Source organism: Bos grunniens, chromosome X, assembly GCF_055505025.1.
Source record: "Bos grunniens cultivar Pamir isolate PY7600 chromosome X, Bosgru_T2T1.0, whole genome shotgun sequence".
In the NCBI taxonomy this organism is placed as follows: Eukaryota; Metazoa; Chordata; class Mammalia; order Artiodactyla; family Bovidae; genus Bos; species Bos grunniens.
In genome coordinates this window covers 29,318,134-29,379,081 of record NC_141194.1, presented here as the reverse complement: position 1 = coordinate 29,379,081, position 60,948 = coordinate 29,318,134, and the positions used below count along the sequence as shown (strand labels likewise).

General features: G+C 39.2%; 1 protein-coding gene, 1 long non-coding RNA gene and 1 other non-coding gene across 4 annotated transcripts; 2 read left to right on the top strand and 1 right to left on the bottom strand.

The window, feature by feature from the left end:
- Positions 1-932: 932 nt before the first annotated feature.
- On the bottom strand, positions 933-37,736 carry LOC147340082 (uncharacterized). 2 transcript variants are annotated; one of them, XR_015159215.1, is made up of 3 exons: positions 37,661-37,736; positions 6,238-6,398; positions 933-1,096 (listed from the first exon to the last, which is right to left on the bottom strand). It is a non-coding gene; the product is annotated as an uncharacterized LOC147340082 (long non-coding RNA). The 2 variants fall into 2 exon arrangements; XR_015159214.1 differs by lacking the exon at positions 37,661-37,736 and adding an exon at positions 27,021-27,107 and having other exon boundaries at positions 941-1,096.
- Positions 37,629-51,382, top strand: TASL (TLR adaptor interacting with endolysosomal SLC15A4). Its single transcript, XM_086388423.1, has 2 exons — positions 37,629-37,767; positions 49,191-51,382. Exon 2 carries the CDS (start codon positions 49,192-49,194, stop codon positions 50,092-50,094), a length of 903 nt encoding a protein of 300 aa, XP_086244549.1. The 5' UTR covers positions 37,629-37,767; position 49,191; the 3' UTR covers positions 50,095-51,382.
- An 8,328-nt stretch (positions 51,383-59,710) lies between these two features.
- LOC147340080 (U8 small nucleolar RNA) lies at positions 59,711-59,844 on the top strand. The gene has a single exon (XR_015159990.1). It is a non-coding gene; the product is annotated as a U8 small nucleolar RNA (small nucleolar RNA).
- Positions 59,845-60,948: the final 1,104 nt, after the last annotated feature.

The following is a 60,948-nucleotide window of genomic DNA, read 5'->3' as shown; positions in this document are numbered from 1 at the left end:
CATATGATATTACTTACATGTAATATAATATGTAAAATCTAAAACACGATACAAATGAACTTGTTTGCAGAACAGAAAGAGACTCATAGACAGTAAACAAACTTATGGTTACCAAAGGGGAAAATGGGAAGGGATAAATTAAAAATTTAGACAAACAGATAAGAAAGTTGTGGTACATACACACAATGGAATATTACTCAGCTATTAAAAAGAATGCATTTGAATCAGTTCTAATGAGGTGGATGAAACTGGAGCCTATTATACAGAGTGAAGTAAGTCAGAAAGAAAAACACCAATATAGTTTATTAATGCATATATACGGAATTTAGAAAGATAGTAATGACAACCCTATATGTGAGAGAGCAAAAGAGACACAGATATAAAGAACAGACTTTTGGACTCTGTGGGAGAAGGCAAGGGTGGGATGATTTGAGAGAATAGCATTGAAATATGTATATTACCATATGTGAAATAGATCGCCAGTCCAGGTTTGATGCATGAAACAGGGCACTCAAAGCCAGTGCACTGGGACAACCCAGAGGGATGGGGTGGGGAGGGAGGTAGGAGAGGGGTTTGGGACTGGGGGGACACATGTATACCCATGGCTGATTCATGTCAATGTATGGCAAAAACCACCACAATACTGTAATTAGCCTCCAATTAAAATAAATAAATTAATTTAAAAACAAACAAAAAAGTCTAGGATTAGCAGATACAAACTACTGTATATAAGATAAACAACAAGGTACTACTGTTTAGCACAGGGAACTATATTCAATATCTTGCAACAAACCATAATAGAAAAGAACATGAAAAAGAATATAAACACACACACAGACATATATATCTGAATCACTTTGCTGTACACCAGAAACTAACACAACATTGTAAATCAGCTATACTTCAATTTTAAAAAACATTGTGAGAATTACCTGGTGGTCCAGTGGTTATGACTCTGCTTCCACTGCAGGGAGCAGGGGTTTGATCGCTGGTCAGGGAACTAGATCCCACATGCTGCAGCTAAGAGTTCACATGCCATGAAAGGATCTCACGTGCTGCAATGAAGACTGAAGATCTCACATGCTGCAACCAAGACCTGGTATAGTTCAATAAATAAATAAAAATTAAGAAAGAAAAAAGATCATTGATCAGAGATCACCATAACAAATAGTAACACAGTCTGAAATATTGTTACAATGATCAAAATGTGACACTGAGACACGAAGTGAGCAAATGCTATTGGAAAATGCACTGGTAGACATGCTCTATGCAAGGTTGTCATAAACCTTCAATTTGTCTTTAAAAAATAAAAGCAACGTCTGCAAAGTACAATGAAACAAAGTAAATTAAAACAATGTATGCCTGTAATGACCATGTGTAGCAGGATAGACCTCTTTACGTTCAACCTGTTTGAGGTCTTTGGGTTTCCTGAATCCAGATGTTCATTGTCCTCCCCAGATCTGGGAAGTTTTCAGTCATTATTTCTTTTAATAAGCTTTCTGCCCCTTTCTCTTTCTCTTCTCTTTCTGGGATTTCCACAATGCCTGTGTTGACATGAGAGCTGAGATCTCCTATTCCATCTTGCTGATGTCACTTCTTATTAGTAATTCTTTATATGGCAAACTTTCTTTGTGGACATTTTCTTTCCTGATTTGACTCAGACTAATATGCTTTCCAAAGCATTTCTCTCTCTTTATTCTTTTTAAAAATATTTATTTTTATTCATTTATTTATCTGGCTGTGCCAGGTCTTAGCTGCAGCACGTGGGATCTAGTTCCCTGACAGGGATCAAACCCAGACCTCCTGCACTGGGAGTACTGAGTCTTAACTAATGGACCACCATGGAAGTCCTTCTCTTTTTATTCTTTTCCTGTGGTGTAAAGGGTAGGGCAGGAGATGAGGCCTTTCCCTAAGTATTTGCCAGATTCCCCAGTAGAAATAATTACATCATAGCACCCATTAGTCTCTTCTGCAGCTTTGCAGATTTTGTAGCTTTAAGAACTTCTATTTTCAGTATGCCTTTCTTTGCTTTCTAGTTACCACTGCTCTAAGGCAGATATGCTCAGACTCTGGTAGTCTCTATTGAGGGAAAGAGGTCCTAGAGAAGGGGAACATGAAGAATGGTGAGCTCTGGCTGATCTTCTAGAAAATTTAAAATCAAACACATCCTGCTGTCACAAAAACTAATTTTCTTCCCAAAGTCTGTCTATAAGAGACAAAAGACAAAGGCCTATAAGAGAAATCCAGTTTTCTCTCTAATACACATTTGACTTTTATTTATTGGGAAGTAACATTTTGTTTTATTAGCTTAAAAGAACATTTGCCTTCTCTCAGCTCTAATTTACGTTACAAACTATGCCATATTATTTGAGATTAACTGGTCACAGTGATTGCAATCTCTTTCCTCCCTGTAATGGGTGTGTGTGTTTATGTGTCTTCTAAATTTTAAATTTAAAAAACCTTCAACTTAAGGAATAAAACAGGTTACTAACAAAATATATTTAGAAATCATTTATAAAATGAGGAATGATTAGCATTTGTTTCTAAAATTGCTTCCTCTTTTTTCAGTTGGTTGAAGTTATTTTTACATTCTTTTAAGCCACAAGGCAGCTGTTCTTTGACCATGTCTCTCATTCTGTTAATCGCTTCTGAGTCTTTTGCATTGATGCCAAAGTATCAACTGTAATTGAACATCTTTTGGAGTACAACAAGCTAATTTACTGCAGAAGATTTTTATATTATTTTTAATAGCATCATGAAGCTATTACTGACATATAATGAAGTTCACATATTTAAAGTATATAGTTTGATGTGTTTTGACATACATACACACTCATGAATTCATTACCACATGATGCATTTTTGTTACTATTGATTAATTTATATATTTTAGAGTTTTATGCAAATGGAATCATGCAGTATGTACTCATTTCTGTTTGGCTTTTTTAAAAATTTATTTATTTTAATTAGAGGCTGATTACTTTACAATATTGTATTGGTTTTGCCATACATCAACATGAATCTGCCACGGGTGTACACGTGTTCCCCATCCTGAACTCCCCTCCCTCCTCCCTCCCCGTACCATCCCTCTGGGTCATCCCAGTGCACCAGCCCCAAGCTTCCTGTATCCTGCATTGAACCTGGACTGACAATTTGTTTCTTATATGATATTATACATGTTTCAATGCCATTCTCCCAAATCATCCCACCCTCACCCTCTCCCACAGAGTCGAAAAGACAGTTCTCTACATCTGTGTCTCTTTTGCTGTCTCCCATACAGGGTTATCATTACCATCTTTCTAAATTCCATATATATACGTTAGTATACTGTATTGGTGTTTTTCTTTCTGGCTTACTTCACTCTGTATAATAGGCTCCAGTTTCATCCACCTCATTAGAACTGATTCAAATGTATTCTTTTTAATGGCTGAGTAATACTCCACTGTGTATATGTACCACAGCTTTCTTATCCATTCACCTGCTAATGGACATCTAGGTTGTTTCCATGTCCTGGCTATTATAAACAGTGTTCCTTAAAAAACTGGAAATAGAACTTCCATAGGACCCAGCAATCCCACTGCTGGGCATACACACTGAGGAAACCAGAATTGAAAGAGACACGTGTACTCCAATGTTTGGCTTTTTTTAACACAGAAAATTACTTAGAGATTCATCAATGTTGTGTGTATCACTACTGCATTCCTTTTTATTGTTTACTGATACATCACAATCTTTTAATTCATTTACTTTTTTACGGACATTCAGGATATTGGGCTTTACTGGTGGCTCAGACAGTTAGGAATCCACCTGCAATTCAGGAGACCCCAGTTTTATCCCTGAGTCATCAAGATTCCCTTGAGAAGGGAATGGCTACCCACTCCAGTATTCTTGCCTGGAAAATCCCATGAACAGAGGAGCCTCACAGGCTCCATAGGGTTGCAAAGAGTTGGACATGACTGAGCAACTAAGCATGCACACAAGGATATTTCTAGTTTTTGGTTATTACAAGTATAACTGTAAAGTATGACATCTGTATACAAGTATTTGTGTGGATATATGCATTTATTCCTCTTTCATTAGGCAAATAACTAGGAGTGGAATAGTTGGATCATATGGCTGGTATATGTTTAACTCTTTGATAAAATGTAAAAATGTCCTCTGAAATGACTGTACCATTTTACATCTCCACTAAAAAGGTATGAAAGCTCGAGTTTCTCCACATCCTCACCAAAACTTGGTATGGTCAGCCATTTTAATTTTGGACATTCTAACAAGTATTTAGTATAAGTGCATTATGATTTTAATTTGCATTTCCTTGAACTAATGATGTTGACCATCTGTTTATGTGCTTATCTGACAACAATTTATCTTCTTTGATGTAGTATTTATTCAATTTTTTGACTACTTTTTGAATATTTAAAAAATTTTAATTGGAAGATAATTAATTTAGCATGTTGTATTGGTTATGTAACACAACATCATCAATCAGCCATAAGCATACATACACCTTTTTTGAATTTTAAAAAAGCTTTATTGGAATATAGTTGCTTTATAATGTTGTGTTAGCTTCTGCTGTACAGAAAAGTAAATCAGCTATGTGTACACATATATCCCCTATTTTTTTGGACTTTCTTTCCATTTCTTCCCATTTTGGACTTTCTACTCGGAGCACTGAGTAGAGTTCCCTGTGCTATACAGTAGTTATCTATTTTATATGGAGTATCAGTAGTGTATATATGTCAATCCCAACTTTCCAATTCATTCCATCCTCCCTTACCTCCTTGGTATCCATAAGTTTGTTCTCTACGTCTATACTTCTATCAATCTATACTCATGAAATTACTTAATTAATAATTAAAATTCTATATACAAATGAGATCATATGGTACTTACCTTTTTCTGTCTTATTTATTTCATCTAGCACAATGCCCTTAAGATGCATCCATGCAATCACAAGTGGCAAGGCTTCATTCTTTTTTTATGGCTCAATAATGTTCCATTGTATACATATACCACACCTTCTTTATTCATTTGTCCAATGATGCACATTTAGATAGTTTCCATATTTTGCCTACTGTAAAAAATGCTGCAGTGATCATAGGGGTGTATGTATCTTTTTAAATTAGTACCCAGAAGTACTTTAGACAAATACTCAGAAGTGGAATTGCTGGATCATATGGTAGTTATATTTTTAATTTTCAAAGAAAATTAGTGGCTGCATCAGTTTATATTCCCACCAAGTGGGCTTTGCTTTTCTTCACATCTTTGCCAATACTACTTATTTTTCTTGTCTTTTTGGTAACAGCCACTCTAACAGGCATAAGGTGATATCTCACTGTGGTTTTGATTTGCATTTTGCATAATCCTTCTTTACTGTGGAAATCACTTACTTATTCATTGAGCATATGAAAGTATAGAAAGATCTATGTTACAAAGTAGAATCTGGCTGACATCTTTAAGTTTTGTAGTGCACCAAAATTTAGACAGAATAAATCTATTTGGATGTGGCATTTACCCCTACATTAAGTGTATGGGTTCAGAACTCATCGTGTGAATGGCACTGCTTAAGTTGTGCAGTGTACTCAATAATATATGCAGTAAGTCTAATTTCATAAGGCCATGAATAACCTCCACATTGACTATGTGAACAATCCAGAATGATCTGTGACATAAACTAGGACGTAGTTGTCAGTTCTTGAATAGTACAGTATATCCAACTATAAGATAAGTCTAAACTCACAATGATCATCACTTACTTCCACCTTAGCATATGAGAAATCCAGAAATAGGTATGGGATTTACCCGACAGTAAATGGCAATTCTTCAGTTGCACAGTGTACCCAAATGTACAATTTGCTTTCATGTGGCCATCACTGACCTCCATACTGAGCATATGAGGAGATTAGAAAAATTCATGGCAAAGACTAGCATACAACTGGCATCACTTGTTTTTGCGGTGCACTCAATGTACACAGGACAATCTAACTACATATGGCAACACTTCCACATATTAACATACGAAACATATGTTTGAGCATATGAAAAATCCAGAAAGACTCATGGCATAGACTGTAATATGAAGAGAATCCTTTAAGTTGTGGAGTACACCCACATTTATTTTCATGAGATCATTACTAATGCCACACTGACCACATGAGGAGTCCAGAAAGGTACATGGTATATACTGAAATGTAAATTACACCAGTTGAGTTGTGTAGTGCATCTATGAGTACTTACCTCCATTTTGAGCATATCAGGAGTCCAGGAAGAAACCTGGCATGGACTGTGATGTGAATGGCATCCTCTGGTGAGCAGTGTTCACAATCGAATATAGAGTAAGTCTTCTTTTATGAGGCCATCTCTTACCTCCACACTGAACACATGCAGTCCAGAAAGATCTATGGAATAGAGTAGAATATGAATGGCCCCGCTTCAGTTGTGCATTGCACCTAATCATACACGCAATGTCTACTTTCATGTGGTTGTCACTTACCTTCACACTGAGTAGTAGAAATTAAGAAAGATCCATGGCACAGACTATGATATGACTGGTGCCTCTTGATTAGCATAGTCCTATCAAACATACATAGGCTAAGTCTACTTTTATGTGATATCACTAATTCATATTTACATATTGGTAGCCTTAATAATTTATGGTGGAGGCCATAATAATAATAGCATCCTTTCAGTTAAGTGTAGTACTGTGTAACTGGTAGATCTCTTCCCAGTATCTATCCCATTCTTTTTTCTCCCATGATTTCCAAAATTCTGATTCCCTGAATTTTAGCCTGGTAAATAAATACCAAAATATTTCTCAGCCTCCAATGTAACTAACTGTGGTTATATAATTAAATTCTATACCATGTGTACAATAGATGTGAAACTTCCCCGAAGTGTCTTTAAAGTAAAGTAGATGCTCTTCTCCTTTTCCCCCTCTTTCTGCAAACTTTAATGAAACTGTGATAGTTGAGGCTAAAGCAGTCATCATGGGACATGAGGCAGAAGCTATGTATTGAGGATAGAGGTGCAACAAACTCTAATGGGATTGGACCCATAATGACTGTAGAGTCAAATCTACCAGCTTGGAACTGCTACATCTGACTGCTCACTTGAAAGCTATCTTGCTTAAATGACTGTTAATTTAGAATATGAGTCACACCCAGCCATTCAAAATCCAGTGATGGTTAATCTTATGCATCAATTGGGCTAGGCTATGGTGCCCAGTTACTTGGCCAAATACCAGTTCAGACGCTGCTATAAAAGTACTTTTCAGATGTAATTATCATTTAAATAAGCAGACTTTGAGTGAAGCAGATTACTCTCCATAATGTGGCTGGGCCTCATCCAATCAGTTGAGAGCCTTAAGAGAAAAGAGTGAGGTATACCTGAGAAGAAGGAATTCTGCCTCACTTTCGGACTCAATATATCAAGTTTTTCCTGGATTTTTCAGCTTGTCAGGTTGCTCTGAAGATTTAGGACTTTCCAGCCCCCGCAATCATATGAGGAAATTCCTTAAAATATGAGGAAATCCTTTCTATGTCTCTATCTGTCTCTATTTATTCTGTTTCTCTGGAGAGCCCTGACTAATACACCAACAAACTAGTTTCCCATATGTTTCAGTTTAGCATATATATTTTATAGGATGATGACAAATTTAAAAATTACCAAATGTAGAAACCAGGTATAAGCCAAAAGTGTGGCTTTTGGGAAAGCCACTTTATACCTCCAAAATTAGGTACAAATATGTAATAATTAGGTAATAACACTCACTCCACTTTTATCACAGAGGACAAACATTTGAGAACAAAATAGTTGTGTTTGTCTGGCAACCAAAGCATTTACAAAAGCACTCTTAAATATTGGAAATAAACATATAAAAATTGTAAGCAAGTATGAGACAATTATTTCTGACATCTAAAACAAATTATTTATCAACTGCAAAATGAAACAACTTATTAAGCAGTTAAAAGAACAGACTTTTCAGCTTGTAAAGAGAGATTACTCCACTTTCAAGAGCTTCAAATAAAATTTCAGATGTATGCTTGTAAAATGCCATTCATGACTAGGATATTTCATCTGGTTATTGGGTTGAGTATAATGCGAAATTGGTATCTCAGTGCTCATGCACCAAGCTACCCACCATCGGGATTTTAAAGGGGTTTTGGAGGACCTGTCAAAGTTGTATACCAAGAGGCATGCCTTTCATATCTCTACCTGCGTAGCTGGATATTATTAATAGCATCAGGAATTCACTAGCTTTGGAGTATTTCTTGTCCTGGGGCTTCCCTGGTGGCTTAGATGGTAAGGAATCTGCCTGCAATGTAGGACTCAGGTTCAATCCCTGGTCAGGGAACTAGATCCCACATGCCACAACAAAGATTGCACATGTCACAATAAAGATCAAAGATCTTGCATGCTGCAACTGAGACCAGGCACAGCCAAATAAATAGATACTAAAAACAAAACAAAAAGAGCTTCTCTTTCTTGATGTATTCCATGTACATAATGACTAATATTTTGGGTTTTGCCTCATTGTCTTGGTGGTGAACTCAAACTCCTTCTGTTATGAGGATTTGATTATAATAAATCTCTGTCTCAATCTTCCCTAATACACACCAACTATTCTTCTGTTAACCTCACCAGTTTCTTCACAGAAAGATCTTCCTAGTTCCCAACATTCTTCCTCCCTAGGCCACTATGCCATCCCTGAAACTGATCATGCCCTCATCACACTAAAGCTCTTATTCTCTGGCATATCTCCTTCTTTAGCACCCCTCCTGGGTCTATATATTTTTCTTACCTATATGTATAGTCAAAGCTATGGTTTTTCCAGTAGTCATGTATGGATGTGAGAGCTGGACCATAAAGAAGGCTGAGCACTGAAGAATTGATGCTTTTGAACTGTGGTGTTGGAGAAGACTTTTCAGAGTCCCTTGGACTGCAAGGAAATCCAACCAGTCAGTCCTAAAGGAAATCAGTTCTGAATGTTCATTGGAAGGACTGATGCTGAAGCTGAAGCTCCAATATTTTGGCCACCTAATGCGAAGAACTGACTCATTGGAAAAGACCCTGATGCTGGAAAAGATTGAAGGCAGGAGGAGAAGGAGACGACAGAGGATGAGATGGTTGGATAGCATCACCAACTCGATGGACATGAGTTTGAGCAAGCTCCAGGAGATGATGAAGGACAGAAGCCTGGTGTGCTGCAGTCCATGGGGTCACAAAGAGTAGGACACAACTGAGTGACTGAGCAACAACAATACATGTTCGTAATATCTTCTAGGCAGAATTACTTTTACAGGGGAAATCTGTGTGTGAACTTGCTTAATTTTAGGTATAATTGTCACTTGTGTTCTTCAGGCCATTCTTGCCATGAGAAAAAGGTCAAGGGCCATTCCTTAAAAAGTGGTATTTGTTAAAGAGATAACAAATACCACTTTTTAAGGAATGGCCCTTGACCTTTTTCTCATGGTACATATACACAATGGAGTATTACTCAGCCATTAAAAAGAATACATTTGAATCAGTTCTAATGAGGTGGATGAAACTGGAGCCTATTATACAGAGTGAAGTAAGCCAGAGGGAAAAACACCAATACAGTATACTAACGCATATATATGGAATTTAGAAAGATGATAACAATAACCCTGTGTACGAGACAGCAAAAGTGACGCTGATGTATGGAACAGTCTTATGGACTCTGTGGGAGAAGGAGAGGGTGGGAAGATTTGGGAGAATGGCATTGAAACATGTAAAATATCATGTATGAAATGAGATGCCAGTCCAGGTTCAATGCACGATACTGGATGCTTGGGGCTAGTGCACTGGGACGACCCAGAGGGATGGTATGGGGAGGGAGGAGGGTTCAGGATGGGGAGCACATGTATACCTGTGATGGATTCATTTTGATATTTGGCAAAACTAATACAATTATGTAAAGTTTAAAAATAAAATAAAATTTAAAAAAAAGTGGTATTTGGAACAAGGCTGTAAGAATTTTTAAAATTAAGTTCTGGGGGGAGGAAGAGGTTATATAGAGATACTGTACAAAAGTGTAAACAATTCCCTAGGCACCTAATTCTTTTCTCTGGAGGTAACTAAAATTCTCAGTTTCACGTGAATTCTTCCAGAGATGCTCTAGCATCTAACACACACACACACACATACACACACACACACACACACACAAGCATACTGTATAGACATTATATAAGCCCTCTTTTTCACTTAACAAAAATCTTGAAGACAGTTTTGTATCAGTACACATATAGCAGCTTCATTCTTTTAAATAGATGCAGTATGCTCTATTATATTGATGAACCATATTTATATATCCAATTCCTTACTGGGGAATACTTGGCCAATTTCCCATCTCTTGCTATAATAAAAAATGCTGCAATGGATATCCTCATATGTACATCATTTCACACACATGTGAAGATATCACTCTGATAAATAAGTAAGAATAAAATTGCCCAGTCAGAGGGTTTGTGCAATTACATTTTTTATAGATATCTGTGACCATTCTTGTAAAGGGAAAATGGAATCACTTTTTAGTTCCAGTTTATATTTCTCTGATTAAAGTGAAGCTGAACATCTTCTCTCAGCAAATTTTACAAGGACTTCATGTCGACTGCTTCATCTGATACCCAGCTGCAGCCTGAACAAATCCTCCACTGCTCTAGAATACCCTCTTCTGGTCCATGTCCACTTAGGGAAGTGTGTAGAGGCTGGGGGCTATTAAGCTGAAGGGTCCCTGAGTAGCGAGACCCTATACAGTACAGTATCACCACTGTTTCTGTCCTCTGCTTCTGATTTCCTCTCTTCTCATCGATTGATGTTTATCTCAGTTTTTTCCACCCAAGAGTTATAGCATTTTTGGCCTCTTGTGGATGGAGGCCACAAGAAGTTCCTTCTGCTCATCCTGGCTGGCCAGGATTTTGGGGTTCTCTGTGTTGGTCGGTCAGGGAAGCAGAACGACTAGACTTTTTATATACACACAAATAGGCTTTGAAGATGAGATATAATTTGCATATTAAACATTATCTGTTTATGATACATTATATATAGTTTAGATCTATTGTAAAGATTTGGCCTTGCCCAGTTGTGGGGGCTAATTTAAAAAATCTACATGAGGCTGTTGATGCTGGGGACTGAAGGCTTCAGGGAGGCAGTTGGGAAGGGAAAGGAAACCAACATGAAATAGGAGGAACAAGAATAAGCTGGAAGATGTGAGGCTGAGCTGGAATCTAGAAGGTGGACTAGAATAACTGTCAGTCTCTCACACCTTTAAGCCTCCAATTGGGATGATAAGGTAAAAAAAAAAATGCATGGAATATGAATGATCAAATGCCTGAAGAGATAAAGAAGGAATGCTGTAGGAGAAAGCAAGTAGGAGGTAGATGGCAATCCCATAGCTGGAGGCATGGAGAAACTATAAGTCTTGCCCTAGTTCTGGGAGGGACAAGTTATTTAAGAAGACTGAGATGGGGATCTGTTGGGATTTCCCTGGTGGCCCAGTGGCTAAGACTCCACGTTCCCAATACAGGGGCCTAGGTTTAACCCCTGGTCAGGGAACTACATCCCACATGCCACAGTGAAGATCAAAGATTCCATGTGCTGCAACTAAGACCTGGCACAGCCAAAATAAATATTTTAAAAAAGAAGGACATCTGCTGAAATCCTTGATTTCTTGGTCAAGGTGCTTTCATCAAGGTACATTTGAGGGGAGGAGGCATGGTTCCTAAAATTGGAACTTGTCCCAGTCAGGGCAGTGGGCTGATGGTATTTGTATATTAGCAACTTGGGAAGGAATGCTCTAGGTGACTCTGAACTGAGACTATGTTGAGGAGGAGGCTCTCAGGTCTTGGGTTTCTTGGAGGTTTGAGGATGTTTGGACATATACAAAGCTGTGCCTTGTTGGTGCATATTTCTAATAACAAATGAGGCACTCAGTATACAGTACTGAGTGGATAAATAATAGAAATAGCTCTAGCTTCAAATTGGGCAGCTATTAGGAAGATGTACATGGAAAGGTGTATGGGATATTTCTGTAAATAGTTTTCCCTGGCTTTCCCCATTGCTTGAATTTCTATAATTTTGTCTTTTATATATGCAAATATTCCAAACATTTTTAAAAGACTTTTAAAAATTTTTTATTAATTTTATTTTTTAAATATAAATTTATTTATTTTAATTGGAGGCTAATTACTTTACAATATTGTATTGGTTTTGCCATACATCAACATGAATCTGCCAGGGCCGTACACGTGCTCCCCATCCTGAACCCCCCTCCCACCTCCCTCCCTGTACCATCCCTCTGGGTCATCCCAGTGCACCAGCCCCGAGCACCCTGTCTCATGCATTGAACCTGGACTGGCAACTCGTTTCACATATGATATTATACATGTTTCAATGCCATTCTCCCAAATCATCCCACCCTCACCCTCTCCCACAGAGTCCAAAAGACAGTTCTCTACATCTGTGTCTCTTTTGCTGTCTCCCATACAGGGTTATTGTTACCATCTTTCTAAATTCCATATATATGAGTTAGTATACTGTATTGGCATTTTTCTTTCTGGCTTAACTTCACTTTGTATAATAGGCTCCAGTTTCATCCACCTCATTAGAACTGATTCAAATGTGTTCTTTTTAATGAGTGAGTAATACTCCATTGTGTATATGTACCACTGCTTTCTTATCCATTCGTCTGCCAATGGACATCTAGGTTGCTTCTATGTCCTGGCTATTATAAACAGTGCTGCAATGAACATTGGGGTACACGTGTCTCTTTCAATTCTGGTTTCCTCGGTGTGTATGCCCAGCAGTGGGATTGCTGGGTCATATGGCAGTTCTATTTCCAGTTTTTTAAGGAATCTCCACACTGTTCTCCATAGTGGCTGTACTAGTTTGCATTCCCACCAACAGTGTAAGAGGGCTCACTTTTCTCCACACCCTCTCCAGCATTTATTGCTTGTAGACTTTTGGATAGCAGCCACTCTGACTGCTGTGACATGGTACCTCATTGTGATTTTGATTTGCATTTCTCTGATAATAAGTGATGTTGAGCATCTTTTCATGTGTTTGTTAGCCATCTGTATGTCTTCTTTGGAGAAATGTCTATTTAGTTCTTTGGCCCATTTTTTGATTGGGTCGTTCATTTTTCTGGAATTGAGCTGCAGGAGTTGCTTGTATATTTTTGAGATTAATTCTTTGTCAGTTGCTTCATTTGTTATTATTTTCTCCCATTCTGAAGGCTGTCTTTTCACCTTGCTTATAGTTTCCTTTGTTGTGCAGAAACTTTTAATTTTAATTAGGTCCCAATTGTTTATTTTTGCTTTTGTTTCCAATATTTTGGGAGGCGGGCTGTAGAGGATCCTGCTGAGATTTATGTCAGAGAGTATTTTGCCTATGTTTTCCTCTAGGAGTTTTATAGTTTCTGGTGTTATGTTTAGATCTTTAATCCATTTTGAGTTTATTTTTGTGTATGGTGTTAGAGAGTGTTCTAGTTTCATTCTTTTACAAGTGGTTGACCAGTTTTCCCAGCACCACTTGTTAAACAGATTGTCTTTTCTCCATTGTATATTCTTGCCTACTTTGTCAAAGATAAGGTGTCCATAGGTGCGTGGATTTATCTCTGGGCTTTCTATTTTGTTCCGTTGATCTATATTTCTGTAAAAGACTTTTTTTAGAGTGAATGGAGGTTTACAGCAAAGTAAAGACATTTTCCGTTCACTCCTTGCCCTCACAGTGCTCATTTTATTTTCTACTTTATTAGTCTTCATAGACAAGTAAAGCATATCCATTATAAAACAGAAACCTCAAATAAGTGAAAAGGGAGAGGAAGGAAAACATTTTTCATATGATATCTTTGAAAGATAACCACTGTCAATATTTGGTGGCTATCCTTATGTAGATAAACATTTTTTAAAATAGTCTTGCTTATAATTGAATAGAAAATAACTTTTATCATACGCCCTACTTTTATTTTTAAAGATAAACTCTCTTTTGTACAAAAGGTAATTCATTTCCATAACATCAATTGCAAAAGTCACGAAAGGGAGGAAGTTCCCTGGTGGTCCAGTGGCTGACTCTGTGCTCCCAATGCAGGGGGCCTGGGTTCAATCCCTCACCAGGGAACTAGATCCTACATCCACAACTTAAAGATTCCACATGCTGCAACAAAGATCGAAGATGCCATGTGATACAACTAAGACCCCACACAGCTAAGCAAATAAAATATTTTAAAAAGGACACCAAAGGGTATATATTAAAAGCTTCTTCCATACTTCCCAGATATAACATATGTATTTAGAACTGTGTGTGTGTGTGTATTTCCCCCACATAAATGGTAGCACACCTTAAACATCATTCAGCATCTTGTTTCCTTACAACAGATCTTAGTGATCCATTACATTTCAGTTCACTGAAATTGCCAGTACTTTCACTAAGTGGCAAGAACTACTGAAGGTTTCCCAAGTGGCTCAGTGGTAAAGAATACACCTGTCAATGTAGGAGATGTGGGTTCAATCCCTGGGTTGGGAAGATCCCCTGGAGAAGGAAAAGGCAACCCACACCAGTATTCTTGCTTGGGAAATCCCATGGACAAAGGAGCCTGGTGGGCTACAGTCCATGGGGTCACAAAAGAGTTGGACATGACTTAGCAGCTAAACAATAACTACTGAAGTCCAAGATATCTTTTTTGGGAGTAAGACCATTAAGACAAGCAGTTAAAGAGAAGCTGATACCTTTTGAATGAGACTCAGAATTGTTAATATGAGGAGGACAGAGAATGGAGATTAGAGAGAGACCAAGAATTTGAAGAGGATGGTGGGGAACTGGCCAGAGGCTGGGGAATGGTGGGTGTGAAGTTGCTAAGTTCTAGCTGGTAAGAGAGACTGCTGGGAGAAGTGGAGTGGTTGAGGTCAGTGACAAGAGATAGGAAGGGAAAGAGAAATTCATGGAGGAGAATGAGGAAGAACTATTGAAATCTTAAAGAATCTCTGGTTTGGTTCTACTTTGCAGGTGTAAAGGAGAAATTTCTGCCTAGCTGCAACCCCCAACTTACACTTCAGAGCACCTCCTCATGGCCAAAGTAGCCCAGTTGCTGTCCTAGTTGGTGTTGCCTCCTGCACTCCCCCTTGGCATAGCAGGGCTGCCCTGATGTGAGGGACTCTCAGGGCCACTCCACACCTGTTCTGTGTGGCTGTGCTTGAGGTGACTTCTTTATCAAAGTTGGGACAGATGCCAGGAGCAAATCAACCTCCCCTTCTCTGAGACTCTTTTCCTGTTCTCTCTCAGGGGATTCAGAACTTTTTCTCAGTACCTTTCCTATAGAGTGCTGGAGCTTCCACTTCTCACAGATGCTCTGTTCTTGGCTTAGTAGTGGGAAGTTTCGGGAACTACTCTCTGCTTTCTGGGGGTCTTCCCTGGTGGCTCAGCAGTAAAGAATCTGCCTGCCTCTTGGAGAAGGAAATGGCAACCCACTCCAGTATTCTTGCCTGGGAAATCCTACGGACAGAGGAGCCTGGTGGGCTATAGTCCATAGTGTTGCCAAGAGTTGGACATGACTGAGTGACAAAACAACAACAACAAGAAGGAAGTTCTACAGTGGAAATCATGCCAGACTGAACATCCGAAGAACCAGCTTCCAGTTCCTGGCTTGGTTGTCACTGCCATGTGGATTTAGGAAGCCATGTCACCCCTCTGGGGCCTTAGATATCTAAAATAAATAAATAAAAAATAAAAGGGATCTGCCTGCCAATGCAGGAGACATGGGTTCGATCCCTGGGTCAGGAAGATCCACTGGAGAAGGAAATGGAAACCCACTCCAGCATTCTTGCCTGGGAAATCCCATGGACAGAGGAGGCTGGTGGGCTACAGTCCATGGGGTCATTAAAGAGATGGACATGACTGAGTACAAGTGTGCACACACATGCACATACATACACACACACTGCTTTCTGAGGGAACAGGTCCTCTGCCAACCTTTTGATGGGGCAAGGCTTGACTTGTGTTATAATTCTTGGGCTAGGGACTTCAACTTACCCCCAGTAATGCACTGAAGTTGGATCAATGTATTTGTCTCCTGTGTAAAAATAGGGTTTTATCTTGTCCGATAATAAAATAGTTCTTAGGACACGCTGTATGTTGAAAATATATTGAGTAGCTAGAAATAATGAGGAGATAGAAATGTGGTTAGGTTCCCAGGCTAGCACAGAAAAGTTTATTTAAGCAGAATGAAGGCAGTCTATGTTATGAGCAGTACAGATCAGAACCACTAGGTGTAGCAATACTTCAGGGGAAATGTCCTCAGAGGTTCCTGACAGGTCTAAATGGAAGAGCAGTTCCAAGCTGTAGGTGGAGTCCATGTGGGCAGAGAGTGGAATTCTAGGGTTGGAAAATACAGCCTATAATGGGAAGTGGGAAACCTTAGGAAGGAGAAACCCGTATTGGGTTTGGAACTGAGTGGCTGCGGTGGGCGTGAAGGAGTTGATAAGCCTCTCCTGTGGAGAGGAGGAGCTCATTGCTTCTGCGTGTGATAGGCAGACTGAAACCATTAGGGGAAAGAGAGCAAGTGGAGAAGAAGGAGTAGGAGGAGAGGCAGCTGAAATGTTTGGAGTCTTTATTTACAGAACAGGCCTTCTCTTCTTGCTGGTAAATGCTGTTGCCTCCTGAACGAGGGTTTTCCTGCCCCTAAAGTCCCTTCTCTTCTTGCAGAGACCCTCTGCCCTGCTCTGACCTGGGAAAGGCAAGAAGGTGAAGTCAGGACTTGTGAAGGGAGACTGAGAAAAGACAGAAGTGTGTCACCGAAGCAGAGTCACAATTCACAGCAGGGTCTTCGATACCTGAGGGGGGAGGGGGTAAGGGAGGAGCCCTGTGGGCCAGGGGGAGGCAGTTTCTGGAGCACACATGGGAGCGCCAAGTTGGGGGAGTGTTATTTGCATTTTTATGCATTTTCATGGCTAAAAATGAATAACCTTTCTTTCAAGATGAAGATTCTCCCAGTGACTAGAGAAACAGAGTTCCACTTAGGAAAAAGAGTCTTGGGGGTTAACATATAAACCCATTCTTTTGGATTAAGTAAAAATACCATGGCCATTATTTTTAGATAAAGAAAATATACCCCAAGATGACTAATTCTTGTGGTGGTAAATGCTAAAGGAAATGGTTCTGTTGTTACACTCATGACTGTTCCAGTGCCCTGGTCTTGGCCGGGAACAGGTGTGCTCTTCAATGGGTGTCTGTCATATGCTCGGTATGACATCGACCACATCATTTTCCCATCTGCAGACTCGGCCACCACATCCTGATCTTGAAAATCTGAAACATAAACTGAACTAGGCTCCTTTTTAGGACTCTATTCTTAGTGACTTATATGAATTCACTTCTTGCCTAAAATTTCCACACACTTCAGAAGGTTTTTCCACACATGTTTTTGCTTCTCCTTGAGAAAACGAAACAAATAAACCAAGACCTTTTGATCACATGATATTTTATATGCACACAGGCAAAAGTATTTGTTTCATGTATTTAAATAGCTCTTTTATTCAGAAAACAATTACCAGTATGCCAGTCATACACACACACATACACACATATATATATGCGTGTGTGTGTGATTTTAGGTTTTTCTCATTAGTGCTTTTAATTAGGGGATGTTTTAGCTAAATGGTTTATTATTATTTTTTTTTTTACCCTATCCCCAGCAAAATGGTTTTGAAGTCAGTCTTCTTGGGTTAAAATTCTAGCTAAAATTATTAGCTCTGTGTCCTTAAAACCCAAATACCCTCTCTGTCTCTGTTTCCTCCTGTCTAAATATGGCTAACATGGACCCGGTTGGCAGGATTAAATGAGTTAACACATTTAACGATCTGAAAACAGATTTTAGAATACAGTAAGTGCTCATTAAGTCTTAGTAGCTGTTATTTAAGCCCAAATAGTTCAATAGAATGAAAATGACTTGGTACAGTGGCAATAGAACAAGCTTAAAACCAGGAAGATCTGGGTTTTCATCTTTAAATCCTGCTCCTTAAGTGATCTAGAAAATTATTTAACATTTTTTTGAGCTTCAATTTTCTTATTTGTAAAACAGGAATAATGATATCTACTTTGTGAATGTTACTGTGAGTCTTAAATAAGTAAATAATTCATGTCATAGATATTCTAGTCTCAGCAATATATACCTAAATAAGTAGATTTATTAGTATTAAATCTTGACCCTTGAGTACACTTTAAAAAATATTCTCTGTAATGAAATGTGAAGTAGGCAGAAAGCACTTTGGCTGAAATAGAACTGATATCTCCAGGGAAAACACTTGGGTGACCGAGCTGTGGGCTGAACTTGTCTCAGGAAACACCATTTTCTCCCCTGAAAGAACAATGGATAAACTATGGCTATGCAGATTTGGAATTTTAGCAGATATTTTCTTGAAAAAGAATGCAATGTGCCACTCAAGGAAACAATTGACAGTATATGCAGCCAATAACAAAATTCAAGTTTACAAACAAAAATTCAAAACTTTGAAAACTGGATCCACTAATTATGAAATATGTCAGTATTTCCAAGGGCCACATAATTCAGTGGACCAGTGTTCTTTTTCAAATGACTGGTACATAATGTTAGAAAATCATACATGAGCAAAATATACATTCAAAGTGTAAGTTACCTTACACCTGTCAGAATGGCTATTATCAAGAAGATAAGAAATAACGTGGAGATTTCCCCAAGGAAGACATACAAACGGTCAAAAAGCTCAACATCACTATCAGAGAAATGAAAATCAAAACTACAATGAGGTATCATCTTATACCATCAGAATGGCCATCATCAAAAAGTCTACAAACAATAAATGCTTGAGAAGGTGTAGCAAAAAGGGAACTCTTTTACACTGTTGGTGGGAATGTAAATTGGTACAACCACTATGGAGAACAATATGGAGATTCTTTAAAAAAATAAAAATAGAACTACCATATGCGAATATAAGTTGGTGCAGTCACTATGGAAAACAGTACAGAAGTTCCTCAGAAAACTGAAAATAGAATTACCACATGATCCAGCAATGCTACTTCTGGGCATAGAAAGAGAAAGAGAAGTCGCTCAGTTGTGTCTGACACTTTGCAACTCCATGGACTGTAGCTGACCAGCCTCCTCCATCCATAGGATTTTCCAGACAAGAATACTGGAGTGGGTTGCCATTTCCTTCTCCAGGGGATATTCCCAATCCAGGGATCGAACCCGGGTCTCCCATACTGCAGGCAGACTCTTTACCATCTGAGCCACCAGGGAAGCCCGACTTTTGGGCATATATCCAGACAAAAACTTGAATTCAGAAAGATTCATTCACCCCTATTTTCATAGAAGCACTATTCAAAATAGCCAAGACATGGAAGCAACCTAAATGTCCATCAACAGATGAATGGATAAAGAAGAGGTGGTGCATATATACAATAGAATACTATTCAGTTATAAAAAAGAATAAAATAACGCCATTTGCAGCAACATGGAAGCAACTAGACATTATCATACTAGGTGAAGTCAGTCAGAAAGAGAAAGACAAACACCATATGATATCCTCTATATGTGGAATCTAAAATAAGCCACAAATGAATCTATCTATGAAACAGAAACAGAATCATGGACATAGAGAGTAGACTGGTAGGTTGCCAAGGGGAGGGTGGAGTAGTACTTTGGGATTAGCAGATGCAAACTGTATATATAGACTGGATAAACAACAAGGTCCTACTGTGTAGCACAGGGAACTATATACAATATCCTGTGATAAACCATAATGGAAAAGAATGTGAAAAGATGTATAAATGAGTCACTTTGTTGTATAGCAGTAATTAACACAATACTGTAAATCAGTTATACTTCAATAAAAAAAAAAAAAAAAAAACTACCATAAGATTCAGCAGTCCCACTCCTGGGCATATATCCAGAGAAAACCATAATATGAAAAGATACATGCATTCCAATGTTCATTAGAGCACTATTTGCAATAGTCAAGATATGGAAACAACTGAAATGTCCATTGACAGAGGAATGGATAAAGAAGCTATGGTACATATATACAGTGGAATACTACTCAGCTATAAAAAGGATGATATAATGCCATTTGCAGCAACATGGATGGATCTAGATATTATCATACTAAGGTAAACTAAGTCAGGCAGAGGAAGACAAGTATCATATGGTATCACTCATATGTGGAGTCTAATTTTAAAAAGTAATACAAATGAATTTATTCACAAAACAGAAAAAGACTTATGGATATTGAAAACAAACTTATGTTACCAAAGTGGAAATGTTGGGGGGAAGGATAAATCAGGAGATTGGGATGAACCCACACACTACTATATATGAGACAGATAAACAACATGGCACAGGGAACTCAAGTCAATATTCTGTGGTGATCTATATGAGAAAAGAATCTAGAACAGAATGGATATGTGATTCACTTATATGTATAACTGAATAATTTTGCTGTACATTTGAAACTAATACAACATTGTAAGTCAGCTCAGTTCAGTCACTCAGTCATGTCCGACTCTTTGCGACCCCATGAATCGCAGCACGCCAGGCCTCCCTGTCCATCACCAACTCCCGGAGTTCACTCAGACTCAAGTCCATCAAGTTGGTGATGCCATCCAGCCATCTCATCCTCTGTTGTCCCCTTCTCCTCCTGCCCCCAATCCCTCCCAGCATCAGAGTCTTTTCCAATGAGTCAACTCTTTGCATGAGGTGACCAAAGTATTGGAGTTTCAGCCTCAGCATCACTGTAATCCAATTTAAAAAGAGAAATAAAGTGGAGAAAATGGGACACTCATGCCCTGTTGGTGGGAATATAAATTGCTACAGCTACTGTGGAAACAGTATGGGGGTTCCTCATAAAATTAAAAATAGATCTACTGTATGACTCAGCAATTCCACCACTGGGCACCTATCTGAAGAAAATAAAAACACTAAAACATGTATGCACTAAGTGTCCATTAATGAATGAGTGAATAAAGAATACACACATGCATGCACACAATAGAGCACTACTCAGCCATAAAAAAGAATAAAATCTTGCCATTTGTGACAACATGAATGGAACTTCAGGGTATTATGCTAAGTATGATAAGTCAGAGAAAGACAAATATCACATGAGTTCACTTATATGTGGAGTCCAAAAAAAAAAAAAAATCCAGACTTAAAGAGAGCAGCCTGGTGGTTGGCAGAAGGGAGGGAGGTTTGAGAGGGTGGCAAATGGACGAAGAAGATCAAGAAATACAAATTTCCATCTTAGCTATGGCAATCTGACAGGAAGTAAAAGGTACCCAAATTGGAAAGGAAGAGGTAAAACTGTCACTATTTGCAGATGACATGATACTCTACCCAGGGAACCCAAAAGACTACACAGAAAATTGTTAGAATTAATAAATGAATTCAGCAAGGTAGCAGAGTACAGAAATGTGTTGCATTTTTTTACACTAACTAACAATGAAATATCAGGAAGAGAAAGTTAAAACATGTTTTAATTGTGTCAAAAATAAAATACCTAGGAACAAATAATACCAAAGAGGTGAAAGACCTATATGTTGAAAACTATAAAACACTGATAAAGGAAGTTGAAGATGATTCAAAAATGGAAATCTATACCATGCTCTTGAATTGGAAGAATTAATATTGTTAAAATGGTACATTATCCAAAGGAATCTACAGATTTAAGGTGATCCCTATCTAAATATCCATGACATTTTTCACAGAACTAGAACAAAAATACTACAATTTATATGGAACCACAAAAGACCCAGAATTTTCAGAACAATCCTGAGGAAAAAGAACAAAGCTGGAGGCATATCCCTTCCAAACTTCAAACAACACTACAAAGCTACAGTAATCAAAAGAGTGTGGTGTTAGAATAATAACAATATATATATATATATATCAGTGGAACAGAATAGAGTCCAGAAATAAACCCACACAGCTAGGCCAATTAATCCCGGACAAAGGAGGCAAGAATATAGTATGGAGAAAAGACAGTCTCTTCAGCAAGTGGTGTTGGAAAAGCTGGACAGCTATGTGAAAATCAATGAAATGAGAATATTCCCATACACCATATACAAAAATAAATTGAAAATGTCTTAAAGACTTAATTAAATATAAGACATGACACCATAAAACTCCTAGAAGAAAACACTGGTGAAGTATTCTCTCACATAAATATTTTCTTATTTATCTCAGTCTACCAAAGCAAAAGAAATAAAAGCAAAAATAAACAAGTGGGACCTAATCAAACATAAAAGATTCTGCACAGCAAAGGAAACCATCAACAAAATGAAAAGACAACTTACAGAATAGGAGAAAATCTTTGCAAAGTATGTGACTGACAAGAGGTTACTATCCAAAATATAAAAACAGCTTGTACAACTCAATATAAAAAAGCCCTAGTTAAAAATGGGCAGAAAATTTAAATGGACATTTCTCCAAAGAAGACGTCCAGCAGGCACATGAAAAGATGCTCAATGTCCTTAATTACTAGAGAAATGCAAACCAAAACTATAATGAGATATTACCTCACACTGGTCAGAATGGCTATCATCAAAAAATATACAAATAAAATTTCTAGAGAGGGTGTGGAGAAAAGAGACTCCTCTTGCACTGCTGGTGGGAATCTAAGTTGGTACAGATGCTATGGAGAACAGTATGGAGGTTCTTTAAAACACTAAAAATAGAGCTACCCTATGATCCAGCAACTTACCTTCTGAGCATATATCTGGAAAAAATAAAAACTCTAATTCGAAAAGATACATGCACCTCAACATTCACAGCAGCACTATGTTACACAGCTATAAAAAAAGAAACGAAATGTTGCCATTTGCAGTAACATGTATGGACCTAGAGAATATCATACTAGGTGAAGTAAGTCAGACAAAGGCAAATATTATAAGATACATGGAATCTAAAAAATAATACAAATGAATCTATATACAAAACAGAAACAGACTCACAGACGTAGAAAATAAACTTATGGTTAACAAAGGGAAGCGGGGGGATAAATCAGGAGTATAGGATTAACAAATACAGAATACTCTACAAAAAACAGATAAGCAACAATGATTTACTGTATAGTATAGGGAACTGTATTCAGTATCTTGTAATAATCTGTAATGGAACATAATCTGAAAATATATATATAACTGAATCACTTTGCTGTATACCTGAAACTAAGACAACATTGTAAATACTTCAATTAAAAAAAAAGAAATGCAAACTTCCAGTTATAAAATAGATAAGTCATGATATAAAGTACAACATGGGGAGTATAGTCATAATACTGTGTTAACTATGGTGACAGATGGTAACCAGACTTATTGCAGTGGTTCTTTTGCAATATATATAAATGTCAAATCATTATGTTATACACTTGAAACCAATATAATATGGTATGTTGATTATACTTCAATAAAAATGAAAAAAAATCCAAAATATAAGATAGACCAATGGATTTTAATATAACAGAATATGAAAAGTTCACTAATATGGTTCTAGATTCCACAGTACAACATTTAAGAAATTATCATTTGTGGAATTTTGCTGTCATGTCAAAGAAGGATATCCATAATTATCTGATAAGTTTATTAAAATACTCTTTCCTCTTTCAACTGCCTATTTCTGAAAGGCTGGATTTTCTTCATATAAATCAAGTTGAAATCTTGGTTACTGCAATAACCAAAAAACTTATTCCAATTGATTAAATTGCAGAATCTAGTTGTCTTCTATAAGGCAACATTAAAGAGATTCATAAAGGTAGAAAATAACTTTAGTCTTCTCATTAGTATTTTTGGAAAACAAAATTTTCTTCGAAACTATGTCATTCATGGGTCTATTACTGTCATTCCTAAATGAGTTAATAAGTATTAAATTTATTTTTAGTAATAATTTCTATTGTGTAAAATATCAGTGTGTGCATGCTAAATCGCTTCAGTCATGTCCGACTCTGCAACCTCATGGACTAGAGCCTGCCAGGCTCCTCTGTCCAGGTGATTCTCCAGGCAAGAGTACTGGAGTGGGTTACCATTGCCTCCTCCAGGAAATATTAGCATAACCCATCTAATAACAAAAACACCCCGGCATCCTCCACACTTTTTAAGTGTATAAAGGGATCCTGTCACGAAAAAATTGAGAACTACTGCTATAGACCATGATTTCTGCACACCAGAATAGCTGAACACTAGAATCACCTGAGGAACTCTTAAAAATATCAATGCCTGACTCCACCCCAGTAACTTAAATCAGAATTTGAGTTGGGAGCCTGGACATTGATGTGTGTGTGTGTGTGTGTGTGTGTGTATATATTTAAACTTTTTTGTTGACACTAATGTACATCCAGGGTTGACAATTATTGTCCTAGAGTACTGTTTTCTAAATTTGTCCAATCCTATGTATTATCTGAGATGGTTGTTAAATGTCCTAGGTCCTTCCCTAGGTCTATAAACCAAATCTCTGGGGAAACGGGCACGGGCTGAACCATCTGTCTGTGTAATAAACATTTCTGATGATTCTTTTTTTTTTTTTTTCAAATTTATTTATTTGGCTACACTAGGTATTAGTTGCAACATGCAAACTCTTAATTGCAGCATATGGAATCTAGTTCCCTGACCAGGGAAGGAACCTGGGTCCCCTGAATTGGGGGCATGGAAGCTTAGCCACTGGACCACCAGGGAAGTCACTCCAACAATTCTTAGAATAAGATGACTTTGGGAAACATTGCACCATTTCCTTCTCAACCTCCTCATGGAGGCTAGCTAGAGTGCAAGTTGCTAACAAAGGCATTACTCAATAAACTCAACCCACAAAGTTTGCAGTATACACTTTAAAACTTCCCCTGGGAAATTACCCATTCATATGAGATTCTGAATGCAGAAATGACTTTAAATTTTAAAGGAATAAAAACAATATAGTTAATGATTTGACAAGGTATTATTCTTATAGGGAGGGACTTTTTTCCAGGATACTCAAGTTCCACAGTTTGGTGGCAAGTACTTTGTACACTGGGGTTAGGAGAGTAAATTTTGCATTAAGCAACTGACTCCTCAGCACACTTGTTCAGAAGGACCTAAGTCAGAGGACTGGCAAGAACCAGTCTTTCTTGATTTGATTGTCTTGGACCTAGGATAAAAGCTTTGTAAATACTACAGTTTCATTTCCTCCTGAATTGTAATAAGGCAAAAAGATCCAAGGAGGGGGTCAACTGGGTGACCCTGGAGTGCTGATCAGAAAATGGTTTATGGGAATCATAGTGGAGAAGTGAAACTTGCCCAAGAATACACCCTCAAATTCCTACTTTTTATCTTTGGGTAAAACAGGAAGAAACGTACTGCCAACATTCAATAGTAATTTCCTGTCTGCAGCACCACAGTGATTCCTTTTCCTGGTCAAAGAAATGGAGAAATCACTCTACTACCAGTGTGTGGAGGCACAGATGGAGCCTTGTTTTTTATGTACTAAATGCGTAATGCCTGGCTCATAATAAATGCTTGATAAAAATAGGGTCCTTTGTCTAGAGCTTAACATTAAAAAGGTACAAAAGTATTAATAATTCTATACAGAACATTTCTTTTATGTAACTTGTTTTCAACAAGGTTCATGCTGAAAACTTGTAAAATCCTTTAAGAAAATCTTAGCTAGTCCAGAAAAGATTACCATCAGGGTGAAAACATGTCCTCTGGGGAGTGGAGGTGAGGGGGTAAGGGGAGGAAACTTTTCCCTTTATAGCTCTTTATTGTTATATTTTTTAAACCATGAGCAGATGGTTCACAGACACTTTTTTAAATGAGGTTAAGTATTTTTTGAAAAATAATTTTATTTATTTATTTATTTTTGGCTGTGCTGTGTCTTCATTGCTGCGTGGGCTTTTCTCTAGTTGAGGAGAGCAGGGGCTACTCTCCCATTGCGGTGCACAGGCTTCTCATTGTGGGGGTTTCTCTTGTCACAGAGCACAGGCTCTAGGGTGCATGGGCTCAGCAGTTGTGGTGCATGGGCTTAGTTGCTCCATGGCATGTGGGATCTTCCTGGATCAGGGATCGAACCCATGTCTCCTGCACTGGTAGGCAGATTCTTTACCACTGAGCCACTAGGGAAGCCCAAGAAGTTTAAACATTGAATTAGATAATCATATAAGTGGAGACTTCGCAGTGGCCATGGAGGCCCTTCTCTCCTCTTTAATCCCAACACTCAGAATAGGTCCAACTTCCTCTTCACTGTTATCTACAGGTGGAAGTATTAGAAAGTCCACAATTCTCTTCTTCCAGCAAGAGGTAGAATTATTTGAATATGAGTTGGCCATATGATTTACTTTGATTAATGGGAGGTACTTTGATCAATGGGATGTTAGCAAATCATTAGATTCATTAGAAAAGCTCCTGATGCTGGGAAAGATTGAAGGCAGGAGGAGAAGGGGATGACAGAGGATGAGATGGTTAGATGGCATCACTGAGTCAATGGACTTGAGTTTGGGCAATCTCTGGGAGATGGTGACGGACAGGAAAGCCAGGCGTGCTAAGGTCCATGGGGTTGCAAAAAGTCGGACACAACTGAGCAACTGAACAACAACAAATGTTAGCAAATGTTACACAAGCAAAATCTTGAGAAACACTGGATCACTGGGGCCTGCCACTTTCATGTTTTTGTCCCTTGTCTACTGCCCCTACCAACCCTTGGATATGTTAGCAAAGCCACTTGGGGCCAGTCAGCCCCCATCTGATTCTCCAAATGACCACAGACACATGAGCAATCCCAGATGAGAGCAGTTCAGCCTGGCCTGGACCAGTAGAAACCTCCTACAGAACTGTGAACTAAGTAAATGTTTGTTGTTTTAAACCACAAAGTTTCAGTATAGTTTTTTATGCAGCAATTGTAACTGATACAGTCTCTAAATTAAGAATTCTCTGCTCTAGTCAAATAGGTCCATTCGATCTCCACAACAAACCATTTCATCCACCTTTGTTCATACCCTATGAATGGTGCTCCTTACCTTCATTCTGTATACAAGATCTCTCTCTTTTCTTTGACAGTGTCCTTAACCCCACCTCTCCATGACCAAGAGCTTCCTTTTCTAAACTCTTGAAATATGCTTTATATCTGTTAAACATGCCAGTGCTAGTATTTAAATTCTATTGAAAATATTTCTGTAGTTTAACAGAGATTAATGAGAGTTAAAGTAATTTTACAGAAATATGCTGTTTCATTTGTTCCTTTACAATTTTAATACTATTTAACTCAATAGTCTTAACTTCTCCAATACTAGTACAATATTTAACAGCTCTTTGAAGCTGCAAGTCCAATACTTTGGCCACCTGATGTGAAGAGCTGACTCATTTGAAAAGACCCTGATGCTGGGAAAGATTGAGGGCAGGAGGAGAAGGGGACGACAGAGGATGAGATGGTTGGATGGCATCACCGACTCGATGAACATGAGTTTGGGTGAACTCTGGGAGTTGGTGATGGACAGAGGGGCCTGGCGTGCTGCGGTTCATGGGGTTGCACAGAGTCAGACACGACTGAGTGAATGAACTGAACTGAACCGAATTTATCTTTGTAGGTATACGTCCAAATTCTGCCGTTGTAATGTTGACTTCTAAAGGCTAGAAACTGTTTCTCATTTCTCTCTTGAAGTGTTCTGTATAAGACCTAGTACATAACACATAAAGAATCGTGCTCTGCCTTTGGAGGCAGAAAAACCTGGATCCAACAGTTAACTTCTTTGAAAGCAAAACTTTCTTTATTGTAAAAAATATAATTCTACTTAATCTGTAGGGTTATTTTGAGATTTAAATGACCTAAATTAAACATTGAAACACAAAGCAGTCAGTATAAAACACATAGTAGGCATGCTACACGTAAAAACTTTTCCTATTAAAAAAGCCTCCTGTCCTAAGTCAAAGATCTTTCTTGGTAAATGTCATATTACACTTGAAAGTATGTGGGTTATTTTTGAGTATCTTTTGATATTGATTTCTAACATAGTCCCACAGTGATAAGAAAACAGACTCTGCATGATTTCAATACCTTTAGACCATGACATTTTTGTACCTTGTTTTATGTCCCTAGGGTACATTCCAGTGTTTCCCAGTTTATAGTCTATGGGAACTTGAACAGAATTTGTATCCTACTGTTGTATAAATTTTAATTATGTTGAATTGGTTCATGGTGCTTTTCAGGTCTACTATATCCTTCTACTTTTCTATATATTCATTCTATTAATTTTTGAGAGTTTGATACTGAAACTCCAACTAAAAATCTTAATTTATCTACTTAAAAAAATCATTGCAATATATAGTGGAACTGTATGTAGCTCTGTTCTGTATTTTCCAAGACTCCTGGAAATGTGTTATGATACTTTTATAATTTTAAAAAAAGAACAGCAGAGAAGAAATGATCATCCTAGAAGTAATGTTTGATAAACTTTTTTAATGCCTGATAGAAAAAAAAAAAACCCTCATGTTAAGATATAGAATACAGGTACCTTAAAACCTGGCTCCTCAAAGTGTGGTCCTATGTGCACAAGCAGCATTGTCATCCTCTGGTCGATTGCTAGAAATATAGATTGTCAATCCCTACCCTGAACCTACTGAAAGTGGATTTTAACAAGATTCCCAGGTGATTTCTGTACATGCCAAAGCTTGAGAAGCACTGCCATAAAAGATGTTAAAGTAAAGCCAAGATTCATAGATTGACTTGACATGATATCTGGGCAATTAAGTAAATCCACTGGATTAGAGTCCTATCTAACCTCATTATTTGATGGGAATTTCTGATAAAGAGCCCTCAAAAGAAAGTTTGTATCATCATATGCATCATAGTAATTCCTTAAAGAAAGTTGATAGAAGGGATTGCTTTCTTTTCTAAATTTTAAAGACAATGAATTGATTTCTACTAAACATGAATGGAGTTTCAACTCCAATACTTTGGCCACCTCATGCAAAGAATTGACTCATTGGAAAAGACTCTGATGCTGGGAGGGATTGGGGGCAGGAGGAGAAGGGGACGACAGAGGATGAGATGGCTGGATGGCATCACTGACTCGATGGACGTGAGTCTGAGTGAACTCCGGGAGTTGGTGATGGACAGGGAGGCCTGGCGTGCTGCGATTCATGGGGTCGCAAAGAGTCAGACACGACTGAGCAACTGAACTGAACTGAACTGAAACATGAATGGGGAGTGACTTGTAGGTTTAATGTTTATCTTGAGTTGTTTTTCATTAGCCTTCAACACCTCATCCTTAGGAATTAAAGAGCAAGGGAAAGAGTTACAAGGAATACTATTTGTTGTTGTGACTGGTACCTATAAATAGAAGTTGCTTAAACAAAGCTAACTCTTGAATCTATAATCCAATACACACATTTCTTGAATTTTACTCTACGGGGACAGGAACCAAAGGAAGGCTTGATGTGGCCAGGAGGAGACAGAGATGGAAAATTTCCACCCCAGAAGACTTTCCACTAAGGGAGGAAATCTGGAGACAAAAGGGTTCAACGGCACTATTTTCACTTCCCTGTTGCTTTGTGAAATAATGTTATTTGGACTGAAGTTTTAGTTTCTCCTCCATAGGCTTCATATGTCCCTGGCTGCCTTTGTAAACATGAGTCAGTATAATGGCATGATAAAAATAGAATCAAGGGGGAAAATAAAACTAAGAAGAATTCCAAAGAGAATGTCAGTTTTTTAAATTTAGAACCTTTCTGAGGTACTAGAAACTTCTACATGGCTTCAGAGTGGATAGTCACTCTTCCTTCAGAAATCTACCCAAATTACATAGTTTGGTGGAATTAGAGTTCATAAAGATGATGCAGACTTAATTTTTCTAGGCTCTGTGACCTTTGAGCCAGGATCTAAGAGCTGACCAGACAGCTCTCACGAAGGACTTCTATGAACTTCTAATAACTTCTTGGTGACAGAAACTAAAATTTTGACTAGAAATCTGGGTGTAGAGCAATATTGCTTGCAGGACTTCCCTGGTTGTCCAATAGTTACAACTCCACACTTTCAATGTAGGGGGCATGGGTTCAATCCCTGGTTGGAAAACTAAGATCCCATATGCTGTGCAACACAGCCAAAAAAAAAAAAAAAAAACCTAAAAATAAAATACATTGTTTGGGACCTTTGCTTTCCTGGGGAACCTGCCTGCAATGCAGGAGACACAAGTTTGATCCCTGGGTCAGAAAGATCCCCTGGAGAAGGAAATGGCAATCCACTCCCACTCTAGTATTCTTGCCTAGAAAGTTCCATGGACAGAGGAGCCTATTGGGCTACAGTCCACGGGGTTGCTAAGAGTCAGACATGACTGAGCGACTAATACTTTCACTTTGCCTTCCAGAGCCACTGTTCTAAATCAGTCAGGCTGGGGGAGAAAGATACATTTGGGGAGCTCAAAATCCCTTGGATTTGAAGTTTTATTATGCTCATTCTTTGTATTATAGTTCAGATTATCTAAAAATGCAGAGATAAGGCTGCTAAGGAAAATGAAATCCATACCTTATTGGAAAAAACCCCCCAATTTTAACCTGTTGGTTTAATATATCCTTTTCATCTAATTCAGTCCTAGGTATGAATAAGAAGGAATACTAAGATTCAACTTTGCCTTTTCCTTTCTTCTTTTAAAAATCTGAAAGGCAGACAAAAAAGATAATGACATAGAGCTGGGTTTAGCATAAAACTAATGCACGAAGGGAATTCCCTGGTGGTCCAATGGCTAAGACTCCACACTCCCAATGCAGGGGGCCCAGGTTTGATCCCTGGTCAGGGAACTAGATCCCATAGGCTGCAACTAAAAAAAAAAAAATCAGGAGTGCTTCAACTAAAAATCCTGCATGCCACAACAAAAACTGAAGATCTTACGTGCCACTGTTAAGAACCGTTGTAGTCAAATAAAACAAACAAACAAAACTAATTCAAGGAAATTGAGATTCTCCACAAATCTGGTTGAGTCTTTGGCCTCCTCATCTGAACAGAAATAAATTGTTACAGAACTAAAGCAGAGTTCAGGCAAATACTCATTGGTGTGATCTTCAAAGAAGAGGTAAACAAACAACATCAGTCAAATGGAAATTCTCAGTTGCTCAACTCAGGAACAGAAGATTTTTTCTCTTCAAGGCCAACTTATGGTAGAGGAAGTGAAGCTTTATTTTGACTTGAGGAGGAAGTATCTCTGTGTCCCGAGACTTGGACATCAGACTAGGGGAAGAGGGAAGAGGTTGACAGAGAAAAATATAAAAACTAGGAAAGAGAGGCAGAAGTGTGTGTGTTGTTGTTGTTGTTTTTTAGTCAGTAAGTCATGTCCAACTTACTGCAACCCCATGGGCTGTAGCCCACCAGGCTCCTCTGTCCAAGGAACTTTCCAGGCAGGAATACTGGAGCTGGTTGTCATTTCCTTCTCCAGGGGATCTTCCTGACCCAGGGACTGAACCTGAATCTCCTGAGGCTCTTGAATTGGCAGGTGGATCTGAGCCACCAGGGAAGCCCTCAGAAGTATGTAAAGATGGGCAAAAAGAAGCAAGAACTTGTAGCAAAACTCTGTCAAAAGTGTTTCCAAGGAAAATTTACTATAGAGTTAATGATACAGATTTCAGCTTTGGTGTTAAGAGATTTTTGCTAAATCTTTAAGGCAGAGAATGTCAAGTGATAGCAAAGACTGACAGAAAACAGAAGCCAAAATAGTTCATGGTAAGAGCCAGTGAGGACACTCGGCCTTAAAACATATGGCATTAAGTTCAATTTGCCCCTTTAATTTATATCATATTTCAATTTTGAATCATTTTTCAACTGGAAAAATTACGAAATGCTTCAGAAACTTTACAAATGCAGTAATCATATTATTTGACGCCAAAATGAAAATCTCTCTGAGGTGGAAAATGGGAGTTATTCAAGAGCAAACAGCATCCATTACAATCAATTATATTCTACATAACAAAATCTCTAGTGCGCAACAAGCCATTACAGCTTCATAGGAATTCAGAATGTTGTACTTAATAAAGCAATTATAATCTGTCATTTCGTCCTCAAGATGAGCAGCACTGTCCTGGAGCTTACCTTATGGATTTCTTTGGTATAAATTAGACCCAATGAAGTATAGTGAGAAATTTTTAAATGTCATATTAATTTTACCCTACGGAATATGCAACATGTTCCTAAACTCTCATATGTTCATGTCAATTTTTATAGAATATCAATTAAAATTAATCTGCAGCAGCAATGTACTAAAACTTTATATATAATATTGTAATTGCATCTGCGGGAAAGGTGATTATAAAAATGCCCACGATAAAGTGTGAGAAATGAATGTGGAAAAATAGAATCACATTTTTAGAGATGTTACAAGTTATACATAATTATGAAAAAGTTGACTTTTATACCATTATGTACTATCAGAAGGGTGCCAGGGCTTTTGTTTTGCTCAGTTTTTCTGGAAGCACAGATCAAATTCAGTTTTAAATTGCTCTGGCCTATTGAATCAACTTAACAGGCACTGCTGACTAATTGTAGAGATCAGGAATAAGACTGAATTAGAAAGGACTTTGAGGGCTTCCTGGTGGCTCAGTGCTAAAGCACCTGTCTGCTAATGTAGGAGACACAGGTTCTAACCCTGGTCCATTCCGGGAGATCCCGCACACCACGGGGGAACTAAGTCCCTGTGCTACCACTATTGAGCCTGTGCTCCAGAGTCCAGGAGCTGCAGTTGCTGAAGCCCGCACACCTAGAGTCTGTTTTCCACAAGAGAAGCCACCACAATGAGCATCCCACACAGCACAACTAAAGAGTAGCCCCCACTCGCCACAGCCGGAGAAAAAGCCTGCTCAGCAATGAAGACCCAGCACAGTGAAAAATATAAACAAATAGAAACGACTTTGAGGTACTGAGCTTGGGTAATGCTATAAAGGTAAGTAAGGATATGAATTTTGGGGTCAAAAGATGAAAGGTTTGGGGACTTCCTTGGTGATCCAGTGGTTAATCTTACAATGCAAGGGGTGCAGGTTTGATCCCTGCTCAGGGAACTAAGATCCCACATACCTCATAGCAAAACAAAACAAAACCAAAGCACAAAATAAGAAGTCACTTGTAACAAATTCAACAAAAACTTTAAAAAATGGTACACATCAAAAAAAAATGATGAAAGATTTGGTCTTATTTATGTGAAGCAGTCAGAGATGCAAAGTGAAAAATCTGGGGGCCATGGGAGAAAGACATTGGGATTGGAGATACAGATTCCCAGGTCATCCAAAGATAATAGAAAGTGTGGCAAGTTATGAGTTTATCAAGATAAGACACTGGGCGGGGGAAAAGCAAGAATTTCAGTTCTAGGAAATAGGTGGTTGATAGGAAACCAAAGAGCTTCGAAAGGAGAAAGTGAAGAGGTAGAATAATTAGCAGTATGCAATGAGACCACGTCCACTGGGTGGTAGAAGGGAAACCTCTGTAAAAGAGAGGTAGCATCAATAAAGAACTGAGTAAATATATTATTATTGGAACAGATGTGTGTTGGAAGTCAGTGTAGCTACTACAATGGATGAGGTCAACCTGCATGACACTGAAAAGTTTGCACATAAAAGACAAGGGACAAAATAGCATACATAGCAACCTACTACTTGCATACAAAAGAGGACAGATGTAATCATTGAATTGATACATGAGAAACTGAAGATCACAATTGTTACTCTGGAGTGTCCTGAGAGCTGGAGATCAGATGGAGAGAGAGGTTTAATTTTCACTGTATACATTTTTGTGTCATTTATAATTTCTATCATGCAGATGAATTTTTAAAAAACAAACTATTAAAACAGAAGTGAGTGAATAGCATTGGATACTGTAGGATGTCAAAGAGGCTTACGCTGAAATAATGGTCATTAGACTTGATGACTCAGGGGCCTTGGGAACTCTGAGAAAGTAGGTTCAGTTGGGTCATTTGATATTAAAAGAGAAAACTGTATTGTAAATGGCTGGAGAGCACACTTCAGAAAGACAAAAAATTTACACTGAAAGAGTTGAAGTTTGATGGAATAAATTTGGGAACTGATAAGTTGTGTGTATGTGCATATATACATACATATATATATTTGATGTCTACATACATACTATTCTCTAGTTATGGGAAAGGCAATAATGGCTCTTATCTGGAACTGGCAATTGGCAAGTAGAACATGACTGAAAGACTAAATGTTGAGGAAGAACGTGCTGGGAAGAGCGCTTAGAAGTGAGTAAAGAGTGGACAGGGGAAATCATGAGCATTGGGGGTGAGGTAAGTATGGATGATATCATAATGGAAATAGCTTTGAGGAAGTTTTGACACCAGGAGAAGCAACTGAATAACAGGAATAATATCCATTTAGAGGCATAAGCCATACAACAGATGTATAGAAAATTGTATTATAAGATTTCAGCTACAAAGGATGTAATTCTGCTATATTAAAGTCAGCAAACAGAAAGCAGTTCCAAGCCAAATTCATAAGCTCAAGTCTTATCAGAAGAGCAAACTTGACATAGTGCCAACTTTTTGATTATAGAAAATATTTGCTGAAATGATGATAAAATGAGTAATTTAAGAGACAAAATCAAGAGTGAATATAATAAAAATTTGGCAGCTTGTATTTGAATAAAACAATAAATGTGACTTAACCCAACCAAGAGCAGATAGAATGCCCCCAAAGAGCAGTAATGGCATGGCACTGCAGGTGAGCTCAGAGGGACCCCATCAGAAAGTGTTTCCGGAGGTAGGTCAGACCCATTCTAGGATATTCATAGTATATCTGGTTGTGGTTGAACCTACACTAGAATAAAATGAAACAGTATTTGGCCCTGAAGTTGCTATGCCCTTTTACAGCTAAGTTTTTTATGTTTATTTTTTGGAGTATAGTTACTCAGTACAGTACATAGTAACAGTGTTCTGTTAGTTTCTACTGTACAACAAAATGAGTCAGCCATACATATACATACATCCCCTCTCTTTTGGACTTCCTTCCATTCAGGTCACCACAGTGAATTGACTATAGTTTCCTGGGCTATACAGGAGGTTCTCATTAGTTATCTATTTTATACAAAGTATCAATGGTGTATATGTGTCAAACCCAATCTCCCAATTCCACCCATCAACTTCCTCCAGCTAAATGCTTTACAGGCTTCAAAAGCCTGGAGACATCCTTAGGCCTGATTTTATAGGATTACACTGCAAATGAAACTGCCCCTGGGGGAATGAGTCTGGTCCTTCCAGTGGTAGGAGGTCAAGTCAAATTTGGGACTAATAGAGAAACTGTCTGTGTTATGGTGCATACACGGAGATTGTCTTTTCAAATGAATCTAAGTAATGTTCCATGAAATAATGCAGCAAATTAAAAAAGACTCTAACAGAAATAAAATGACAGTGTACTTTTTAAAGGTATAACTTTTCATGATAAGTCATTGGTCAAAGGTGAATAAAATAAGCCCATTAACTGGTATTCCCATCTCTGCAGCCATAAATAAAAAGATGCTTGCTTGAATAAAGACCTGAACAAAGAGGCAATGAGGAAAAAAAAAAAAAAAAAGACGCTTGCTCCTTGGAAGAAAAGTTATGCCCAACCTAGACAGCATATTAAAAAGCAGAGACATTACTTTGCCAACAAAGATCCATCTAGTCAAAGCTATGGTTTTTCCTGTAGTCATGTATGGATGTGAGAGTTGGACCATAAAGAAAGCTGAGCGCTGAAGAATTGATGCTTTTGAACTGTGGTGTGGGAGAAGACTTCTGAGAGTTCCTTGGACAGCAAGAAGATCCAACCAGTTGATCCTAAAGGAAATTAGTCTTGAATATTCATTGGAAGGACTGATGCTGAAGCTGAAACTCCAATACTTTGGCCACCTGATGCAAAGAACTGACTCATTGGAAAAGACCCTGATGCTGGGAAAGATTGAAGGTGGGAGAAGGGGATGACAAAGGATGAGATGGTTGGATGGCATCACTGAATCAATGGACATGAATTTGAATAAGCTCTGGGAGTTGGTGATGGACAGGGAGGCCTGGTGTGCTGCAGTCACGGGGTCGCAAAGAGTCAGACACGTCTGAGCAACTGAACTGAAGTAGAAATGTTTACATATTCAGAGTCTGGAATTTACGTTTGATCAGAGTTAGGTAGAAAAAGATAACAGAATCAGATATTATTTGGGACAGGATTACTCTTTCTTGGTTTAATTGAAGCCATCAGAGTAAACAAGTGAAATTATTTTGAGAACTGTACATGTTTTTCTGCTTTGGGGCTAGAATAACTGACCCATTGGCAGACAGACTTCTCTGTCTTCCAGTAAAGATACAGAGCCGGTAAAGATTCATTTGAGCAGTAAAATTAAATGTGACTTAAAATACTATTTTTTTAAAATGGAAAAGTTATACACAGTAGAAACTTCAAAAAGATATAGTGTAGAAAATTAAGACTTATTTCCAAAAGGCAATTGGTTGTTTCTAGTTTCTTGTATATCCCTATAGAAATAGTCTATGCTTTAAAAATACAAATTAGAGCCTATTATGCCTTCCATGGAGAAGGCAATGGCACCCCACTCCAATACTCTTGCCTGGAAAATCTCATGGACAGAGGAGCCTGGTAGGCTGCAGTCCATGGGGTTGCTAAGAGTCAGACATGACTGAGCGACTTCACTTTTCACTTTCATGCATTGGAGAAGGAAATGGCAACCCACTCCAATGTTCTTGCCTGGAGAATCCCAGGGACGGGGGAGCCTGGTGGGCTGCCGTCTATGGGGTCGCACAGAGTTGGACACAACTGAAGCGACTTAGCAGCAGCAGCAGCATGCCTTCCATGGTCTTTTGAAACAATGTACTTTGGAGATTTTTTCCTATTATTAGATAGAAAATTACCTCACTAATTTTCTACAGTAGGGATAAACTCCCAGGCATTTGGACAATATCGTATTTATGAATATTTTTTCTTGGTTGTTTCTTAATGTTGCCACAAATATCTTTTCACATATCTTTGTGTAGAGGTGCAAATATATTTTATGGATAAATTTTGGAAATGGTATTGTTGGGCCAAAGGGTATGAATATTTAAAATTTTGGAAAATAACAGATACTGGAAAATTGCCTTTTGAAAATGTTTATAATCTCACCAATAGTGTATGAGAGTGCCTCCTTCCCCACAACCTTGCTCACTCAGGGTACTATTGAATTTTTAAACTTTCATTAATTTGAGAGAGAAAACTGTTTTCATTTGCATTTTTTAAATTATGAGTCCAACTGAGAAACAACACTTCTTAAAAACTAAAGGTTAATGATGAAATGGAATTTGCGAAATCATCTTTGACTTGGCTCTCTTTTGGGAGAGGGGTCCCAGGGAATTTGTTAGAGGAATACATTTATGTTTAGAGGGTTCTTACATAACATGTAGTAATAAACTACTTTAACAAGAGGCAGTTTCATAGATAGGTTTCATTTTTCAAAAAGGGGAAGAAACACCATTCTGTGGCTTGATGTGGGTTTGTCAGTTATTGCCTCCCCCGTTCTTGGGACTTCCCACCCTTCTTTAGCACAAATCAGACTTGAGCAAAAACAACTTTTTCCATAGGATCAGTTATAAAAAGAATGGCAAGGGCAATGAACAGCTTAGTTTATTGGTTTTATCAGGGAAAGTAGACTCACCAAAGGCTTGCGAACATTTCTGGTCAAAGCACTGGCTGGCTTATTCATCTCTATATGGTCAATCGTGGTATTTCTGCAGGACCAAAGGCACGGACTGGTTAGTGAAGGTAAGCAAAGGAGGCAACAAATCCTATGACTGTGAACTCTATCTGTCATTTCTCTTCTCACCCGTTCTTCACACTTTATCAGCAGAACTCAGTTCCAATCTCATGACATCTAAAATGCTTTTCTCATTTACCAGATCAGAAGTGAGTGGGAATGTAAGCAAGCATTCAATGGAGTTAGACAATGAAGAGAAATTAAGCCAAACACTGCACTTCTCTTACCTCATGGTCACATTTTGGACATTTCTAAAACTATTTTACTTAAAATTTTGACTGATCTGATCAAGTATTTGTTATGTCATTTCTTCAGTCCCTGTTTGCTAATTTCTACATAGGTTTAGCATCTGCATTTTTTAAAGAAGACCTAAAAACCTAAGCAGAATTTTGCAGGGACAGCACAATTCGAATTTGGTCACAGGAATGTAGTTTTAGAGATGAATACAATGACAATAAATTCCAATTTGACTCTCAATTATTCGCTGGATGAAGTTGTGATAAGTGTTTTTCTGTGTGGCAGGATATACGCAAAGTAAATGTGATTGACAGTGATGAGGCTTTTCAAATTGCCATCTGGGTGATTTGGGAAAAGTCTCCCTGTTGGTATTAAAGACAGTACATGCACAAGTACTTTTGCTTGAATTTTGCTTGAATTATCTTTAGATCTGCTCATTCTTTTTTTGAGCACATCTATATGTGCTTGAATATAAACTTGGTTTGACCAGAATATTCACACTCATATTTTTAGACCCTTTTTTTGCGTACGTCAGTTGTAAGAAGCTCGTGTTTCCGAGCTTGAGAAGCTTTCTGGAGGAGTAGAGAGTATTTCAAATTTTTGCAAAACACTCATATTATAATGGTAATTTGGGAGATCTACACATGTGAGCTAATTTTATTATTTCAGAGCAAAGTGATGTTTTCAATAGTTATTTCAAGTTACTAGAACATTTCCAACCACAGACCTAATGATTATCTTAGATATGTAAGATATTGTCTCTCTGAGCTCTTCATAGGCACAATAGAATGTAAATTTCCCTTCATTAACTAACTGTAGTTACTTTCCTTCCAATTTTTTTTGCAAAGTTTCAATCCTATTGAAAAATGGAAAAAAACTACTTCAATGAACAAACATTTCTATCAATGAACACATGTTCAATAGTGCAATGCACACACGTTTCTAGTAATCACTTGTAGCATTTCATCACATTTATTTTTTCTCCTGCTATGTCTCTCTCTCTCTCTGTATATATACATAAACACACACATAGACAGGTTGTTTTTTTTTTTTTTCTAAATTGTTTGAAAGTATATTGTTGATTTCAGGACAGTACCCTCAAATTTTTGACCCATATCTCCTAAGAAAAAGAATAATCTTCTACATGACTATAATGATAAGGAAATTTAATCTTAATATAATACTATTATCTAATAGTAGATCCATATTCAAATTTCTCTAATTATCCACATGTCCTCTAGAGAGTTTTTATTTTTTAATTCAGGATTCAGTCTTGCATTGCATTTGGTTGATATGCTTACAATTAAATAAATGTTAGTGGTAATAGCCATAATTAACAATATAATTAAGAATTATAACACCAAGGAAATTTAGTATCAATTCTATCATGATTGCTTTTCTTATTTTTTAGTCCTTTCATTGGTATCAAAATACTTTTAAAGTAATTCAAAGTGATTATAAGCTTTCATTTTTCTGTTTGTGAGACATAAAGACAGGATATGAAGAAAAATCCAAACTATGACAAAAATATATTTACTAATATATCTGCATTAAAATTTATATTTTCTGAAATAAGGAAATTTATATCCAGATAAAGTCCTTGGAAGTAGCTGTTTCCTTTGTTCATAAGGATCTAAGTAGAACTGAACAGAAAATTATTTACTTGTTGATGTTAATATGGAAAACAGAGGCCTTTTGACTTATGATTATTTTAGCCATCAAATTAGACTTTTGGGAACTAACTCATTAAGTAAGAATCACTTCATGTTTGACAGAAGAATTGGTAATCCAAATTATATGTTTTATAACAGGAAATGAAACAAAGTAAGGAATATTTTAGAGCCTCCATCAACAAACGCCACAGAATATGAAATAACAGGGACATAAACCAAGGTGTATGATTAAGTGAATGGTTATTTTCAGCTCTTAAGAACATGTTACTTTCAAAGATAAGAGTCAGGAAAATGCAGGAGATCTAAAGAAACACCTTGTTTTGGGTAAAGTTCTTGTATTATTCACTGGAAAAAAACTAATGTAACATAGATTTAGTTACATTATTATAACTAGATTAAGAACAAAATAATATTCAAGTTTTTCAATGATAACCTTTCAGTGGTTTATTTGCAAGTCCTCCAAATCAAGATCTTTAAAAAACATAGATTGGAATGAAAGGATCTAAAATTAAGATTATAGGGGAAATACAGAGATGAAGAGATGAAACAGAGTATTTTGGGGATGGAGGCATTATGAAAAAATAACATTTCTGGTATATCACCTACATATAATCTTAACAAGACAGCTTGCTTCAGTATAAATATGAGGCAAAAATAAATGTGCTCATCTGATCGGAAAATTTTAAAAAGTAATAGTGTATTGAAGAATAACAGTGGAAACAGTTAATTTTAGACACTGATGGTGAGAGAATAAATTGGCCCAAGCTACTTGAAAGACAATTCTGCTTCTCCAAATCTGACCTGGGGAAACATTCCTGGAGGCACTGAAGTGACTGCACATAGTCAATAAGCAAGAAAAACCTCCATGTCTACTATGAGAAATTATTTGCTAACATAAGTTGTGCCTGTTATTTTCCATGAAAAGGCAGACCTGTATAAGCAGGCATTGCTGACAAGTGGGAACTAAACTGCACCCCAACTAGCTAGGTTCAAGATCATCTATGAAACAGACAATAACATTTTCCTGTCCCTATTTCTGTGACGTTACATACCGTGATGCCCTGAGGCAGTCCCATCCAGTGCCTCCATTTTCGTGTGGCTACTGAGGTCTTCTCTGCACTGTCTCAACCACCTAGCTTCTCAGAAGTCTTAGTTCTCATACATGCAAACTGTCTTTTCAAGGACAGGATCTCTTCTGCCACCGTATCATCCCCCAATACCCCCACTTCCTACCAATCCTCCATCTTCCTGCTTTTCTTTTGCTATTGCCAGTTACTCCATTTAAAGGACTGTCTCAATGATTTATTTCACTGTTCAAGGTAGCAGCTGGATTTTGCTAAGGTTCTGTGCAATCCTGATAAATATATTGGGGTAGGAGAGACAAGAACTTAGAATTTCTTTCTAATTTAGGGGCAAGGATTTTAAATGGATGGCCAGGGACTCTGGAATGTTGAGATATGAGACTTGATGGGAGGTGGTGCAATGGGGATGGATAGGGAAACAGGGCTCTTGGACAGAGGAAGAAGGGCATGAATGCCTGGGTTGGGCATGGGATGTGAATGAACTGGGAGGAGTCCAGCATGGCTGGCGTCCTGGGTCCTGTGAGAACAGGCAGAGATTGAGATGAAGAAGGCAGATAAGAACCTCGTATCATGAGGGCCTAACATGTGTGGACTTTATCCTGGAGGTAATGGGGAGCTGTTGATATTTACACAGGGTATCTGTAATATTAAATTACCCTGTGGTTGTAAAATTAAGGGCAAGGCAATGCTAGGCTACAGAAGTGGGAATAGTTAAGGAAAGTGTCCATATAGTTAGATTAAAAGAGCAGACGAATGTGGATGAACCTAGAGGCTGTCATATAGAGTGAAGTTAGAAAGAGAAAAACAAACATTGTAAATCAATGCACATATATGAATCTAGAAAGATGGTACTGATGAACCTATTTGCAGGGTAGGAATAGAGGCACAGATATAGAAAACAGATATGTAGACATGGCGGGGTAAGGAGAAGGTGGGATGAATTGAGAGAGTAGCATTGACATATATACACTGTGTGTGTGTGTCCAACTCTTTGCGACCCCAAGGACTGTTGCCCGCTAGGCTCCTCTACCATGTATAAAATAGATGGCTAGTGGGAAGCTGCTGTATAGCACAGGGAGCTCAGCTCAATGCCCTGTGATGACCTAGAGGGGTGGGAAGCAGGGGGTGGGGGCGGGGAGGGAGGCTCAAGAGGGAGGGGATATATGTATACATATAGCTGATTCATGCTATTGTACAGCAGAAACCAAATACTACATTGTAAAGCAATTATTCTCCAAGTTAAAAAAATTTAAATAAATTTTTTTTTAGAAAGAGCATAGTAGAAATTATTTCTATATCTCAAAGACATATGAACACTGATACACAACTGAGTCAAACATGTAGCCCTGTGGGGTGGGCACTGGCTGTATTCTTATCTTTTCTTTCTATATTTCACTGCATCTTCCTTCCCTTACTTGTCAAGGGTTGTTATTACATAAGAGTCAGGACTGGTACTCTTTTCCTGGAAGGAATAATTGCTTGTCATGACTGTGTAATATTAACTGTTCTCAACTAGGCATTAGTTAATGTTTTAAGAATAGATCATACACTTTGGGGTTAGAAAATCTGAACTTGAATCTTGCCTCTACTACTTACTTGCTTTGTGATCTGGGGAAGGTCATTTGTCCTATCTTAATCTTAGTTTTCTCATTTGGAAAACCTGGATAATGATAACATCTAACAGTGCAGTGCTATTGGAAGATTAGGGGTAATGGTTGGAAAGCACTCAACACAACTTTGATTATTATTGGGTCCTATCCCAGTTACTGCACCTGCTTTTCGATTTAGGTCAAGTATAGGCAAGCCATAACCTGTGGGTCAAATTGGCCCTTTGTTTGTTTTTGTAAATAAAGTTTTACTGGAACACAGCCACACCCATTTGTTTACATGCTGTCTCCCACTGCTATCCTGCTATGATGGCCGAGTTGAGTGGTTGTGACAGACACCTAAAATATTTAATATTCGGCCATTTACAAAAAAAGTTTTCTGAACCCTAAGTTGGATTTTTCCAAAAATTTCCTCTTACCAATTTCTTCCCTCGTTAGTTTTTCTGTTTAAATCCATGCTTGTGTTGTTTGAATGTAAATTAAAAGTATGTCTATGTACAGAGTTATAATGACAGTTTTCTGAAAAGTGTTAATATAGAAGGAAGAATTCATATTACAATTTCTTCTGATATCCAAGTAAATGATTTAACAATGTGCTGCACTTCAGTGCATATTTCTAAGTTGTGAATTTGCACAGCAGGTTAATTTTGGTATTCCCCTGTCTGGTAATGATTAATGGAGGCTAAATTTGTCTAGAACATCTCATCTGCAAATGTCCTTGAAAGTCTTTTCCTTCACACTTCAAAAAATTTTTTGCTTTTTATTTTGTATTGGAGTAGAGCCGATGAACAATGTTGTGACAGTTTCTGGGGAACAGTGAAGGGACTTAGCCATACATACACATGTATCCATTTTCCCTCAAACTCTTACTCAGTCATGGAAAATTCCAGATGTATCTCTGTTTCTATCTTCTCTGTGATGAGAAATAAAAATTCAAGTGATAAAATATCTTTGTACAATTGAAATAATACACTGACTTAAGTTTTACCATCTCAGATAAAATTAAGTCAAATATTCATTTGAAGTACATCTTTTTAATAACTTTGAAGAGTGAGGTCTTCTAAAAATTTTGTAATTACCGAAGTTTATTAAGAAAAATGCCAACAATTAATCAAAATGAACCCAAATAACTCTCTGTTTTAAAATTTTAAGATGTCATGATACATAGTAATATTTTAATTCTAGTGGTACATTAAAAGTTTTTTATAAAGTTCAAATGAGTTAACATATGTATAATTTGGGTGTTTCACACATTACTCTCCACAGCTTGAGAAAAATCTTGCAAAAGCCGCTCTAGCATGCGCTCTGCTGCCCTCTGCTGCTCATTTTCAGAAATGGATTTTGATTTTGAGTTAATACCTAGGGCTTCCTGATGGCTAAGCGGTAAAGAATCTGCCTGCAATGCAGAAGATGTAGGAGACACAGGTTCGATCCCTGGGTCAGAAAGACCCCTTGGAGGAGGGCATGGCAACCCACTCGAGTATTATGGCCTGGAGGATCCCATGGACAGAGGAGCCTGGTGGGCTACAGCCCATAGGGTCACAAAGAGTCAGACACGACTGAAGCATGCACGCATGCAATGCTTACCTCACTTATTTTCTTCTCTTAATATAGTCAAAAGCCCATGCAATATTAAAGTTTGAGGGGATTCTATAATTTAATCCCACATTCTCAATTTACAGATAAGTTGAGTCTCTGAGAGGTTAAGTGACATGCAAGCGTGAGCTCTGTTTTCTTTCATTTTTTTGTCCATGCTGTGCAGCTTGTGGGATCTTAGCTCCCAACCAGGGACTGAACCCAGGTCCTCTGCAGTGGAAGCGTGGAGTTCTAACCACTGGACTACCAGGGGATTCTAGCGGGCTCTGTTTTCTGACTGATCAGCATTTGAATGCCTGCTGGTTATGGACATAGTACTTAATTTCGATACATAGAAAATGAGAATAATAGTACCTACATCTTTGAATTTTTGTGGGGATTCATTGATTTAGTACATAAAAGGCACTTAGAACAGTGTCTGGGTTGTAGCTAGTATAAATGCTAGCCCTGTTATAGACCTGCCATTAACTAGACTAAAACCACAGCAAGATCAGAACTAGAATTCTAGTCTCTTGACTACCAGTTCAATAGTATTTTTTTTTGGCCTTAATGAGTCTGCATAGCAACCAAATTTTACCTTCCAATGTCCAATGTGGATTTTTAGAATGTGACCTGCTCACTTTGGAAGTTCTTGTAGTTTCTGTGACACTATCGACACTGCAGAGCTTATTTTGGCTCATTCCTCCTTGTACTGTTCAAGGCAGGTTCCCCACAGAAATTATTACCCATACAAGCTGCTCAAGCATCTAGATAGAAAATCCTGCAGCCCACACTTGGGAGATGCTGTCACTGTTGACTGACAGTAACCTTTCTAATGAGTTCCCTGCTTGAATCTCCAGTGCACAGTTAGACACCTGCACTCACTTACCAAGAGTCTGACTCAGGAGGAACTGAAGTAAACCTATCAGCTTCTTTCCTGGCTCTGTCTCCTGATCTCTCCATTTTGGTCAATGCTGGTGTCAACTGTCAGTGTGCCTAGACACAGTTACGTCTTCTCCTTCACTGCCAAGTCCAGGGGTTATGGCCTCTCAAGTTCATTGCTTCTCTTCCTTTTCTGCTTCCTTCTTCCTGGCTCCTGCCCCTAAACAGCTCAGGTGGGCATGAATCCAGCAGCCCCTAACCTGGGTCATGGACTCCAGTTTCATTCTGCTGACATTCATCTTGCCCTTTATTCATAGATCAAATCATGCCTTGAAAAACCTTGGTTACCTTCCAGAGGTTTGTATTGCCTTCAGCATAAACTTAAAGTCCTCAGCCTTGCATGTCTCAATATTACCTCCCTGACGTTTTCTCTCACTCCTTTCTCATAGGAATTTGTTCATTTAGGCATGGGTGTCTCTGTCCCTTGGTATTACGACACATTTTCTGCTTTTCCTTCATTGGTCCTACCACTGTACTGGTCTGCCTTGGGCCCTATGTTAGGGCTCTTATTCTACCAGAATTAAGGTATCAACAAAGCTCTCAGCCCATGAAAAATAGGGCAAAGAGGCTTTTATGTGTGTGTTAGTTGCTCAGTCACGTCTGACTCTTTGTGACCCCCATGGCCTAGCCCACCAGGCTCCTCTGTCCATGGGATTTTCCACGCAAGAATACTGGAGTGGTTTGCCATGCCCTTCTCCAGGGGATCTTCCTGACTCAGGGATCGAACCCAGGTCTTGGCCATTACTCAAAACAAAATACATTTCCTTCACTACTGTGAACGAGCAGAGGTTATCTGGAGAACTTATACACATCAGCCACATAAAGTGAGAGAAGAATCCACTATGATTTTTTAATATGAAAAGAAATGTGATAAACAGGTGATTTGGGATAATGGCTGAATGGGAACAAGGGGAACTCAAGAATGATTTTGCATTATCACCTTCACTATCTTCTAAGTCTGTGCTGTCCAATATCTTAGCCATGTGGTATTTTTAGTTTCAATTAAATGAAGTTAATTAGTTAGTGAAATTCAGTTTCATTAGCCACATTTCAAGGGCTTAATAGTCACATATGGCTGTTAATATTTTGGACAGCACATATGTAGATCAATCTATCATCCCAGAAAGTTCTGTTGGACTGCACTGGTCTAGATTTTTCATTTGCTTCTCTAAGTCATCCACCCCTGATCTACTGCTTTCCAGTTTCTAAAGTATAACTGCTCTAGTCTCTTCTCTTGTTCTCCCTTTTCTCATGTATTATATTTAAAAAATCATTTATTGTTGTTTTAGTGAAGTTTGGAGGGGGAGAAAGAATACAGGTATATGTCTAATCCATTATTTTTCTTAAAAATCTTTGCTTTTCTTTCCCTCAGTGTGATCCTGCTTTTGGGCTCACATTCTAAGTAATCACAGTCACTTCAGGGGTCCCTCTGGCTTGGGCTTGCCTCTGAATTCCAGCTTGCTTCCATAAAGCCATAGCATCAGCTGAGGATGCTGGGGGTGGACGGGAGGTGGCACGGTGGGGACATTTCTGGCTGTTGTTATGTAGTCACATGGGCATCCATGGTAAGTTCTCATCATTCACCTGGCCCCTGGTTAACATTCTATAACTATCATGTCTGCAATCTGCCCATCCCCAATGGAGGTTTTCGCCAGGTTTGCAGGCTCTGGGCAGCATGCTGGTACCTAAGCAGACTTCACAAGGCAGCCTTAGGCCAGTCCACCTGGGCATTCCATTTGGTTGGTTTTCCCCCTGCTCTTCAGGTTCTACATGGGGGTTAAGGCACAGGCCTCATCTACTCAGGGCTCCCCCAATCTATCTGGCACCATCCTGTTTCCCTCCACAGGGATTCCATCCACTGAGTCTATTGTTGATATGTCAATATGATGCCCTAAATCATTTGGTAGTGGCTTAGTTCCTAAGTTGTGTTCAACTCTTGCAATCTCATGTACTGTAGCCCACCTCTATCCATGGATTTCCCAGAGAAGAATACTGGAGTGGGTTGCCATTTCCTTCTCCAGTGGATCTTTCCGACCCAGGGATCGAACCTGGGTCTCCTGCATTGCAGGCAGACTCTTTACCACTGAGCCACTTGGCTCAGTGACCAAGCCGCCAGTCATTTAGGGTTCTGGATTCTGAAGTGTAAAAGCTCAGGTTATGGAATCTCAAAACTCATTTCTCTAAAACTATGATTTCTGCTAAGACTTTCTAAAGCTTCTTTAGCAACTCAAAAGCTGGGAGATGTGGTTTTGTTCTGGTTTTCCACAATGATAGTCTTAGGTCCTGAAGGCAGAAGGCCCCACTTGCAATCTGGGTGGGGTGAAGTGGGAGGGTCGTGAGGTAACTGCATCACTAGGAAGCCTTAGGATAAACTTTCTTGCTGTGTTAATTATCTTCTCATGTATAGAAGATTTGCCTTTTCACCTGGATGTTCAGTTTGTTAAGAACAGAACCACACAAGTTTTTTTGGAAAGAACATTTTCTTACTGTTATAAGTGCGTCTAGCATACAAGAATCGCTTCATGGATGTGTTGAAGACCTTTAACTTTGTAGCTTCATGGTACATGACAGTGTCTGGAATACAGTAAACATTTAAATCAATAATAAATCTTCTGAACATATTTTGGAATAGTTCCTCCCAAAAGAAATAAACATTGAAAACATTGGTGGTAGTGGTTTAGTCGCTAAGTCATGCCCAGCTCTTTTTGACCCCATGGACTGTAGCCCATCAGACTCTTCTGTGCATGAGATTTCCAAGCAAGAATACTGGAGTGGGTTGCCATTTCCTTTTCCATGGCATCTTCCCACTCAGGGCTAGATCCCACATCTCCTCCTTGGCAGGCGGATTCTTTATCACTGAGCCACCAGGGAAGCCCACTAAGTATATTACATTCATAATACTAACTTTATACAATTAAAACATTAACTTGGAAAAATAACTTCATGACTATAAAAGAGATACTAAAATAAAAAAAAAAAAGAATCCTTAGGGTTAAGATAATCCTTTTCTAATATGACTTGTCAATTTCAGGCTCAAATTAATGGGTCTGTTTTAGAAGCCCAGCCCTTGAGGCCAAAGCAGGTCAGTTCTCTTTGCTCTTGTCTGTTGCTCCATTGTCAAGAGTGTCTTTTTTGGAAAATGCAGCTGTGGATTTCCGCCCTACTCTGCTGCTGCTGTTAAGTCACTCAGTCACGTCTGACTCTTTGCGACCCCATGGACTGTAGCCTGCCAGGCTCCTCTGTCCATGGGATTTCCCAGGCAAGGATACTGGAGTGGGTTGCCATTTCCTTCTCCAGGGGATCTTTTCAACCCAGGAATCTAATCTGGGTTTCCTGCATTGGCAGGTGGATTATTTACCACTGAGCCACGTGGGAAGCCCACAGCCTATTCTAGTCACCTTAGAATCAGTGACAGCCGCTAACAGTGGGAGGAGAGGGGCAGGTAGAGGAAAAGCTCACAGTAAGAAAAGTTCCTTGGTAACTGGGGTAGAGGTAAACACATCAGTCAGACACAGGAACATTTCCAGGACATACTGTAAAAACTAGGACTGAGAGAGCAAGAAAGCCATCCTGGGCAGCAAAGGGAGACGAAGGCTTCATGGTCCATCATGACAGGTTGACAGTGAATCAATTTCTTACCCTGCCATTGCTGTTCATTATTTAATTCAAGTTAAGGATCCTTTGATTTCCTCCTCAAGGCAAACAACTGCGCTAGCTCCCAAGAATAAAATACGATGATGAGTAAGATATAGCTCTCATTTTCAGTAGAATCTGCCACCAATTCCCTCATGTTTTACAACCCACTAGTGACACTGCTTCCGCAGTTTGCAGCTACTCAATCACTCTCCGTTTCCTTCAGGGCAGAAGGCAGATGCCCTTGCCCGACTCCCAAGGCCCTTTAGGATTCAATTTCAGTCCACAACCCCAGCCCTCTCTGCTTAGGCTCAGTGTCTTATATATGCCATGTAAGGCCATCTCATCAATTTCTTATAACTCTGTGACTAGGGATGGAACTCCTAGGCTTCAGTTTATCTGAAATGCCACCTTCTCTGGGACATAGCCTGTCATCTCTCCTCCTTCACCCCAGGTTGTTACTCAGAAACTTGTTGAAGGAGGGAACTGTGTCCATTTCATCTTTATACCTCCAGCACACGTCAGTGCTCTGGTACCACAGCAGGCACAGAATGAGCAAGAGCTTGGGGAATGAATGAAATCAACTTATTTATTGCCCTTTGCTTTTTTGATAGCACAGCTGCCCATTTATGAGACTCCAATCTTCTTTTCCCCCATTGTAACTCACACACTGTCTTTCCAGAATGCTGTCAGAAGGCTATCTCAGTGGACTTGCATACCGGAATGACATCCAGTGGAGTTATCCGTCTTCTAATGAGCAAGTGGCTGAGGAAAAGGAAGAGGAGATGGAAGCCACAGCAGCTGCAAGTCTTTCCTATTCCTCCGTGGATGAAACACAAGTCCAAAATCTCTATGTGAGCTGCAAATCCTCTGGCAAGGTCATTTCTTCAGTGTATTCAAGAGAGAGCCAACATAGTAGAAATCCGAGAATTACAGTGCTGCAAACAAACCCCAATCCTGTGTATGAAAGCCCAAACTTGGCTGCAGTTGAACTATACAGAGACACCAGCAGAGAGACCTACTTGGTCCCACCTTCCTGCAAGAGTATCTGCAAGAATTACAATGACTTACAGATTGCAGGGGGCCAGGTGATGGCCATTAATTCAGCGACAACTGATTTCCCCTCTGAGGGTAGTTTTCAATATGGTCCTTTGCTGAAATCATCTGAGATTCCTTTGTCCATGGAGGATTCCATGTTCACTCAGCCCAGCGACTTGCCACCCACTCCTATCCAGCGGTATTCATCGTACTGGAGGATAACCAGCATCAAAGAGAAAAACAGCCTACAAATGCAGAAGCCTATTTCGAATGCGGTGCTGAATGAATACCTGGAGCAGAAGCTGGTGGAGTTGTATAAGCAGTACTTTATGGACACTGGGTTTCATGACAGTTCACCTACCCAGATTCTGGCATCTGAACTCATCATGACAAACGTGGACCAAATTAGTATTCAAGTCTCTATAGAGAAGAACCTGGAGATCTCGAAAGCCAGGGATATCGTCATTAACCGCCTATTACAGTATGGGTCAACCGAAATCAGCACGCCGAGTCTCCATATTTCTCAGTATAGCAACGTGAATCCATAGAGAGGGTGCTTCCATTGCTCTTTCTCAACTACTCAAATCCTAAGCAACAAGTATTCATTTATTCTGAGAATGTGCAGGAAGGGGTTGGCAAGGGGTAGAGAACAAAAGGTTGGTTGCAGGTCAGGTATGGATTAAGAGGAAATCTCATAATATTACACGTGAAGGAATGTGGGGAGAGGAGCTATAATGACTTCCAAGTGAGGGCTGTACAGCAACAAAGAAAAAATAAAAATGATCAAAAAAGAAGGTATGATTCATATAAGGGAATACAGAAAAGGAAAAAGAAGAAAAACCAAGTAAGGATGCACACAATGTATGGAGAGTCCTTAAAAAACTAGGAATAAAACCACCATATGACCCAGCAATCCCACTCCTAGGCATGTACCCTGAGTAAACCAAAATTAAAAAAGACACATGTATCCCAATGTTCATTGCAGCACTATTTACAATAGCTAGAACATAGAAGCAACTTAGATGTCCATTGATAGATGAATAGATAAAGAAGTTATGGTACATATAAACAATGGAATATTACTCAGCCATAAAAAGGAACACATTTGAGTCAGTTCTAATGAGGTAGATGAACCTAGAGCCTATTATACAGAGTGAAGTGAGTCAGAAAAAGAAAGATAAATATCATATATTAACGCATATATATGGAATCTATAAAGACGGTACCAAGGAATTTATTTGCAGGGCAGCAATGGAGAAACAGACATAGAGAACAGACTTATGGACACGGGGAGAGGGGAGGTGAGGGTGAGATATATGGAGAGAGTAACATGGAAACTTACATCACCATATGTAAAATAGATATCCAGTGGCAATTTGCTGTATGTCTCAGTGAACTCAAACAGGGGCTCTGTATCAACCTAGAGGGGAGGGATGGGGAGGGAGATGGGAGGGAGGGTTAAGAGGGAGGAGACATATATATACCAATGGCTGATTCATGTTGATACTCGGCAGAAAACAACAAAATTCTGTAAAGAAATTATCCTTGAATTAAAATAAATAAATAAATAAATTTAAAAAAGAAGAATGGACACCATGGCAAAACTAAAAGCCAAAGGTTTCAGGGTAGGGGGTTAAGAATATGTTTGTCACCCAAGTAAAATCCTCCAAGTTGTTTCTTCTTGAGGGGAATGGACCACTGAAGGCTGCTACATTTGGGTAGAAAGACAGGTTCAAACAGTTTTCAAAAAATACATTTGTATCTATTTTCCCTATCCTGTACCAGATCATTTAAAAATATATTCTTTATAAAGATGAAAATAGTAGTAAATTGCAATTGTGCTTTTATTTTTTAATGATTACTTAGCTACGACCTCAAATACAGCCACACAAATCTAATTCTGTTTACTGGGGGGATGAAGTTTTCTAAACTGAAAAATACCACATAGTGAATATTAAACTACTGCTTTGTTTTGCCGTGTTTGATTTTCTTGGTGGTAGTAAGCTTGAAAAGGAATTATGCATCTTATTTTTCCCATTTTTCTCTTCTTTTTCTACATGCTCTCTTGTCCCTTCTGGAGCCAGGAAGGGGTCTTTTGTATTCTCTTACCAGCTCTAGGATCTCATGGTGTCAAATTCTGTAAATGCATGCAGTAGAATGGTAGCTTCATGAGAGTCCCACTGCTCCACTTAATTCCTCTAGTTCAAGGATTTGCAAATACTGACTCATTGGCCAAATCTAGCCTGTCACCTGTTTCTTTTATTGAGAGGGCTTCCCCGGTGGCTCAGTGGTAAAGAATCTATCAATGCAGGAGACATGCATTCGATCCCTGGGTTGGGAAGATCCCCTGGAGGAGGGCATGGCAACCCACTCCAGTATTCTGGCCTGAAGAATCCCACTGGACAGAGGAGCCTGGTAGGCTACAGTCCATGGGGTCCCAAAGAGTCAGACACAACGTATCGATTAAACAACAGCACCAACAACAATCTGCATATAACACATTAGTTTCACATGCACAACATGATTTGCTATTTGCATATTATGAAATGATGACCACAATACACCTAGTTACATGCTTTGAACTCCCATGAGCTAAGAATTTTTTCAGCCATTTTAAAATAAAAGGAAGAATATTTTATGACACAAGAATTATGATATTCAAATTCAGTGTCCATTAAACAAGGCTTCATTGGGGCAAAGCCATATCTATTCATTTCTGTATTCTTTTTTTTTTTTTTTTTCATTTCTGTATTCTTTATGGCTGCTTTCACACTAGAAAGGCAAAGCTCAGTAAATGTCATGGAGAACATGTGGTCAACCGAAGCCCAAAACACTATCTTTCCTTCCACAAAAGAAGTTTGCCTACCCTGCTCCACAGCAGTGCCCTGACCATACAACGGGTGATTGAGTTAATTCAGCTGCCTTGAGGAGGGTGACTCTGATATGGAGACTGGTGAGCAAGTTTATGGGGGGCTGTTGGGAACAACCTCTGTGAGGGAATGATGAAAGCCAAAGAGGTTTCCATAGATGCCTCAGCCACTTAAGGGAGCTCTGTGATTGGGGTGGGCCTTCGGCAAAAACCATCACAATATTGTAAAGTAATTATCCTCCAATAAAAATTAAAAATGTACTGTGCTTAGTCACTCAATCATGTCTGACTCTTTGGAACCCCATGGACTGTAGCTCGCCAGGCTCCTCTGTCCATGGGATTACCCAGGTAAGAATACTGGAGTGGGTAGCCATTCCCTTCTCCAGGGGATCTTCCCAATCCAGGGATCAAACCCAGGTCTCCCACATTCCAGGAGGATTCTTTACCAGGGAATAAAATAAATAAATAAATTAAAAAATGGAGGGAGGTTCAAGAGGGAGGGGACATGTATACCTATGGCTGATTCACGTTGAGGTTTGACAGAAAAGGACAAAATTCTGTATGCCAATTACCCATCAATTAAAAAATAAGTAAGTTTTTAAAAATAGTAAACAACAAGGATCTACTGTATAGCAGAGGAACTCTACTCAATATTCTGTAATAACCTATATGGAAAAGAACCTGAAAAAGAATTGATATATGTATATGTATACCCGAATCACTTTGCTGTATATTTGAAACTAAAACAACATTGTAAATTAACTATACTCCAATATAAAATAAAACTTTTTCAAAAACTAAAAAAAAAAAATTTCTCCCGCTTGACCAGCAGGGGGTCGCAACCGTAGCTGAAGTAATTCAGAGTCAAATTTCTCAAGGGGAATCAGCTGTGAGCCTTCAGAAGCCAAACTCCTGGCAGCTCCTGGGAGAATGAGTTCCTCAGTCAGGAGGAGGAATGTGAAGCACAACAGCATCCTCTGCATTTTCCCAGTATTTGTAGAGTGAATTTTCTTTTTTAACAACATGTGGTATCATGTAAAAAAATCTGGTTTTGAAATAATAATTCAGAAATGTTATTCAATGTTTTAAATAAATAATAGCCACTATGCATGAATTCGGAGAAGGCAATGGCACCCCACTCCAGTACTCTTGCCTGGAAAATCCCATGGCCGGAGGAGCCTGTTAGGCTGCAATCCATGGGGTCGCTAAGAGTCGGACACGACTGAGCGACTTCACTTTCACTTTTCACTTTCATGCATTGGAGAAGGAAATGGCAACCCACTCCAGTGTTCTTGCCTGGAGAATCCCAGGGACGGGGGAGCCTGGTGGGCTGCTGTCTATGGGGTCGCACAGAGTCGGACATGACTGAAGTGACTTAGCATAGCATGCATTAATTAGGCTTCCCTCCGGGTAAAGGATCCACCCGCCAATGTGGGATACCTGGGTTCAGTCCCTGGGTTGGGAAGATCCCCTGGAGAAGGGAATGGCTACCCACTCCAGTATTCTGGCCTGGAGAATGCCATGGAGAGAGGAGCCTGGTGGGCTAGTCCATAGGGTCACAAGAGTCACAAATGACTTAGCGACTAAACAACAAAAACAACAATGCATTAATTGCTTGCCATGGTGCCTGGCACCATGTTAGGCATTTTCTATGAATTTTATATAATTATCATAATAACGTCATGAGAGAGTATGCCTATTATTCCTCCACCCCTGCCTTTTTTTTTTTTTAAACACTGAGCTGGGCTCAGGGCAGGTAAGTAATTTGTCCAAGGGCACACAGGGAGTAATGAAACTAGATTTGAATACACTTCCATTTAAATGTAAAGTCCTGGTTCTTTTTCTAAGAAAAATTCTTCATTTTTGTTTGACTGAATCAGGTCTTTATTGTGGCACGTGGGATCTTTTGTTGTGGAGTGTAGGCTCAGCAGTTGTGGTGCACCGGCTTAGTTGCCCCATGGCACGTGGGATCCCAGTTCCCCAACCAAGGATCGAACCCATGTCTCCTGCATTGTGGACCAACAGCGAAGTCCCTAAAGTACTGGTTCTTAACTACTACCACCTATTCTTTTGTTGACCACCATCAGTTCAGTTCAGTTGCTCAGTCGTGTCCGACTCTTTGCGACCCCATGGGCTGCAGCACACCAGGCCTCCCTGTCCATCACCAACTCCCGGAATTTACTCAAACTCATGTCAAACCACCATCTGTCTCATTAAAGACTGGTTATCTACTCCAAGGAAAAAATAACTAACTTCTTTACCATTATGTTACTTCTTTTCTTTATAGTGTTCTGTTTTGTAGTATTTACTTGCCTCTCTTCCTGTCTGCAAATTGGAAGTTTTGGTTTATTCATTTGCTCCTCCATGTCCCAAGCAATACTTGCACACAATAGGTAGCTGATTCATACATGTCAAGTGATAAACAAGTTTTACTGTGTTGGATACCACATCTGATGGCTGAATCGAAAGATCTATCAGTCTGAAAACTAGGTAATTTTGACTAGAAAAAAGTGCTATTCAGAGTTCCTCCTCAAGAAGAAAACTGAATAAGTGAGCTTAATTTCTTATAGCAGCTTAGTAAATGGTACAATAAAAACATGTTATAGTAATATCACACATGTTTACTCTTTTGACGATTTGAGAAGTGACTTGTTACAAAGCAGACTGGTTCATTCTTTTTCAAATAAGCACTTATTTGATGCTGCTTTTTGGGGAACACTGTGTACTGATATGAAACATGCAGGGAAGACACGTGTGTGCATGTGTACAAACACAGAGGATTCGACCCCTTCTCTGTCACCTTGTTATGCTGGAGGGACCTGGCAAATAAGTAAGGATCAAGTAACAAAGCTGCTTGCTTAAGCAAGAACTTGGCAAAGTGGTACCAACAGGAAGGAATACAGCAATCAATGACTGCAACTCAAGTGTGGTAAGTGCTGCAAAGGAGATGTGCTCAGAGGTGCTGGACAGTGTAGGGGCCCAGGGCAGGCAAATACTCCAAAGGGGAAGTGATGGTTTAAATTACTTTTGAAGAACAAGATAGGGTGGAGGTAGATGGATGGAAAGGGTGTTCTAAGCGGAGGTATGAGACTGTCTGGAACTACAGTAAATGGCTGAAACCAGAGCTGAATGAATGAACAAATGAGCAGCATATTAACTACTCTTTGACACTGTAACAAATGACCACAAAATTCAGAGCTTAAAACAACACAAACTTGTCTTACAGTTATATATGCCAGAAGTCCAAAATCATTCTGGTTGGGTTAAAATCAACTTCTTGGTTGGTCTGCCTTCCTTCTGGAGGTTCTAGAAGAAAACTGGTTTTCTAACTCTTTGGAGCTCCTAGAGGCCATCCCTGTTCCTCAGCTCCTGACTGTGCACTGTTCTAACTTCTGCAGCCAGCATCACACCTCTGTCTCTCACACTAAGCCTCCTGCCTTGCTTTTATAAGGACCTTTATGAATAAATTGGCCCTACCTACATAATTGAGGCTAATGCATTCAGCCAATACAAACAGGCAATTGTGTGTATTAACAATAAGACGTCTGGGTTTTGCTAACCTAAGGTTTGACATTCAACAGATATAATTTGGATTATTTCCTTTTTCTATTATATTGTCCATACTGAAAACCATCTGTCACGTTTTATCTGCTCACACTTTAAATTCAACTAAATTCAACAAATATTTACTGAGCATCAACTGTTATATAAAATGAGATTCACAGTCCCTATATAAACAGCTCCTTTATGATGTAGTACCAAACCTTTTAAGCAAGGCACACTGAGTGTAGTAAGAATTGTGCAATGACTATTTAAGGCATATTGAATCATTTTTCTTTTGATTTATACCAATTCAGTGGCTGCTGTTATTGTTTAGTTGTTAAGACAAGTTCGACTCTTTTACAGCCCCATGGACTGTAGCCCACCAGGCTCCTCTGTCCACAAGATTTCCCAGACAAGAATACTGGGGACTTCCCTGGCTGTCCAGTGGTTAAGACTCTCACTTCCACTGCAGGCAAGAATACTGGAGTGGGTTGCTGTTTCCTTCTCCAGAGGATCTTCCCAACCCAGGGATCAAACCCACATCTCACAGGCAGATTCTTTACCACTGAGCCACCAGGGAAGCCCGCCCTTGCTTATCTCTATCTCCTTAGTTTTGGACTCTCAGGCATTATTACAGGGCTATGACTGGACCCTTCTTTACTAAGCACTCTGGGAAGTAAGGGAAGGGGTAGAGGTGGGGCACCTTCAGTATGGACTTTAATAATCAGCCCTGGCTTGATTTGACCTTGACTTGGCCTTAATCTCAGGGCTTCCCAGGTGGCACAGTGGTAAAGAATCCACCTGCCAATGTAGGAGACACAGTAGACGCGGGTTTGATCCCTGGGTCAGAAGATCCCCTGGAGGAGGGCATGGCAGCCCATTCCAGCATTCTTACCTGGAGAATCCCATGGACTGAGGAGCCTGGCGGGTCACAAGGAGTCATACACAATTAAGCAACTGAACACATACACATACTCTGGCCTTAATCTCACTACCCATTTGGTACTGAAACCTCTCCCCTCCTTCCCACAGCCCTTATTTGTGTCTTTCTGTGTCCAATATCTTGGCAGGGACAACTCCAATATTGAAAGGAATGAGGTCAAGTAGAGTCTTTCAACATTTCTCTGGAGACCTGTAGAGAATACTTGTTAAAGTTGTTTCTGTGATTCACTAACTTTGGGGATTGGGAGGATGGGAAAAAGAAGACAAGTGAGCTTTACAAATTTACATGGTAAAGGTTTTACAAATTTTCTTTTGCACGCTATAGTTAATTTTTTTTTCCTCTTGAAAAATTGAGGTGAAGATCAAGGTTCAGGAAGTGAATAGTTCAGCTCAAACTGCAAGATGAATTCAAACATATTTTGTACTGTCAGTATATCCCTGTCAGAAGAATGTTCTGACTTACCTGATTATTTTAAGTGAGAGAAAGCACGTGGTTGGAAGAAGAATAAAAAGTGGTCTTTGGGTTATAGAAAAACAAGAACCTTGATGTGCACCTACAACAACACCACCCCCATGCTACACATACATTGGGAGGTAGCATGGCTTGAAAGAGGACTAGGCTTGTGGCAGATGGGACCACAGAAAGCCGTGAAAAAAGATTCCTGGGTTCCATTGGCAACCTAGAAGCAGTGGAGAGCTGGGAATCTGAAGAGGCCATGTAGACGAAGCAGTGATTCTTTTGGCAATGACCTGTGATAACCTGTGTCCAGTGATGACCAATAGTCTATAACTTGAAGGTCAGACATAAACTCCCCATTTGCCCCTCTACCATTCCTTGACATTGTGTAAGACTCCAGAACTGTGGTACAACCCTGGAAGGATTAGAGAAGCCAAAAGCCAAGAATGACTGATGTTTCCTGCCATCATGGAAAAATGGAAGTTTAGATTCAGAGATTCAGGTTGTTGTTGTTGTTGTTTTTTTAAAGAAAGCACAAGTGTGCATGAGAGACAGAGAGAGAGAGAGATGGGGTGGGTGTGAGATGGGGTGGGGTGTGGGGAGAGATGTGGGGGTAAGAGAGAGAGAAAAAATTACTTATTATACACCTGAGTTGGTGGGGAAGTTGGAGTTATAACTGACTCCTACTTCTCAGCTGTGTCCTACGAAGAAGTAACCTAGATGGAAATCTCCAACTTTCTAAAGTAACAGCACTAAGGAGAGGGACCAGTGAGAAGCTAGGTTTAGTGCTAGTCCAGTGGATGTGAACTAAGGGGAGGAGGCAATGGAAATAGGGAAATTTCCTCCCTCTCTTCCTTTATCTCCCTCTTTTTCTTCTTTCCCTTTTGTTCCTGCCTTTAATTTTCTCTCTCTTCCCCACCTTCCCCATCCTTCCCCTTCCTTCCTCTCCAGTGCAGGGGTGCACCAGATTTTAAATCACACCCAGAATTCTAATCACAAGGAAGCCTGGGAAATGTAGTTTTTGCTTTCAAGCCACTGCAGAACACAAGGAGGGTGGAATGGATGTTGAATGCCAAGCCATTATCCCATCACATGAATTAAAATCCAGGCCTGGGGAACTGCACGATATTGCTAATGAGAAGATACTGCATAGTGAACAGTGTCCACTGTCCTCCCTTAGGTCTCCTGTGATCCTTTCTTTTTTGGCCACACCACATGCCTTTCAGGATACCTCAGTTCCCTGACCAGGGATTGAACTCTGGCCACAGCAGTGAAAAATCCAGAATTCTAACCATTGGTCCACCAGGGAACTCCCATCCTGTGATCTTTTTCACTGCTCTGTATATCCCTCTGCCAACTTCAATGTCCTTTGCCTTCAACCTCCTTCTTACTCCCTAGTTGGAGGACTGCCATTGGGCTCCCAAAGTCTGCCCACAGGCACAGAGTTGGAATTGCTTAGGCATTTATATAACCCTGTGGTGGCCTCTTATGAACTGAATATTTGTGTCCCTACCCCTCCAAATTCATTTGTTGAAATCCTAATCCCCAAAGAGGTGGGACTTTGGGGAGGTGACTAGGTCATGAGGATGGAGCCCTCATGAATGGGATTAGCACCGTTACAACAGAAGCCTCAGAAAGTTCCCCTGACCTTTTTGCCCTATGAGCATACAGCCAGCAGGCAGCCATCCATGAACCAGAAAGAGGACTCTCATTAGACACCAAATCTACTGACACCTTGATGGTGGACTTCCCAACCTCTAGAACTCTGAGAATTAAGTGTTTGCTGTTTTACCCACCCAGACTATGACAGTTTTGGTATAGCAGACGAAACAAAGACATGACCCTTAGCCAACAACAGTTGAAGAAGGCACTAGTATGAAAGCCCAGCCCTCTCATGTTTACCTGGGATGAACTCTCAGGTACTATGCCTCAGAGCTGCCTTGAAGGATCAGGCTGCAGCTGTCCTCCTAAAGGTTTTCCCTGAAAATGAAAACCTGTCATGCTTTTCCTATTTCCTTATCCTGCTATTCTGTTCCTATTCATTTTCCTTTTTACAAATTTATTCCAAGAGCACTTCCTTTATACATCACTAGCACACAGATCTTTCCCTCAGGGTATGCTTCTATGGAACTGAACCCCGAAATGTCCCATTCACCATTAAAGATCAGTCCCTGTCTGTGTAGATCAAATTCTCACCAGAGAAAAAGTAGAATCCATTTACTTCATGCTCATGAGATGGTAGGAAGAGTAGGTGAGATGGATATGGGGAGCAGATGGTCAGTTATCCATCCTGTTCTCCCTTATCTAACCTTGGACTTTAGAATAAGAAGCTACAGTGAATACTGGAGGTTAATCGTCAGGAAGCATAATTCTTACCCGTTCTTCCCTTTGGAGGGCAGAATAGAACATGATGACTTGAGTTCGGATGACTCATGATTAGGAGCTCTGCATAATCAGGACTTGCAACATTGTTTGCTCCTGTTTGATTCTTCTTGGAAAAAAAAATACTGGAAATTAGATCACCTTAGCACCCATTACAACCACCCTCTAGCTTCCTTTTCCATACAAAGTCAGAAATCTGAAAACTACATTTCCGAGATTTCCTTGCCTCTAGAGTTCTGCATGTGACCCAGGTCCTTAACCTCAGGGTTCAACTTGGAGACAGCAACATAAATTAATGGTTGCATGTGGGAAGAGGTGATCATCCAGGAAGTACAGAGATTAAAGAATTCGATCTTCAGCTGTGGCGGCATTTCCGGCATCCAGTGCCAAAGACTGGAGTAGTGGGTCTGTGATAAGACTGTGCATTTTCCCAGGCTGTATGAACTCTTGAGACTTTGATCCTGAGATTATAGCACTTGTGGATCGTGTTGTTTTCAACTAAAAATCCTGGCAGACAAAGGAGGTATTTAAGAGAGGTTGTGAGATGGAGTCATTTAACCATGTGCTACAGAAACAAGGGACGGTGAATGGTTAGAAAGATAACTACAGCTATTACTCCAAAGCTACACTTGGTTCTTGACCTCAGAACATTTCTGCATGTCCCCAGTGGGTTGCCTACAGTCTAAATGGGTAGGATAGCCAGAGTGGGTTGCTATGGCACAGTTGTCTGTAACTTGGTGAATGACAAGCATAGGATGTTGTAGGTTATGAAAAGGGCCACAAAATATTCCTTTCCCTCTATCCATGCCCTTTGGGAGTGTATGTACTCTTTCTATTGCTTTAGCCAAAGGGACATTAGCAAACATTATGGAAACATAGGCTTGAATAGTGGACTGGAGTTTGCCCTCTTTTTGCTTTGCGAACTTGGTTACCATATAAAAAAAAGTCCAGGCTAGCCTGCTAGATAACAAGGAGTATATGGGCTAGTGATAGTAACATCCATTGCCCCTGCTGCTGCTGCTGCTGTTGCTAAGTCGCTTCAGTTGTGTCTGACTCTGTGCTACCCCAAGACGGCAGCCCACCAGGCTCCTCTGTCCCTGGGATTCTCCAGGCAAGAACACTGGAGTGGGTTGCCATTTCCTTCTCCAATGCATGAAAACAAAAAGTGAAAGTGAAGTCGCCCAGTCGTGCCCGACTCTTAGCGACCCC

What these genes read in the sequence shown, in the direction of transcription:
- TASL (XM_086388423.1), top strand. Translation starts at nt 49,192, where the DNA reads ATGCTGTCAGAAGGCTATCTCAGTGGACTTGCATACCGGAATGACATC.